The following is a 72,089-nucleotide window of genomic DNA, read 5'->3' as shown; positions in this document are numbered from 1 at the left end:
GGTTTTTGGGAAATCTAGGAAAGGAGGCCAAACAATCGATATGGAGCAATATTTATCTTCAAAAAAAGCTTATCAGGAATTAGTGGCTAATAAAAAGAAAGCGTATTATCAAAAAAGATGGGACCAGCTCTTTTTATCTCTGAAATCAAGTGACGTTATAAATATTAAAGTTACCTATCTGCTTAGCTAATTCCCCAATTAAAGAGAATTTCGGGTAACATGTGGATAAGCATTTCAAAGATGAAAGAGACTTGCAAGAAAAGTGACAATAGTAAGAAAACGGCGGCCAAATTCCAATTCCAGCCACAGAACTCCCTCATCGATGGATGCCAGTAATGAAACATAGTACACTGCTTCAGGAAGATGTCTTAAAACATGGACATATCCCCTTGAGAAGTCTTCATAGTAGGTCTGCCTGCCTGCCCAACTATAAAAACATGTAAAATGGGGCTGAAGGAAAAAATATGATGAATAGAGAGACGAGGAAGCTCTAGGGCGGTGCCATCAGAAGAGAAAGTTCTATGGGACATACTGAAAATGGGCTGCATGAGGTGCCAAAAGACTAGGGCTGTTGATTCGGTTCCATCTGAACTGAAAAACAGCCGAATTTGCCAGGATTCGGCTGTTTACAGTTCGGATAGAACCGAAGTAAAAAAAGGAGGGAGTTCGGGGGGATGCTGAATAAATTTGTGCAAATTCGGTGTCCCCAATCTGCCTTTTCCCGCCTTTTGGAAAGAGCCCCGAGAAGGCGGGCAGGTGGCTCTTTAAACAGATCCGCGCTGCCAAGGCTGGCAGCGTGGATCAGTTTAAAGAGCCACCCACCCGCCTTCTCGGGGCTCCCAGGAAAGCGGGCGGGTGGGTCTCTAAACTGATCCCGCTGCTAAGGCTGGCAGTGGGGATCAATTTAAAGAGCCACCCGCCCACCTTCTCGTGGCTTCCAGGAAAGCGGGCGGGTGGGTCTTTAATAAGGCAGGTGGGTCTTTAATAAGGCCGAATTAGGCTGGCAGTGCGGATCTGTTTAAAGAGCCAGCCGCCCGCCTTCTCAGGGCTCCCGAGAAGGCGGGCGGGTGGGTCTTTAAACTGATCGCTGCCAGCCTTATTTGGCTGAATTTATTCAGGAATGCCAAATTTCAAGCCGAATTCCACCAATCCGAATAGGGGGGATTTGGACTTTGGCATTTCCCAAATAAAAACTGGCCGAATTTTGCCAAATCCAAATTTTACTGAATTTTTTTTCAACAGCCCTACCAAAGACACCCCCTGCTGAGGAAATCAGGGACAGCTCAGCTGACAGATGGAGATAGAGACCTAACACACTGTTTGATGTATACACATTCTTAGAAGCCTGGCATGAAATGGGACATGGGAGCCATGTTCTAGTGTACAAGGAATAAATAATTTTACAAGAAGCCTTATAATACTAGAAGGGCTTTTATGTATTTTCTACCATGCATTATGATATTATATTGTTAGGCTGCGTACTAGACTACAATTCTGTGTCTGACCACTAAGGAAGGCCTTTTTGAGACTGAAACGCATTTGGTCCTTATTTGGTCCTACTTTGGTCTTTGTACAATTTTGTACAATTTTACATCAAATGTATATGAGTTTCATATATTTATTTACTGTGAATGACTTGCCTATGATATAGGGTTATGTTTTTAACTTTACTGTGCACCATATTAAAATTTATATATTTGTAATTTTAATATTTTGTAGCTCAACTTTTTCGGTTTGGAGGTAGAGAAAAGCCATGGGGGTGGGGAAACTGACAGTGAGTAGAAAGAGAAAAAATGGGATGCAGAGAGATGTATCATAAAGAGAACATGCACTATAGGGTGCAGAGATGGGAAAAAGAGGAGAGACCTGCAGTGTTGCATCCCTGTGGCCTTCCTCCCGGTCAGCATTCGAGGGACAACTCTAGTTTGTGAAAATCCTGGAGTTTTGGGGGTGGATCCTGAGGAGGGACCTCAGACGGGTATAATGCTTTGGTCCATCCACCAAAGGAGGATTTTTCTGCATAGGAGCTGGTCTCTGCAGTTTGGAGATCACTTGTAATTTGGGGAGCTCTCCCAGCCCCACTTGGAGATGGGCAACCCTAGCTGTACATAAAGTATTTCATACTTCCCAAACCTGACTGAGAACTAGGGATCCCTGCCAAAGGTATAAATAAAACCCTTTGCTTTTGGGGGGGGGAATAGGCTGTGAGCTTGATATAATTGTTGCAAGTAACTATGGAAGTTCACAACCTTTATCTGAACATTGAACATGCCTTTCTGTGAGTCTTGCCACCTCCTGCCCCCAACTTAAGTATGAAATGAGGCCTCTGTTTAAATACTGCACTTTTCCCCAACCAAACCTTCCAAATACATGAAAGGGGCTTACTGTGTCTATTCTTCCATCAAAAGAGTTTTTAAGAATATGTTGACAGAGATTTTGATTGTCAGTGCCAGGCACAGAAGCTGCTGAAATATTGCAAAGCCCACAAAGAAGTTTGATAGCAGGAGAAATTTGCTTACCCTTTACAGCCAAGTGCTGCTTTGAGAATCTGGTGATGACTGTTTGGTTTGGATTCCTTCCTTCTCTGCTCCTCGAAACTCCTGGGTGTCCTGAGGAAAGCCTGAACTCTCACTGGCAATGGAAGAGAGAGCAAACTTGTTTTTATAGAGTTTCACTACTCAACATCCTACTGTGGGGTGAGGGGATTTGGAGTAAGTAAATCACATGATTTCTTGAGTTTAGGACTGCCAGATGGTTTCAACAGTAGGCACGCTTGGAAAAAAAATGTCAATCAACACACACACAATAAAATGGCCAACTCTTTAATAGAGGCTTAGGTGTGGAAATGAGTCATTGAAGCTTTTAATGGCATGGAGGTGAATAAGATCCTATGAAAGGGACAAGTCTTTTTCTCCAGGCAGCTGGCAACCTGTCAGTCTCAGGCGTCTGCCCCTAGTATCCCTCAAGCACACTCATCCAGACAGGTAGATCTGAAGCAGTAATACTTTATTAGGAACTAAAAAGCAAAATAAAAGAACTGACTGCACGCAGGCTGGTGAGGTTAGCAATGGAGACCCAGTACAGGTTACTTGCTTAAAAACATTGGGATGGGAGAATAAGATAAACATTGCTAGGCAACAGCAAGATAAGCAGTTCCCGTGGATGAAGACAAAACACGCCACAGCTGTGAGCACTGGCACAAACAGGAGATACACAGGAGCTTCCAACTCTGGGAACCAAGGACTTGACTTGTGGCCAGAACTTGGCCTGAACTTAAACTTGGGTTCAGTGAAGAACCTGACACAACCCTACCCAGGATCTACCCAATGCTACTCTGACTCGCTAAGCACTACTGTACCACATTACCTCTGCCAGTTTAATATATACAAATGCACACAAAGATTTCTGGGTTTTAAATGGTTGTGCAGCAGGTAGAAATTCAACAGACAAAGCCAATAAATGTTTAAGGTTTTTTTATATTGCTATTTTAAAGCTTCTGAAAATCAAAACCACTGAGTTCCTGATCATATTATGGTCTCCAGGGGACAAGTGATAAAAGTAAATGTATATGCATATACATGGTTCAAAACTGGACACCTGGCAACCATACCTTAGCCCCTGGATTTATCTTGCTGGAGTTCCCCGTGGCTGCAGGGGGTGCATTTTTGGGGATACAGACCCCAAACTTTCAGCAGAGATACAGACAAGCCTTCTTAAGAGACCACCCAAGTTTTGTAAACATTGGGTCAGGGGGTCCTGAGATATGGGCTCCCCCCTTTTTTCTTTCCATGGCTGCAGGAGGCGCATTTTTGGGGGTACAGACCCCAAACTTTCAGTGGAGCCTCAGATGACCCTTCTTAAGAGACCCCCCAAGTTTTGTAAACATTGGGCCAGGGGGTCTCGAGATATGGGCTCCACCCCTTTTCCCTCCCCCCTTTTCCATTTCAGTGGCTGCAGGGGGCGCTTTTTTGGGATGCAGCCCCTAAACTTTCAGCATAGCTTCAGATGATCCTTCTTAAGAGACCATCCAAGTTTTGTAAAGATGGGTTCAGTGGGGGCAGAGATATCGGTTCCCCTCTTTTCTCTTTCCGTGGCTGCAGGGAGCGCATTTTTGGGGGTGCAGACCCCAAACTTTGAGCAGACCTTCAGACAAGCCTTCTTAAGAGACCACCCAAGTTTTGTAAACATTGGGTCATGGCGTCCCGAGATATGGGCTTTCCCCTTTCCCCTATTGGGATGAATGGATCACCTGATCCTGTATGCATCTCCAGAGCAAAACTTCCCTTGCTTAAATGGAATCGTCTTGGATTACCCAGTCCTCTCCAGCCCCTCCTGATGGAACAGAAGACAGCCACAGTAAGACCCCTTTGGGGGCTTTAATCTATAATTTTTCTCCTGTGTGTGTGTGGGGGGGGGGAAGCAGAGTCTGTGTGTGTGTGGGGAGGGAGCAGTTTCTGTGGGTGGGTGGGGGGAGCCAAAGGGGGCTTTCGCTGGTTCTGCCTGGGTGTGTGTTCCCCCTCGAGTCTCTCTCTCCCTGATTTGAGGGGGGGTTTCAGTTGTGTGTCTTCAGGTTTTCCCTCATTCATAAGATCGGTTATGTCTATTTGGATGCTTGCTCAAAACTGGTTTTCAAATGGTGACTTAAAGAATGCATTTGCCTGGTCCCGAGTCCCATGCAAAAGGGGAAATTCCACCCTCCTGCTCATTATGCATAGCTAGCTGCCTCTGTCTTTTTCCATGGTTTGCAAACTCCTAGGTGTCAGGTGTTGCTTTGCACGGTTGCAAAGGTGTTGCTTTACAAGGTTGTGTTGCTTTGCAGTTATGTTGCTTTGCAAACTTCTCAGCTGTTTGTCGGGGCTGGGAGCTTTGTGCGTGGGCGGCAAGCTCTGCTCAGAGATGCACATTAAGGGTGGGGAAGACCCATTTCGGGGCCCATATCTCAGCCCCCCCCCGACCCAATCTTTACAAAACTCGGGGGGTGTTTCAAGAAACGTCCTTTGAAGCTCCGCTGAAAGTTTGGGACCTCTACCCCCAAATATGCCCTCCCAGAGCCGCAGAAATGCGCGGTTGTGTTTTTAATGGCTTTATTCGGCCAAATTTTTCCCCGGAACGTTGACCTCCCACCGAATTGCACGGACCCGAAGCGGGGGAGTTCGGACTTCGGCATATCCCGAATCTAAACGAGCCGAATTCAGCCGAATCCTAACTATACCGAATTTTTTAAAATTCAACAGCCCTACCCCAGCACGCCTTCATGGAAGCCCCGTGAAGGCGCACGGGGCCAAATTTCCCCCCGAACTCTGGATCTCGTGCCGAATTTCACGGATCCAAAGCGGGGGAGTTTGGACTTCGGCATGTTCCAAATTAAAAAGGGCCGAATTTTGCCGAAGCCGAACTTTACCGAATTTGTTTTTTCAACAGCCCTACCCCTCATAGCATCCTCCACCATTGGAAAAAGGCAGTTGTCGGCTATTCAGTTCAGGAAGTTTTGTGGATGCTTAGCAGAGCATGTCTCCCAGAGCACATCAGGGAAGTTGCCCAAATAAGAATATCTGGGTCTGGCACCTAAAAAATATGCCGACTTGATGCCAGCTGAAGGGAAATTGAATCTCATAAATTAGGAGGCACCATGGGAGGAAAGGCCTTGTCCCACATGGCCACTTGCCTGTGCTCAAAGGGCCGGGAGGAGGAAGTAGTCATAGAGTCAGAAAGGACTGTAGAGACCAACTAGTCCAACCTCCCCATCCCAGGTAGGATATTCAAAACTAGAGCAATGGCTCCTTCATGAAGATGCCTAATTTCCATGGATTTGGAATTAAATCAATTAAAATTTGAATTTAAAAATCCATCACCCAATTCATTTTAATTGATTGTTCTCACTAAATGTCTCTTGAGAACTCTAAAGTACCTGAGCTTGTCATGGCATTATCTATCTGTAAAATCCATAATAATAAAACATAGCATCTCTTCACCTATATGTGTGTGTGCGTAAAGTGCCTTCAAGCCACAGCTGACTTATGGTGACCCCTTTTTTGGAGTTTTCATGGCAAGAGACTAACAGAGATGGTTTGCCAGTGCCTTCCTCTGCACAGCAACCCTGGTATTCCTTGGTGGTCTCCCATCCAAATACTAACCAGGGCTGACCCTGCTAAGCTTCTGAGATCTGATGAGATCAGGCTAAGCCTGGGCCATCCATGTCACCTATATAAGGGGTAGAAAATCAAACTGATATAAGCAAAAGAGAATTTAAACTCTGTAGTGGAGGAGGAACATATTGTCAGTATGCAGAATCTTCCAGAAAATGAGGTCCATGTTTTCTCACACAGTTCCATGTACATCAATATGAATTATATCTATTTAACCCTTTTAGTCTTTAAAGGGCCTGGTTAGTAGTCATAGAATTATGGCTGCCTGGTTAAGAGCAGCATGGTGTAGTGGTTAAGAGAGGTGGTTTGGAGCTGTGGACTCTGATCTGGAGAACCGGGTTTGATTACCCACTCCTCCACATGAGCAGTGGATGCTAATCTGGTGAACTGGCTTGGTTTCCCCACTCCTACACACAAAGCCAGCTGGCTGACCTTGGGATAGTCACAGCTCTCTCAGCCCCACCTACCTCACAGGGTGTCTGTTGTGGGGAGGGGAAAGGAAGATGGCTGTAAGCTGGTTTGACTCTTCCTTAAGTGGTGGAAAAAATAGGCATATAAAAATCAACTCTTCTTCTCCTCATTCAAAATCTGAATAGCATTTGAACAAATAACTTTTATTGAAAGGTGGGGTAACAATGGGTTCAGGCTGGGAGTTCTAAATAAAAGAATGTGAATAAAAAATATAGTGAACAATCCCAAAGTCAGTGTGAAAAGAGAAGAAAATGTATTGTAGTCATGACAAACTTTAGATAATCTGTATTGTACATAGGGTTGCCAACCTCCAGGTACTAAACCAAAACCATAATCATCCTGTGCTGTACTGAGAGTAACCCAACCAAAATAACAGCACACGACTTGCTTTTCTATCAAACACAATGTGTATTAATATACAAATGATAAGGACATAAGGAACTAACCTATCTAAGAATACACGTTACACGAAACACAAAAATCGGTCAGTGCATGATTAGAGGACCATGATATGTGGAAACATGAAAAAATAACTGCATACACTAGGTGATGGAAAATTCCTGGTTAAAATCCTTGGAAAATCTTTTGGTTAAACATCCTTCTGTTCCTATTTTTTATACCTTACCTAAAATTCACAAAAATATTTCTCCACCACCCGGCCATCCTATAATTGCTGCTATCAATTCTCAACTTGAACCCCTTTCCAAATGTATTGACTATTATCTACAGCCATTTTTTCGCCAAACAGACTCCTTCCTGCTTGACTCTAAGGATTTTATTGCCAAGCTGGAAAATTTCTTTGTACCACCAGGTGGTGATATAGCCACGCTTGATGTAGCCTCCCTATACACAAACATTCCGTTGGATCGAGCTAGGAACATAATAGAAGAATATTTATATCTCCAGGTCCCTTTAGAACCACCGACCCATTTCTTGCTCAGTATCCTTGATATTATATTTGAACACAACTATTTTCGATGCAAGGACCAGATGTATTTGCAGATCAGGGGAGTAGCAATGGGTGCAGCATGCGCCCCATCAGTGGCTAACCTGTATGTTCCCTTTGTCTTCAAGTAAAAAATCTTAGCACAGTAAATTCTAATTTTAAATTTGAACTGTGCCAGTTTTCAAATTGTGCATCTTCTTTTGTTGTTTACTGTATACTCTGCCCCTGCAAACTTTTTTATATTGGCAGTACAATTCGTATGGTTAGAATAAGGATTTTGGAAAACAGATCACGAATTAGGGCAGGCATAGTAGATGCTCCTCTGGTCCACCATTACATGGAAAAAGGTCACAGGAACTCTGATATAATGTTTTTTTCTACTATGGCAGTCTCATTCCCATCAGTTTGACCATAAAGATGCACAGAAAATACTTCACCAATATGAATCCAGATTTATCTTTTTTTTCCCCCAGACTCTAGCACCTCGAGGTCTCAACACGGAAATGGATCTTTCCTGTTTCCTATAAGACTTATAATTACATTGCATGTTTGGCTTAACATTAAAAAAAATAGATTGAAATAGAATATTAAGTTAAAAAGATTAAATAGCCACAAGATCATATTACATTAAATAAATATTACACAAGGCAATTTATTAATAATAACAAGGTTATATCTGAATAACTCATTATAGCTAAACAGATAGCATTACCAAATGTAGGCAATGCCCCTTTAAGAAAACTGAGACGCTAGCTCAAACAGCTGTGTTACATGTAGGACAGTTTGGGAGAATTACATTTACAGTGTACATTCCAACTAATGACCATATGCTTCAAAATTCTTTAGATCTCAACTCAAGGCGAACTAAAATTACCTTAGAGGTATGTATGGTTATTTAATAAGTGATATTTTATATGGTTTAGACTTATGACTTCTTTTATAAGAGGTTAACCATTGATTTCTTAATTCTGTAATACCTATATGTGAATACATTTCTGTACATGCAATTTGTACTTTTAGGCTGAAGAAGCCTGAGGGTGAAATGCAAAGAATACCTAGGATCTGCGTTCTGTTATGCAGTTCTGAACAAAAGACATATTGTGGTCCCCACCAGATGTTTCAAATTACCCTTTTAAAGGAATTGAGCTTGCTACAACCACAACATAACAAGTGAAATGAAGGAAGTTTACTCCGTACAGGTGCAAGCTAAGTCTACGGACGGATTGATAAGCCCCATGCTGAAGAGGCTTTCTTATAGACATATAGATTTTGTTGGACTTGCACTGGTGTTTTATGGGACCAATTGTTGAATATTTGTTTATATTGTATTTATTTCATGTTTTTGGTCTTGTTTTGTTCAGCACCGATTTTTGTGTTTCATGTAACGTGTGCATCACATGTTCTTAGCTAGATAGGTTAGTTCCTTATGTCCTTGTCATTTGTATATTAATACACATTGTGTTTGATAGAAAAGCAAGTCGTGTGCTGTTATTTGGGTCGAACCTCCAGGTACTAGCTGAAGATCTCCTGGTATTACATCAGATCTCCAGCCGATAGAGATCAGTTCACCTGGAGAAAATGGCTGCTTTTGCAATTGGACTCTATGGCATTGAAGTCCCCTCCCCAAACCCCACCCTCCTCAGGCTCCCCTCCCCCCCAAAAAAAACCTCCCATTGGTAGCGAAGAGGGACTCGGCAACCCTAATTGTACACTTGGCGAAGTCTCTCTAATCTGGTGAACCAGGTTTGTTTCCCCACTCCTACACATGAACCCTGCTGGGTAACAATGGGCTAGTCACAGTTCTCTCCAAACTCTCTCAGCCCCCGCTACCTCACTAGGTGTCTGTTGTGGGAAGGGGAAGGGAAGGAGATTGTAAGACGGTTTGATTCTCCTTAAAAGATGGAGAAAATCAGCATATAAAAACCAACTATTCTTCTTCGTCATCATCATAATCACCACCACCAGCAGCTCTGGGAAGTCCCTTTCCTCACAACTCCAGCAGGAGAAGTTGTACAAACACTCAGGATCGAATGCCCTCACCAGAAGATGGCCACTCCTGACAAATGCCTATCTCCATCTCCACAGGCTTTTCTCCTCTGGAACTTTTTCAGAAATCCTCCACACCCTCAGGAAAAATACATCTCAGCTTCTTCTCTCTCTGCTTCTCCTTCCTGAAGTTCATTGCCAACTTTGGGTTCACAAATTCCTGCAGATCTGGGAGTGGAGTCCAGAGAGAATGGTTTTGGGAACGGGAGGAACCTTCGTGGGATATGATGCCATAGAGGCCACCCTCCAAAGCAGCTGGGTTTCCCCCCCCCCCCAGGGAAACTCCTGGAGATCCCCAGATCCCACCTGGAGGTTAGCAACTGTAGTTCACCCCCTCCTTCCCTTCCTGTTGCCAGGCAGCCACTCACTCAGCCTCCTTGTAGGAAGCACTTCCCTCTAGAAGCATTCACAAACTTCTAAATAACAAATAAATATTTTTACAAGACTTATATTTTCAATGTAAATATATATATATATATATAATAAAGTTATGAAGAGTAATAGGAGAGTAACACACGGCGCTGCAACAGACTGTCTAGGAAACTTAAGGAAAAATACTGAAAATAAATAATACCAAACCGGACATCTAGAAATTGCCGCAGCCTGCTCAAAGTTCTTCTCCCTTTACCAAGCTGTTTTACACCCTTAGGGTTCTTGACTCAGGTCTGCCTCACCAAAATAAAAGAGGAATAACAACATAATTAATAATGTGTTCTTACCTTTTTCCAGGCAGAAAATAAATCTTAATTTGGATGGTCTCAGTGATCCCAAAAGCATTCAACAACAACCACTTCCCCTTATCCTTCACAGGTGCTGTAATTTGCTGTCTGATTCTCTGTTGTGGAACATCACAAAGGAACAGTTACAGGTTTCAAAGTGGCCAAAAAGGTTGGATCAGCCAAAATCGGCTGAGATTTAAATCATATTAGAAATCTGATGCATCTGTTAAGCAAGCAGGGACATCCTGCATCTGTGAAGCTCACCTGGAAAGCTGAAGACAGGAGCGATTCAGCCAGAGATGCCAGGGAAGGGAAGCCTGGCTGTTGGGCTAAGGAGGGGTGTAATATATACCCCTGAGGGATAGTCAGGGAAACTTTGAGCTATTTTTGTGTGCACTGTTTAGAAAGTGAAAGTACCCATGGCCTTTCCTAAAAAAAAGCACATATCAGGTGCATCTAGGGTTGCCAGGTCCCTCTTTGCCAGCGGCAGGAGGTTTTTGGGGCAGAGCCTGAAGAGGGCGGGGTCTGGGGAGGGGACGGATTTCAATGCCATAGAGTCCAATAGCGAAAGCAGCCATTTTCTCCAGGTGAACTGATCTCAATCAGCTGGATATCAATTGTAATAGCAGGAGATCTCCAGCTACTACCTTGTGATTGGCAACCCTAGATGCATCTCTCCCCTCATTTCCTTCCCACTACTCATCATCATGCAAGGAAACACAAACTGAAAAACTGAGTCCAAATAAGTAGGGACCTTGTGGTACTTTTAAGACTAACACATTTTAAAATACTAGCATAACTGTTTGTGGACTAAAGCCCACTTCCTCAGCTGCATGCTTTGGTTCCGGTTAGGATGCAAGTGTGCTTCAAGTTTATATGTGTAGGATCTTGAAGACTATGCTTAAAAAAGTGTGCTTGAATGGGATCAGTTTTATTTTTTATGGAAGAAAAAAATGGCTTAACTTGGCAGCATAAAACTGGGCATGGCAATATTCATTGTTAGGAAAATACCCTTTGGAGCCAGTCAAATGGACAGGTCTCTGGTGAGAAGGGACATGACAACAGCCCTCTCTGACCAGAAAATCTTCAGCAGCCCTACTAGGGCATGGGCATGTGTTGTGATGATGTGGAGATATGGACGACTGAGGGGAAAAAGCTGGAAAGAGCAGGAGGGAAGTGTTAGATGGGTATGGTTGCCAGCAGCGAGTTTGGGCCTGGAGATATCCCAGAATTACATGTGATCTCCTGACAGCAGAGATCTGTTCCCCTGGAGAAAGTGGCTGTTTTGGAGGGTGAATTAGATGGTATTATACCTGGCTGAGGCCCCGCTATTTTCACTTTCCCTTCCCTGCCCTGAAAACCCCTCTCAGCCTCCCCTCTTTTTTTGCTTCCTTATCTTTTTCCTCCACACCAGCCAACCTACCTTTGCCTGCCCCCGTCTTTAGCTTTCCCTCATTCCCATTCACGGCAGTCTGTCCCTGGGGAAAACTCTGCATGATTCCAACCATCGGGCTGGGCCAGGCTCAGTTGCCAGTGGAGAACCTGCAAGGGGCACCTTACTTTCCCCTGTATACTCCTCCCTCCATTCTCTATTTCTTTTTTTCCTCCACCTGGCAGCATAGCCTCACCTTTCCCTGCTTCCTTTTCTCCCTTCCACCCATCAAACAACTTTTTTTAGCTGTCTCCCATATTCAGCTATGATTATTAGGTATTTTTCATTTATATCCCACCTTTTTCCAAAGAAGCTTATATCATTCTCTTTGCTGCTTTATCCTCACAATAACCCTGTGAGGTAGGTTAGGCTGAGAGTTTGTGACTGGCCCAGCATCACCCATTGAGCACCATGGCAGAGTGGGGATTTGAACCTGGGTCTCTAGATGTTGGCTTGAAACTCTAAGCACTATGCCACACTGGCTGCTGTTGAATAGTATTGAGCAGCTGGGCTTGCCAGTGATTGCTGGTGGACCTGGACCTGTGTCCCCCCCCTCCCCCAAGGCCAAAACAACACTGGAAAGGGCTCTGCCTCCTCCTGTCACCTTTTATTGACAGAAACCAAGGTTTGAAGTCTGGCAATATTACAGTGCCTGCTTAGCAACAGCCACTGAAGGCACTTGTTTCTTAAAGCTACAGATGCTGCTTTTATTATTGTGAGATGTGTTTGTGGGTTTGTAAAATTAGACTTCATTTTCCCCCACAAACCTGGGGCGTTTTTCAGTTTTGTAGAAAGATCTGCCTTGTCTGTTCACAGCTCCAGTCTCTGGATTTAAGTATCAACAGACCTGATCATTTTGAGAACTGCAAATATTAATAATAATCGTGATAAGTCTGTTTAGGATTGCACTGTTAGTTACTTACAATGTTGTGAGATTAAGAACTTTTTAAATTAAGAGTTTATTATAAAATATAGTATTCAAAACAAACATGTTGTATGTGTTCAAAATTCAAATGCATAAGCATAATAGATTAAAATTCAAGACCACCCAGTCAAGACCTCCTGATCAGGCAAATATCAGTTTCTTATTACCATAATCTGTTACTAAATGCATCTGGGTGAAGCAACTGTTTTAGGCAGGGACTTGTCCTTTTGCCCTCTGAGTCGAAACTAACATGACTTCCCAGAACCCCCGCCCCCCCCCAAAAAAAACCTGGCCAACTGTGTTACTTTCTGGCACCACTGCTGGGAACACACTTCCAAAATAGTGCTGGATATAATATAGCAGCAGGTCAGCAGCTTTTGAATATGAGAGTTATTTTACATGACCGAAAATGAGTTATAATTGTGGTTAGGCATGATGCTTGGTATAGTGCTATTGTCCCATTAAATCCCCACATCTTGCTATCTGAACACAAAAGTGATTTTTTAAATATTGTTGTGTGCATGGATTCTGATTACTGTGGCTGGCTCGGTTTATCTTACATGATGAAAGCAATGTTAATGTTTCTTAGCCAGTGTGGATATCTCCTCAACAGCTTTGGCCAAGTGCCCATCAGGGCTTAGGGGACATGACCCTCCTTCTCAGCTGAAGGGAGGAGGAAGATGTGTGTATGTGAAAAGACAAGGTACTTGAGATACTGGAACAGACAGGAAAGGAAGCAGATGGCACTGCTGGGAGTTGACTGTAGCACTTTGGGGATTCAAGATACCTCCTTTCTGACTAAAAACAAGAACATATTATTGTATGAATTTTTATTGATGATAGGTTGAGGAACTGATGAAGAACGAAACAGCCATCTTCCTCACCTGTCTGACTTCTGATGAATATATTGTTGCTAAAGAAGAAGAAATATTGTTATAATTATTACCGGTATATACATGGTGATGTGTTTTCTTACCTATATTTATAACCAGGACTATGCACTTACCTGTTTGTATGCACCTACTTGTGAACACTACATGTGACTTTGTAATTTATGACCTGTGCTTGGATATGACTTTTGCATTATGATGGTAATATTGCAATTATATTAAAATTGCTTGGAATCTGTGTGAATTTTGGTTTAACTGTTATATACACAGAAGTGTCTATTTTTGTACCAGTACCTGGAGGTTGGCAACCTGAGGGAGACCTGCAAAGCTGAAGCTAACTGATCAAGGCCATCTGGAGACAGCCCAGCCCAGGCTTGGCAGAAGAGTGAGTGATGGATGGGAAAGCCTATGGGGAAGCTGGTTGGAGCCCTACCAAAAGGAAAGAGGGGAGGCAAGAGGGAATATAAAAGATCCCAATTAGGCCAATGAGGAGTTCCCAGTCTGAGGCCTTCAGGTTGGCACCACGGCATGGCATTTGGCACTGCAGTGTACCAGGGGGTGATGGCAGGGCTTCACACCATATTGTTACATTTGGAAACATGGGGTATGGATAACACATTAGCTCCATTGCAGTTTGTGTCACACCAGTTTTGGCTGCACCCTCATCAAAATCTGATAGACCTGCAGGACGTCAACAAGGGATGATTTACCAGAACCGTTCACTCCTGTGACAAGAAAGTCAAGTGTGATTTTTTTCAAAAATGTTCAGTCCTTGTTGAGTTGAGCTTTTACCACCCATGGATCTTTCTGATGATTCAGTTGATCTGAAAAATAAACACACATATTGTGATTGATAACTCTGGCTGCTACATAATATTCATATCATTCTCCTCTGACTATCTAGATTTAGCTGTGTGGGGAACATCAATTTACTTCTGGCGTTCCCCATAAGTAGTGTGGGGGGGAGGACCCTTATCAGATGCACTTGCTTGTTATGATCTTCAAAACCCTATATGTTTTGGGACCAACATACCTAAAGGACCACCTACTCCCTTGTAACTCCACCAGACCATTATGGTCATCTTCAGAGTGCCCCCTTCAAATGGACAATCAGGCCTCCCTTTTTGGTTCTGTATAGGCATTATTTAATTATATTTTGGAAGAAAAGGAAGAGTCATCCATCGGGGAAGGCCGTGGGTCAGTTGACAGAATATCTGCTTGGCATGAAGCAAGTCCTGAGTTCAACCTTAGTCATTTTCAGGTTGAAGGGTTTGGGAAAGATTGTTCCGTGCCTGAGAACCTGGAGAGTCACTCCCCGTAAGAAGATGCATTATGAAACTAGATCAGTTACACTCCTTTAGTGGTTGGGAACCACAAGTGACTTTTTGACACGCCCCCAGTGGCTTTTCTAAGCACAGTTCCCCAGTGTGGCACTTGCCCCACATTTCAGGAAAGTGGGCAAGGCCCTGGCCCGGTGGAGCTTGCAGTTAGTAGGTGGTTCCCACTTTGAATCAGCTGCCACGAGAGGAATGGGTAAGCTGTGACCTTCCTTGAGATACTGGGGCCCTCATACCAGAGCTTTAAGTAAATGTGACTCTTTTGGCCATTGCAAATGCGGCTTCTCCACAAGCAATGGTGTAACTACCACTGAGCTAGATGAGAAAACATTCAGGCTCTGTAGTGATAGGGTTAGTCAAGTGTAATGCTCAAGGCACATGTGCACAGAGGAATATGTGTTAGGCTGCTGCTTAACAAAATCATGTTCACAGAGAGCCTTTGATAGCTTATATCACAGAGGCAGGTAAATGTCTGCTTGGTTTTGCTGGGTTTTGGCTTGTAGGGTGGATCTAAGGTCAGAGTTGGCACCTTCTCGGCTCCTCCTTTCCTAGGTAGGGGGAAACGCACAGCAACCTTATTGGAGAAAATTCCTTTGGCAGGGAGAGCAGTAGGGTTGCCAACCTCCAGGTACTAGTAAATCCCTAAGGAAATAATCTCAGTACACAGCCACTGATCGTTTTAACTTATGCAAATTTACTTATATTATTTCACAACATGCACATGTGTATGCGTAGCACTCTTCTCACTAAAGTTCTGAGCTGCAGATAGCCTAAACGTGTTGAAAATAATAGGCTTAAAACTCTATACAAATGAACAATTTTCTTCAAATATTACATTCATTTCAGAACATACAAACCCCCGGGGGAGTCATTCTTACAACCAGCAGTCGGGTCTCAAAGTCTTATTGGATATATTTCAATTCGCCACAACTCAGGCAGTATGAATCAATATCGTTTCCAATCGGGGTCAGCTGATCCCGCGTAAACCAATCCGGTGGCTCCAACCCCATTACTGCTGGTAAGCCGGTTCCAAACGCTAGCTTCTGTGGCTTCGCGTTGTTGTTGTTATGATAATTATGGCACAAAATTACAAGTTCCCGGTTGTCTTATCCTTGTTTCGCAGAGTACACTTCGCTTCCTCAGACTGTGCCCTTATTCATTTCTAAAACATTAACAACATATGAGTATATACTATTGCCTTACACCCCCACCCTTGTGTGAATACAATTATAAATAATAGTGAGCTTATCCTACCTGACTGCAAACTTGCAGTTCACAAGCATGACCCATAGTCTCTATTCTTAGTAACATGCACTGTAGCCTTTCTTTAAATAACATCTACCAGGTGTTTACTCAAGTCTGCTGAGATAAGTATCCTGTACAAACTTCTATGACCAATGTATTTAATTGTATAAATATTTAAATTTTAACTTGTTTGATTTCTAAGTTATAAATATTTTAAACATACTCTTAAGAAAAATTGCAGAACATGATTCCTATAAATACATAAAAAGACGTCAAAAACATGTTTCCAATGGATAAATATGATAGATTTAAAATGCAATAAATATGATTAATAATTTAATTGATTTTATAAATAACTAGACAGATCCAAAGCTGAATTTAACCCATAGGGATGGATAGAGTGAAACAAATGAATGAACCTTGCCTCTTGCTGGCATAGGATTCTTTCAGCATTTACATAAGGGCCTTTCTGTATTTGCCAAATGGCAAAAAATTGTAAATCAATATCTCTGTTTCCTTTTTCTATGAAGTGGGGGACCATGGGAGCCTCTAATACTTTATTGTGAATTCTAGACCGATGTTCCCCTATCCTATACTTTAATGATCTAAGGGTTTTACCGATGTAAATTAAATTACAAACACATTTGATGATATAAATTATTCCCTTTGAATCACAATTGGTAAAAGATTTGAGTACAAAACGAAATCCTGTTTGTTGGCAAACAAATTCTTTCACTGGTAGTGATAGATGACATTAAACATCTTCCACATGAAAAATGGCCTCTAATAATAGACTGGACATGTTTTTTTGCACTAAAATCAGATCGTATAAGGTGGTCCCTGATCGTTTGAGTTTTTTTTAAACCTATTTTAGGTAAAGAATTGCACCCAGGGATATCCCCAATTATGTGCCAATTATTGTATATTATTGGTTTTATTGCTGGAGCTGTGTGTATAAGTTAAAGAAAAGGACAATGATTTACTCTCATTAATTTTCTTATCTTTTAATAGCTGTTCTCGATTCATATTTTTGGCCCTATGAAATGCTCTTTCCACTATGCGTTCAGGATAACGCCTAGTTACTAAAGATCCCCTTAGTTCACTAGCTGCTGTCAAAAAGTCTTGCTCTCTTGTGGAATTTCTTTTCAGGCGGACAAATTGGCTGTAGGGGAGGCTATTTTTTAAATGGGATGGATGGAAGGAGCCATAATTAAGAAGCGAATTTTTATCAATATTTTTCTTATACGCACGTACAGCTATTTTACCTTCTGCATTGATGAAAACTTCTGTGTCCAAGAATGGAATCATAATGGGTGAAATATTACCTGTGAATTTAATATTGTTATGGCTGTTATTTATGCTTTGTATGAACTGTGTGTATGCTTCTTGATTGTGTACTATAATAAAAATGTCATCGATAAATCTAATAAATGTGTGAATATGCTGTGTGTATATAGGATTACTGTAAATGAACTGCTTTTCAAAATAAATCATAAATATATTGGCTATGGAAGGGGCACATGCTGAGCCCATAGACACTCCCCTGGTTCGTAAATAATATTGCTGGTCAAATCTAAAATAGTTCCTTTCAAAAATTAAATCTAATAATTCCAACAGAAAATGGGTAGGTGGTACGTCAGCCTCTCTTGTGAATAACAATTCTGCAATTATTGAATGCACCTCTTCTAAAGGGATGCTAGTGTACAGGGCATTGACATCTATAGAAGCTACCATAAACCCCTTGGGGACTAAAATACCTTCTACTTTTTGAATGAAATGTTTGGTATCTTGTATATATGATTGGGTTTTAATTGAAAAAGGATGTATTATGCTTTCTAAATACTGAGCTATTGTGTCTAATAATGAAGCTGTGCCAGAGACTATGGGGCGTCCTGGAGGGGGTAAGTATTTTTATGTATTTTTGGTAAGCAGTAAAATACTGGGATGCGAGGGTGCATATTAATTAAATAATTCACTAACCGTATAGTGATATAATCCTGGGCTAATGCCCCATGCACCACCGTGCGGATAACCCGCAAAGTTTCAGTGGTGGGATCTCCTGCCAATCTCCTATATGATTCTGTATCGCTGAGTAAGCGTTGGACCTCCTCTAGGTACGTGCTCCTATTCAAAATAACCGTTGCTCCTCCTTTGTCCGCTTTCTTGATAACCACATTAGTATCATTACTTAAGTTGCGAACAGCTTCCCAATCCCGTGGGGAAAAGTTGGGCTGTGACCAGTCCCTATGCCTTTTTTCAATTTTCTCAATTTCCCTTAGCACTACTGTTTGAAATGTTGAAATACAATGACTCTGGTTTGGAGGAATAAAGTTGGACTTAATACGAAAGGTGGGTGGATCTTGCTGCTGTGGCATAGTGCCAAAGTACTCTTTTAATTTTATGAGTCTTACCATTTTAAATATTTCCACCCTAGTTTGGAACGATGAATATTTTGGCTTTGGCACAAAGCCAAGCCCTAAATTAAGTACTCGCATTTCATCTCTAGTAAGACATTTATCAGAGAGATTCACTACTAGTTGAACTGGTTCCGCCGTGTGCAGCGTTGAGGAAAATACTGCACATTTGGTCTTCCTCCTTGATTTCGTGATCTAAGCTCGTACTCGCGATAAGAGGTTCTGCTAGACAGACTAGATGAGTCGCTTTCCGAGCGGGAGGATTGTTCCGTTCTATATTGGGGTCTACGTCTGGCTGGAAACTGTGATGCATTTTCCTTGTTATTATTTAGCCATGGGTAGACCTGGTTATTTTTGTAGTCAGTGGAATCCCTTGTTAATTTGTTAATTTTATTGCTTCTAATATTCTCCTTATAGTTTTTAAGCTCCTCTTCAAACTGTTTGAATTTATTATCAAAAATGGAAATATCATGGTCATTCTTAACTTTTTCCACCTGTTTTTTTATATCCTTTAATAAAGATATTTCTTCATTCGCCTGTTCTATTATGAGGATCATAAGATCCAGTGAGCATTTACCCATTTCTTTTTGAAATCATTATTTTCCCTAAAAAGGGTGGGTGCTTTATTGATCCTTAAACCACGAGGAATCATGTTTTCTTTAATGTATTCTTTAAGGGTGGATGCATGCAATTCATTACGAATTTCTCACTTAGCTAAATTATATAGCTTATCAAAACCTTCACCTGTAGGCATATCAACTCCCCTAAGGGGGGGCACTTTATCCAAAATTTATCCAAAATTCTATTTTTGTCACTATCATTATATGCGAAAGTATCTATCCAAGTGGCCATTGTAAATACTATAATCTGGAGGTGTACTGATACAAAGCTAGTAAATCCCTAAGGAAATAATCTCAGTACACAGTTATGATAATTATGGCACAAAATTACAAGTTCCTGGGTAACTATCCTTAATAAATGCTCACTGGATCTTATGATCCTCATAATAGAACAGGCGAATGGCAAACCCCCTCTGAATGTCTCTTGCCTAAAAAACCCTATGGGATTGCAATGAAATGCCTGTTTGTCTTATAGTGTCCAATGATAGGCAACCAGGAGGAGGTTAAGCAACAGATCTTTATTTAGCTAAACACAGACCTGGGGTGAAATAACCACAGACAAAGCACAGGGTTACTCACCTGAGAACAACGCATAGGATTGAGTCTTTATACCATAGGATCGGGGGATGGCATTTGCCTTACATGGTAGTATGTCGTATAATAAAGAACCAATAAACATTAGTAGCATTAACATACCCTATTAAAATGGCCTGAGGGTGTAGCATAGGATAATGTCTTGTTTTTCTCATTAGGAAACGAAACTTTACTTTCTTGCAGGTGCATTAACTCAGACCTGTCATTTTCAAGGTCGTACCGACCTCTAAGCAGTGCACTCTGCTGGCAATTCATAATAGGGATTGCCAACTTATTCAAACTCTCTATGTGAGTGTACATGTGTGTGTATAGATTATAATTACTACATGCCTTTATATAATCAGGCATTACAGCAATAAGTCAGTTGTGTCTTAACAACAACAAATACAAAAATGTGATGCTACTTTGGACCTGAAACATAAATCAAAGAGGTGTCAGAAAGGGCTCGGCATTAAAAAACATAAGAAACATAAGAAAAGTCATGCTGGATCAGACCAAGGCCCATCAAGTCCAGCAGTCTGCTCACACAGTGGCCAAGCAGGTGCCTGCAGGAAGCCCCCAAACAAGACAACTTCAGCAGCACCATCCTGCCTGTGTTCCACTGCACCCAATATAATAGGCATGCTCCTCTGATCCTGGAAAGAATAGGTATGCATCATGACTAGTATCCATTTTTACTAGTAGCAATGAATACCCCTCTCTTCCATGAACATGTCCACTCCCGTCTTAAAGCCCTCCAAGTTGGAAGCCATTACCACATCCTGGGCCAGGGAGTTCCACAATGTAACTATGCATTGTGGGAAGAAGTACTTCCATTTAGCAGTTTTGAATCTCTCACCCTCCAGCTTCAGCAGATGACCCCGCATTCTAATATTATGAGAGAGGGAGAGAGTTTCTCCCTGTCCACTCTCTCCAAACCATGCATAATTTTATAGACCTCTATCATGTCTCCCCTCAGCCGCCTACTTTCCAAGCTAAACAGCCCTAAGAATTTTAACTGCTCCCCATAGGACAGCTGCTCTAGTCCTGTAATCATTTTGGTTGCTCTTTTCTGCACCTTCTCAAGCTCTGCAATATCCTTTTTTAGGGGTGGTGACCAGAACTGTACACAGTATTCTAAGTGTGGTCTCACCACAGATTTGTACAAGGGCAGCATGATATCAGCCAATGTATTCTCGATTCCTCATGTAATTATGGCCAGCATGGAATTTGCTTTGGGTTGACATCTTCATCAAGTAAACCACTACCACCCCAAGATCCCTTTCTTTGTCTGTCACTTCTAGCACAGATCTCATGTGTATATGTGAAGTTTGTCCACAGGCTCATTCCTGTCCACATGCTTATTGACACTTTCAAAAAACTCTGAAAGGTTAGTGAAACAGGACCTACCTTTATAGAAGTCATGTGGGTTTTGCTCTGTAGGGCTTACACTTCTGTTTGCTTGCTTGACAATTCTATCTTTAATAATTTACCTGGAACAGAAGTTAAGCTAACTTGCCTGTAATTTCCTGGGTCCTCCCGGAACCGAAATCTCTAGCTAGTAGCTGGAGGTTGGCAACTCTAGTGATGTGTAGCGTTGCCAGGTCCCTCTTCGCCACTGTTAGGAGGTTTTAGGGGTGGAGCCTGAGGATGGTGTGGTTTGGGGAGGGGAGGGACTTCAATGCCATAGAGTCCAATTGCCAAAGCGGCCATTTTCTCCAGGGGAACGGATCTCTGATGCCTGGAGGTCAGTTGTAATAGCAGGATATCTCCAGCTAGTACCTGGTGGTTGGAAACCCTATGGAAATGGGGTGAAGTACCCCCAAAGCATGAAAGCTCTTGGAGATGATGGGCCCGCCGCAGACTCTCTGTGGCAGATGAACCAGGTTATTTTCGAATGAGGCGGCTGAGCTTATCCCTGAAGTGATGTTTGCTCTTTCACACCAGAAGTGTGCTCTGTTTACCCTCCTCCCGGCTCTGGCTGCCCAAACAGCTGACTTACAAGAAAGAGAATCTGAAGCCCAGCAGTTTAGCTTTCGTTTTACGATCACTCTGTTTGCTTGACAAGCAGACGCTGTAAAAGGTCTCTCTGTGTTGTGTGTGTATCTGTGTGTGTAAGCATCTTTAATCCTCACCCCCCCAAACACACACACAAACAGGGTCATGATCCCAAACCATCCACCCCACCCCATGGGTGGGAGTCTTCCCTAGTTGTCCCATTATCTCCTATGGGCCCAGCATGTCCTAATTTATAATGCTATTCCTGTGGCACTGGGGCTTCACCCCCTAAGTACATCTCATACACCCCTGCCAGTAGGGTTGCCAGCTCCAGGTTGAGAAATACCTGGAGATTTGGGGGAAGGAGCCTGAGGAGGGCGGAGTTTGGGGAGGGGAGGGACTTCAGTGCCATAGAGTCCAATGACCAAAGTGGCCATTTTCTCCAGGTGAACTGATTATCGGCTGGTGATCAGTTGTTATAGCAGGAGATCTACAGCCACCACCAAGAGGTTGGCAACCCTACCTGCCAGTAGGGGTCTTGTCACTTTTTACAATCCCCCCCCCCACTATCATGTCTTGCCCAAAGGTTCTCTTTGGCACTCCCAGTAGTGTGGATGTATCATCTGGGGTAGCCTGGAGCTTATTCTGGCATGCAGAAGGGTGCAAACTTCAGTTCCGTATTCAGGCCATTCACACAGTCCCCGTGAGCACATGTAGTGTCCTTTCAGTGAATCAGTACCATCGGTCAATCAAGGTCAGTATTGTCTCCTCAGACTAAGGTTGCCAGCCTCCAGGTGGAGCCTGGAGATGTCCTGTCATTCTACTTGTCTTCCAGACTACAGAGATCAGTTCCCCTGGAGAAAATGGCTGCTTCGGAGGGTGGACTCTATGGCATTATACCCCACTGATATTCCCTCCATCCTGTCATCTCCAGGCTCCACCCCACATCTCCAAGAATTTCCAGAGCTGGTGTTGGCAACCCTAACTCAAGCTGGCAGGGGCTCTCTGACCAGAGAGCTTCTCTAGGCGGTTTTCCCTAGTGGAAATGTGCCATGGGGGTCTTGCTTGCCCCTTCCTTGGGCTCCATGTGTCCTGAGATCATGTGATTGAGAACATGTGGAAGCCACAGAAGGGGTAAACCCCCCCCAGCTTTTTCTTCTAGGGAAAACATCAGAGGAGGGGAGGGAGAATCCTGTTCTCCCCCACAGCAAGTCACCCCCACCCTGATCATACATCCCTTCCCTGTTACTGAGAGACTGCTCCATACACAATGTCCCAAAATTCACATAGAGACCCAGCGTGGTATAGTGCTTAGACTGCTAGACTAGAATTTGGGAGACCCGCATTCCAATCCTCTCTCTACTATGGAAGATTGCTGGTTGACCTTGGGCCAGTCACACACTCTCAACCTAGCCTACCTCACAGGCTTGTTGTGATGGGGAAAATGAGAACGTTGTAAGCCTCTTCGTGTATGGAGAAAAGGGAGGCATATATAAATGCAATAAAAAACCTGAAAACAAAGTGACAGTCCCCATCCATGTTAATTTATTTCTTCAGCTAAGCAATTCTAAGGCACCTTCCTCCCCACTGGGGATCGAATGCAGCTTACACCTCCTGAACTCTTCTCTCTTCTCTCTTAGGCTGCAATGGGAAATAGCCCAGTTTTTTTAAAAAATGGAGATGTTTTCATAGAAAGGACTCTTCTTTTGACTGTGTTTTTAAGGTGAATCCCCAAGAGTATGAGACTGTGAGGAGGGTTGGGTTGGGGTAGGGCTGTTGAAAAAAAAATTCGGTATAGTTCGGATTTGGCTGAATTCGGCCCATTTTAATTCAGACCGTGCCGAAGTCCGAACTCCCCCGCTTCGGATCCCCGGATATTCGGGGGGATCCGGAGTTCGGAGGGAAATTCAAAACTGTTTGAAGACCCGCCGCGTGCCTCCAGGGAGCTTCCCTGGAGGCGCGCGGCGGGCCCTTTAAATAGATCTGTGCCTCCCGGCCGGGAGGCACAGATATATTTAAAGCCCCCCCCAGCCCTGCCGGGACTCCCGGCAGGGCTGGCGGGGGGCTGGCAAGACCAGACCCCCCCACACACACCCCCTTCCAGCCCTGCCGGGAGTCCCGGCAGGGCTGGGGGGGGCTTCAAACAGATCTGCGCCTCCCGGCCGGGAGGTACAGATCTGTTTGAAGACCCGCCGCGCGCCTCCAGGGAGCTTCCCTGGAGGCGCGCGGCGGGCCATTTAAATAGATCTGCGCCTTCCAGCCGGGAGGCACAGATCTATTTAAAGCCCCCCCCAGCCCTGCCGGGACTCCCGGCAGTGCTGGCAGGGGGCTGGCAAGACCAGACCCCCCCACACACCCCCTTCCAGCCCTGCCGGGACTCCCAGCAGGGCTGGGGGGGGTCTTCAAACAGATCTGCGCCTCCCGGCCGGGAGGTGCAGATCTGTTTGAAGACCCGCTGCGCGCCTCCAGGGAGCTTCCCTGGAGGCACGCGGCGGGCCATTTAAACAGATCTGCTGCTCCCAACCGGGAGCAGCAGATCTGTTTAAAGGGCACCCCGCGCCTCTCCAGGGAAGCTCCCTGAAGGCGCGTGGGGTGGGGGAAAGGGGCCGAATCGGCCGAATTTATTCAGGAACACCCGAACCCGGCCAATTCGGCTCCCCGGTTCCCCCCCACTTTTTGAGTTCGGTTCGTCCGAACTGAAAAACCACCGAATTCAGAGAAATTCGGCTGTTTTTTGATTCGGGCCGAACCGAATCAACAGCCCTAGGTTGGGGGACTCCTGGCCTGGCTCCATCAGGTGAACCCTCAGTCTGTTGTGGTGCCATAAGCTGTTCTTTGCCTACATTGATTGTGTTCTCTCTCTCTTTCTCTCTCTCCCTCCCTTCTTTTTTTTGCCTTAGACTTTAAAAAAAATTGCTTGAATTGCTTTCCAACTCCTAGTCCACTGCAGTGCACCGGTATTTTTAAAATTAGAAATCTGTGCTGTTCGATTGCATCTGTTTGTAATATTTTGTAATCTGCCTTGAGTCTCAGTGAAAGAGGCAGGCTGTAAATGATGTTGTTGATGATGACAGTTGTTGCTGTAGTTGTTATTAAGAAGCAAGCTAAGAATGATCCAGGAACAACCAGGAAATCGCGGGCCAGATGAACTAATGTCCGGTCCAGGTAAATTAGTGGAAACATTTGTCATGTCTCTGGAGTACTTTAGAGAATCCTTTAGAGAATCCTTACCCCTCTCCTTTCCCTAACACCCCAGGGGATAGTTTGTGAAATGGGATTCGATGGATATCTAAACATTTCAGCTTTACCTAGGGCTGCCAGCCTCCAGATACTAGCTGGAGATCTCCTGCTATTACAACTGATCTTCAGCCGATAGAAATCAGTTCACCTGGAGAAAATGGCCGCTTTGGCAATTGATCTCTATGGCATTGAAGTCTCTCTCCTCCCCAAACCCTGCCCTCCTCAGGCTCTGCCCCACAAACCTCCCGCCGGTGGTGAAGAGAAACCTGGCAACCCTATCAGGCTGTCCTCAACCAAAGACAGGGCTTTTTCGGCCCTGGCACTAGCCTGGTGGAACTCTCTGTCGAGTGACTTGGTTCAGTTCCGCAGGGCCTGTAAGGAGATGACGTTTGTACATCAATTGGCCTTCCTGCTGGACCCTTCCAGGGAATGATCCCCTGCTGCTTGTCTTTGCTCTATGTCCTGCTGGGTTTTTATATTTGATCACTGTGGCTTCTTGTTCATCCTCTGTTAAGGAAGAACTGAGGACACCATCTTTTAAGTACCGTATTTGAAATATGTTGTTAATTTCAGGATTTATACTTTTATATTGGTTGGTATGCCCTGTTTTATCTAATGACATAGAATATTGTTAGCCGCTCTGAGCTTGATATTTTTTGGGGAGATGAATACAAGTTGAATAAATGAATGAATGAATGAAATAAAACCAGTGTCCAGTAGAAGCAGACAAAGAGCCCCAACTTTCTTAGTTGAAAATTAAAGTCTCTTTGGAACATGTTTCTGACAACCTAAACAGACAAATGTCCCTTTCAGCATTCCTGCAGTGGAGAATTCCACAATCTTGGGGCAGCTGTCAAAACAGCCTACAAACTCCCGTGGTTCCTAGCCTACCTAATCCCAGAGGATGTCCATTCTGGATGAGGTAGTGACATTGCATTGGCTGAGAGATTTATGTCTGCAGGAAAAGAACCACAGAAAGCAGGACCGACAACTCCAGCTTGGGAAATTCCTGCAGATTTGGAGGTGGTGCCTGAGGGAATGGCAGTTTGGGGGAGAAACAGCCCTCGTAGAGCATCCACCATTTGTAACAACTCTAGGTCTTCTGTTTCTCCTAGACTTTATGGTATACCATAGCGACTACCCTCAGAAGCTGCAAGGCATCGATCTCTGGAATCTGCAGATCAATTGTCATTCTGGGAAAGCCCCCCCGTATTGCCTAGATGCTGGCACACCTGGAATTACACTGCAAAGTACAGGTGAGAAACTTTGGCAACTGGACTCTATGGCATTGAAGTCCCTCCCCTCCCCAAACCCTGGCCTCCTCAGGCTCCACCCCAAAACCCTCCAGCCGGTGGCGAAGAGGGACCTAGCTTTACCTTTGGACCTGAATCCACCCCCAAACCAAAACCTGCTTCCAGCTAGGGAGTTGCAGAACAATCAGACTGGCATAGATTATTGGGGAGAGATCCAACTGAGAAGCCACTTTGCCAGAATTTAGTCTTTTACCCCCTCCCAAACTTTCCTAAAGGGCCTGAAAACCCTTCATGGCTGAGAGAACCAATGTGTTAAAGTGGGACAGGAGAGGGTCTTAAGTAGAACCCCCTCCCTCCAAATCAAAAGCACACACACTTTATGTGAATAAGAAGTTAGATTTATTAATTAAATGCCCAGAATGGTACTGCAATCAAAGAAATAAAAGATCAACATTTCTTATATTTTTTCCTGGCTAGTATGCCAGCTACAGATGATCTATGGTGAAAGGCTTGTCACACACTAAGGGCTGGTGTTCAAAGCAAGTGAAGTAAGATCACAAAGTAGTTAGCATGCATTTTTTGAGCAAAATTCTGATTTGAATTGTGCAGCCCTGCTTGGCTATTTAGACTAGCAGGGATGGGGAAAGGATGCTTCAAAGCTGGAACTATCTAGACAGAATTTTGTTGTTGTTATTTCATAGTGGAAAGTTCAATTATCTTGGGTGTCAGTTCAAAGAAAAATATGTTTCTGATCCTAAATTCAAATCCACTTTTCTTTTCAGCTCGTGCTTGAGTTCTGGCCCTGTGCATAATTCACATTTTTTGCACTTGGGACTCTTTCCCAGTCAGTGACTTGGTTCTTTGTGCCAGGATAACGTCATGGTCAAGGCTCAGCGGCTTTTGCCCGAACGTTCTCTGCATCTTCCACAATGTCATTCAGGAAACTCCTCAGCATGTAGAATGTGGTTGCAAAAGAACTAATTCCTCCAACCAGAGACCCCAACACTGGTACAAAATAGAAGATAATTTCAATTATTGCCACAGCTGCACATAACAATGATCGGGCCAAGAGACTGATTACATATTTTGGAGTGATCATGCTGGACATTGGAGACTTTTTGATAGCAGATTTCAAGATTTCGTAATCTTTGCCAACCACTTTTGCAACTCTGCAGAGGGAATCTTCATCTAAGCAAAAGACTTTGTAGAAAAGTATCAGTCCTGCCACCAAGATACCAATATCACAACAAACAGAGATGCCAGGGACAGGAATCACCCCAATAGCACAGGACACAAGGGCTAGTTTCCACACATAGCCTTCCATAGCAGCCCTTTTCTTTTCCAGGATTTTTCTTGAGAATACTGGCATAGCGAGAATTAAAGCTTCTCTCTTGAGGTCTTCCAGATCGTTTTCCAAGGCCTCTTGCAGATGTGGGAAATCATACATATCCAAATCTCGAGCAGTGATTAGAAAAACCCTTGGCTTAGATTCTCCTACCTTTGTCAGATTATCACAGCAGTATTTTCGTATTTTCTGAAGGGATTTGTCCATATTGAAGTTTGGTTTCCTCATTTCAGCAGCTATACTGATATCCATTTTGGAGCGTACAAAGTAAAATTTCTTCTTCATCTTCTTAATTTCATGGGCCAGGAGGATGTCATTCTCAGTGAAACGTTCCGAGGCGACAATAATGAAGAAATCATACTGGCTAAAATTGACCTTCTTTAGATAATCCTCTGGTCTAAATTCAGGTGTCCCAATCCCTGGTAGATCCCATATGGTTACCTTTGGAAATAAGGGATGTGCATAGGCTTGACACTCCATAGTGGTTGGTGTTATCCCAACTTTTGCTGCACCTTCTTCATAATCGGTCATGCCCCGCAGAGCGTTGACAAGGGATGATTTACCAACACCTGTCACTCCTGTGATGGCAATGTCAAGCTTGGCATTTTGTAACGCTTCCAGTTCTTGATGCATTTCCTCTGTCACCTCTTCGAGATTTCTTTGCATCAGAGTATCCCTCAGCTTTGCAAGGTTATTTTTTAAGATTTTTTGGAGGAGGAAGAAACTGATTCCACTTCCTTTAAATGATTTGGTTGATCTAAGAAACAAAAAAATGTAATTTATTTAGCAAGTTTTAGGAAGTTTCTACTCACACCTATTTATTAAAAGAGTAGTCGAGGTCGCTTACAGATAAAAGTTTTTAAAACTTGGAAGACAACTGGTGCTATTTACACAGTCCAAATAATGCACTCTCAATCCACTTTCAATGCACTTTGAAGGTGGATTTTACTGTGTAAACTGGCAAAATCCACTTGCAAACGATCATTAAGGTGCAGTGAAAGTGGATTGAGAATGCATTATTGAAAGTGCATTATTTGGACTGTATAAATAGCACCTATGATAATGTCATCCTTAAAAACCTAAGAACAGGTAATGGCAAGAAATAGGAGCAGCATAGCAGGACAGAAGTCAATCGTTAAGAGCAGCAATAAATCTAGTAATGACAGCAGCCATCAGATGTTATCAGAAAAGTCACCAGAAAAAAGATCATATGGGGAGAACAATCCAATGCAGCACCAGGTGCCCTTCAAAATAAAATAGCTTTGATAGATCTATGGCAGGTCTATGGAGATTATGCATTCTGCATAATACTGTAATTATGCATTCTGCATAATACTGTAATTCCTCTACCTTTTTAAAATACACTTTTTATTCATAAACAACAAACACCAAATCAAGAATTGGTCAAACCCAACATACTTGTCATCTTTCTTATCTTCTGCCTCTGGTGGCACAGCTGGTCTTAAGACACCTCTCCTCAGAGCCTCAATTTCATTCACCAAGGTCCTTTGCAGGAGGGGGAAATCGTACTTATCCCGGTACCAACTGGAGATGAGGAAAATCTCTGGAGAAAAAATACCAGCAGCCTCCACCAAATTATCAAGACAGTCTTTCCTGACTCGTTGAAGGGTTGCTTTTTCATTGAATTCTGGATTCCGTTTTTCACTCTTAATACTGTTGTCCATTTTGGAGCGCACATAGTAGAACTGCTTCTTCATTTTCTGAATTGCACAGGACAGCTGGATGTCATAGACAGTGAAGCGATTAGAAGCAACAATTATGAAGAAATCATATTGGCTGTAATTTACCCTTTCTAGGTATTCCTCTGCTTTAAAATTAGATGTCCCAATTCCTGGAAGGTCCCATATTGTTACATCTGGAAAGGCAGGGAGAGGATAACCCATTGGTTCTATTGTTCCTTCTATCACATCAGTTTTGGCTGCCTCCTCATCAAAATCTGACAGGCCTCGCAGGGCGTTGACAAGGGATGATTTACCAGCACCTGTCATTCCTGTGATGGCAATGTCAAGGGTGGCTTTTCCTGACACAGTCAAATCTGGGAGACCTCCTTCTTCCCTGGCAGTCTTCTCCTCTTCAAGTCCACTGCTCACCACTGGTGTTGAATTGTTCCCACCCATGGCTCTCCTTGATGATTCAGTTGACCTGAACAATAAATACAAATAATGTGATAGTTAATTCCTACTATATAACACTCATGTCACATTTTACTCTGACAACCTGGATTCAATTGTGCGGGGTAGAATCAAATTTATTTAAATCATTCCTCCCTGGTTAGAAAAACAAGCCCTTATCAGATAAGTCATTACCATTTTTCAAATATTTATACCCTGTTTTTCAAAAGAAACTTGCATCTAAAGCAGCTTACCAGAAGACAATCTTACCAGAAGACAGGTATGGAAGGACAAATCAATAAGGGATTTATTGGTTTATTGTAGTGGGTTAAAAACAAATTAGAGCAAAACAAACTGCTAAGTTCACCCCAAAAAGAGGAAAATAACTTCTTTCCCCCAGTGTGTATGAACATTAGCAAATGCACTCTGCCACTACAGAAAAGGCCCTGTCTTTAGTCACCACTTGCCTCACTTCTAAGGGCAAGGGTACCCAGGCAAAGAACTTATTTTAATGATACTGCTCATTTAGCCTACAATCCTTGAGCAATGTCACACTAAATACAACAAAAAACAAGTGATTTAAATAACCAACCAGTTACCGCATTTGAGGTCCCTAGAATTTAATCGCATTAGCAAAAAATTTGGCTACAGCCAATGTGACTCCTAAATCCATGCCTGCCTAGTGTTTCTTAATCTGATGTTGACAGACCCTTGTTATCACAGAGGAGTAATCCACAAATCCCTAATACTTAGTGTTGCCAGCTCCAGGCTGGGAAATACCTGGAGAATTTAGGGGTGGAGTCTGAAGAGGGCAGGGATTGGAGAGAGGAAGGACTTCAGTGCTATAGAGCCCAATTGCCAAAGTGGCCATTTTCTCCAGGGGAACTGATCTCTGTCGCCTGGAGAAAAGTTGTAATAGCAGGAGATCTCCAGCCTCCAGCTGGAGGCTGGCAACACTACTAATACTGCAAAAGGTACCGCACGCCAGTAAGCAATGCTCTTTTTAAAAATTGCCTGGCATAAAGAATGTAATATTTCAATAATAATTTATTTATAGATCTATCTTTCAAACGCAGTAGACATACAAAACACCAGTTTCTGTTAGTAATAGCCCGGGCTTCTTTTGACTGTGCAGTCAGCACTAGCTCTGGTACTCTTGGACATAAAACCAAACTCCAAATGAGAAGAGAGGCTACCAGTGAGCACTGATTTGACTCATGGTTGGTTTCTGCTTTTTCCAAAGGGAATTTCTCCACTTGCTTCTCTGTATTTTCGTTACTTTGTTTCTTCTTCTTCAGATGTGGTATATAAACTGGGAGAACAATCTAATTCCCTGAAAATTTACATGTAACACAGTCCCTGTAATGTTCTACTGGATCAAGATGGCTCGTTGTTTTGGGCCCTCTGTAAATGCACACAAAGGAGACCGTTACAGATAAGACATCCATCTTACTGGCCGTTTGGCATGTGACAGCTTCCTCAGTCTGGTGGATGGAGTGATACTTTCTGAGTTTCGAGCAGGGTTGCCAATAGGGTTTCCAGGTGCCCGCTGGTGGCGGGCAAACCCCGGGCAATTTCCCCCTCTGCCCGTCGACCACCTGAGGGTCGGCTGGCAGATGTGCACACACGCATTCGTACCGTGCACGTCACTTCTGGTTTACAATTGGAACTTCCGCCTCGCAAGGGGCCTTTTACCTCTTAGTTTGAGTGGTAAAGGGCAGCTTTACCATTCAAACTAAGAGGTAAAGGCCCTCTGCGATGCAGCACTTCCGGTTCTAAACCAGAAGTGATGCACACGCACACACACTTTACAAGAAGAGCCTCCCGCCGGAGAAGGGAAGGGACCTGGCAACTGTAGTTGCCAACCTCCAGAGATCTCCCGCTATTACAATTGATCTCCTGACAGCAGAGATCAAGTCCCCCTGATGCAAATGGCTGCTTTGGAGGGTGGTTTCTGTGGCATTATATCCTGCTGAAGTCCTTCCCCTTCCCAAACACCACCCTCCCCAGGCTCTATCCCCAAAATCTCTACGTATTCCCCAACCCAGAACTGGCAACCCTAGCTTCAAGTCTGTTTGGAATGTTTTTATTATGGCTAATTGCTCTATGCGTCAGTGCTGAGAATCAGGGTTATCTGGACTCTCTGATTAAGAGTGGAAAGAGGAGAACCTCAGATTGGGGATCAGAGGAGTATACCTATTATATTAGATGCTTTGGAACACAGGCAGGATAATGCTGCTGCAGTTGTCTTGTTTGTGGGCTTCCTAGAGGCTCTCTCTTTCACTTTTGAAGTTTGAGTGCAAAGCAGATTTCACCAAGGGCAGTATATCAGCATTTTTATTCATTATTCCTTGTCTAATTATGGCCAGCATGGTATTTGCCTTTTTCACAGCAGCTGCACACTGGGTTGACGTCTTCATCAAGCTATCCACCCCCCCCCCCCAAGATCCCTTCCTTGCTCTGTCGCTGCCAACACAGATCCCATCAGTGTATATGTGAAGATGAGATTTTTTTGGCCCCATTATGCATCACTTTACACTTGCTCACATTGAATCTCATCTGCCATTTTAATGCCCATTCCTCCAGTTTTAAGAGATCCTTTTGGAGCTCTTCATAGTCCGATTTTGCTTTAACCACCCTAAATAATTTGGTGTCATCTGCAAACTTGGCCACCTTGCTGTTCACCCCTTGTTCCAGGTCATTGATGAACAGGTTGAAAAGCACCAGTCCCAATACAGATCCCTGAGGGATCCCACTGTTCACATCCATCCATTGTGAGAACTGTCCATTGATGTATTACTCTCTGCTTCCTATTTTTCAGCCAGCTCACAATCCATAAGAGGACTGGTCCTCTTATCCCATGACTATGAAGTTTGCTTAACAGTGTTTGGTGGGGGACTTTGTCAAAAGCCTTTTGGAAATCCAAATACACAATGTCCATAGTCTCATTCCTGTCCACATGCTTATTGACACTAAAAAGTTTACTCTAAAAGGTTAGTGAGGCAGGACCTACCTGTACAAAAGCCATGTTGGGTTTTGCTCAGCAGGGCTTACTACATGCTTGAAAATTCAGTCTTTAATCATGCTTTCTATCAATTTACCTGGAACAGATGTAAAGCTAACTGGCCTGTAATTTCTTGGGTCCCCCCTGGAACCTTTTTTATAGATTAGTGTTACATTGGCCATTCTCTAGTCCTCTGGTACAGAGGCTGATCTAAGGGACATGATACATATGCTTGTTAGGAGTTCAGCAATTTCCCATTTGAGTTCTTGAAGAACTGTGGGATGAATACCATCAGGTCCCTATGACTTGTTAGTTTGCAGTTTGTCTAGTCTTTGTAGAACTTCCTGCCTTATTACCACTATTTGCCCCTGTTCTTCATTCTCCCCTCCCCAAAACCTCTGCTCAGGAGAAGGTATCTGCCCTATATCTTCAACAGTGAAGACAGATGAGAAGAATTCATTTAGTTTCTCAGCAATTGCTTTATCCTCCCTTATTATTCCTTTACTCCCATTGCCATCCAGTGGTCCTAGCGCTTACCTAGCTGGTTTCCTACTCCTAATGTACTTAAAGAATGTACTTAAAGATGAATACCAAAGATATCGGCTTACCGTTCCTGATCAGAGGCTGAAGAACCGTCAGAGCCTGTAAACTCACAGGGTGGATGGAGGCTGGGTTGTGGGGGGACTCTTCTCCTCTTTAAAAACTCCTCTGGTCTTCGTTGTGTTTTCTGCTAACAACCAAATATGCCACGCAGCAAAAGTGAAAATAAATTTGTCCAGATTTCAGTTTCCACTCCCTTGTATGGTCCACCCTTCCAGGAAGAAGGCAGAGAGGATTTACTGTAACAATCCTGTGGGTAGGAGTCTTTTTATCAGGTAGTGTTGATCTTCTGGGAAAGACCAGAAAACACCAGGTTTGCAGCTCCCAAAGTGAAAACTGCATCTTGAACTGCCCTGTTAATTATGTAGTTTTGTCATTAACCACTTTCCCACTAATACTGGCAATTCCAGGACATGACATTTTTAAAATTTTGGGTGGTGGAGCCTAGGGAAGGTGGGGTTTGGGGAGAGAAGGGACCTCAGCAAGGTATAATGCCACAGAGTCCACCCTCTGATACAGCCATTTTCTACAGGGGGATTGATCTCTGGAGATCATTTGTAATTTTGGGAAATCTCCAGGCTCCACCTGGAGGTTGGCAACCCTACTTTCCATGGTGCTTAAAACCATTTACAAGGTCATCCCCCAAAAAATCTATAACACATCATATAAAATTCCAGGGCTGCCCTTGAGACTGCTCTGGAAACTGCAACTGGTCCAGACCGCAGTGGGGACCCCCGTGGAGAGCGCATAGTCAATCTGTGTTCCACCAGCTGCACTGGCTCCAGATTGAGTACTGAATCAGGTTCAAGAATTTGGTAGTGACCCTTAAAGTCCTAAATGGTCTAGGACCATCACACCTAAGGAACCACCACTCCTAACACATCCCCCAAAAAGCGCTGAACTCATCTGGAACTAATCTGCTGGTGATCTCTGGCCCAAGACATATCTGGCTGTCCTCAGCCAGAGATGGGGCTTTTTTGACCCTGGCACCAGCCTGGTAGAACTCACTGTCAAGTGACTTGGTCCGATTCCGCAGGGCCTGTAAGACGGAGATGTTCCACTGGGCCTATGGCTGAGGGCAGCGATGGTTGTACATCAATTGGCCTCCCTGCTTCCAGGGAAAGATCCCCTTCTGTTTGTCTTTGGTCTGTGCCTTGCTGTGTTGTTATATTTGATCACTGCGGCTGCTTGTTCGCCCTTTGTTTAAAAAGCCAACAAATTCCCATTGTTCCCAGCCTACCTAAACCCAAAGGATGTCTGGTTCTGGATGAGGTAGTGGCATTGCACTGGCTGAGAGATTTATGTTTGCAGGAAAAGAACCACAGAAAGCAGGGTTGCCAACTCCAGCTTGGGAAATTCCTGCAGATATGAGGGTGGTGCCTGAGGGAATGACAGTTTGGGGGAGAAACAGCCCTCCGACCTAGAGAACCCACCATTTGTAACCACTCTAGGTCTTCTGTTTCTCCTATACTTTATGGTATACCATAGAGACTATCCTCAGAAGCTGCAGGATATTGATCCCTGGAATCTGCAGATCAGTTGTCGTTCTGGGAAAGCCCCACATACTGCCTAAAAGGTGCCACACCTGGAATTACACTGCAAAACACAGGTGAGAAATAAGATCCAGTCAAAAGATGTAATCTATGAGTCTCCCCCCCAAACTGGATGGCCCAGGCTAGCCTGATCTTGTCAGATGTCAGAAGTTAAGCAGGGTCAGCCCTGGTTAGGACTTGGATGGGAGACCACCAACGAATGGCAAGGCAGTTGTACAGAGGCAGACTAGCCTTTGATAGCTTATATCACAGGTGAATGTCTGCATGATTTTGCTGAGTTCTGGCTTGTAGGGTGGATATGAAGACAGAGTTGGTACCTTCTCGGCTCCTCCTTTCCTTTCCTTTGGTTGAGGGTTGGAGGCGGGTTAGAAATCGTAAAACGAAAGCTAAACTGCTGGGCTTCAGGTTCTCTTTCTTGTAAATCAGCTGCTTGAGAGCCAGAGCAGGGAGGAGGGTAAACAGAGCTGCATTCCTGGTGGGAAAGGGCAAAGAGCACATCAGCCGCCTCTTTCGAAAATAACCTGGTTTGGCAGCCAGCGAGAGTCTGCGGCAGGCCCATCATCTCCAAGGGCTTTCTTGCTTTGGGGGCGCTTCACCCCATATCACAAAGCAGCTCTGAACATCTCACTCTGAGTGCCGAGCCCTTCCGGACACCTCTTTGATTTCTGTTTCAGGTCCAAATTATCATCACATTTTGTTGTTGTTGTTGCTGTTGTCAAGACACAAGTGACTTATTGCAACCCTGTAGGGTTTTCTAGACAAGAGACATTCAGAGGGGGGGGGGGGTTTGCCATTGCCTGCATCAGCGTCCTGACCCTAGTATGCCTTAGTGGACTCCCATTCAAATACTAGCCAGGGCCGACCCTTACAATGCACATTTCTTTTAAAAAACAAGTTTGCTTATTTTAAATGTGGTTCTTAGTATATTGGGGTAGAGGTCGCAGGTATACATGACAACAAGGAAACAAGCAATGTCAAGAAAGAAATCTCTGCCACTCAGAGCCAAATCCTCCTCTACATGACTCGAGTTTAACATCTCCCTCCCCTAAAAGCGTCTTTCTCTCTTCACTGACCACCTGCGCCCTCTCCTTTCATCCTGTCTCCCTGTCATCCAAAGATCATTGCAGTCAGCCCATAGTACACCTTCACTACACTCCCTGCCAAAGGAACGCCCCCCCCCCCCCAATTTGCAACGCCTCCTCCAGAACGGTGTCCCAGTCAGACGACTTCGGCAGCATTTTCCTGGCCGGGTTCCACACGTCGATTTTTGGCTCCCAGCCATCGCTAAAAAACGCAGTTTATTCAGGTAAGCTGAGCCTGCTGGCCTATGAGGTAATAAAATGAATGGGTCCGCCACTTCCAACACGAACCACATTCATGGCTGCGAGCCACAAAACCCATCCGCCATTGGCCAACTGGGGGCATGTGACCTGACCGCTTTATGCGATTGGCTCAAATCCGCCAGCAATCAAGCGGGACTGGGCTTGAGAGCCTAAACCAGTGGTTCCCAACCTTTTTTTGACCAGGGACCACTAGGACTTTTTTGTTCGGTGCAGGGACCCCAAGGTTCAAAATAAAAATTCTGAGAATTTGAAAATAAACTTTAATCATAACTGTTAGTTAAACATTAAACTTAGAATAATATTTGAATATATATTTTTATAATAGAGAACTTTTAATTGAAAATATTAATTTATTATGGCTTTATAACTTTGTTTCGCGGACCTTAATTTAGTTCTCGCGGACCCCTGGTTGGGAACCAGTGGCCTAAACAAATATCACCTCCAACAGGAGGAGCAATTGTACGATTGCTGCCTCCAAAAGGAGGAGCGGTGTGCCTAGAGAGGTATGCCCTGAGAAGGGAAATATACCTGAGGAAGGAGAATAAAAGGCAGCCCTTTGCCTGGCGCAAGCATCCCGTCTGCCCCGTCAGAATATTCGGGCGACACAAACGCTGCTGCAAAAGTCGCAGTGGGGGCTTGGCGAAAGCCCAAGCTGGCCCACCGACCAGCCGGCGATCCGCGTTTGGTTCCCCCCCCCACTTTCTTACAGTGTAATTAATTATTCAGGCAAGCTGGAACTGGCAAGCTGGGACTGTACAAATGCCCCCACTTACGCTGTTATACAAAGCAGATGCTGTTTATATAGCCCTGGAGGCTTGTGAAGTGACAAACGGGGGGGGGGGGGGGCTGCTGCGATGCAGCTTCTATTGCCCCTGTTGTGACTGAAAAAAAAGGCGAGGCTGGACACAGTAATGAAAACAATCCCAGGCTCTGTAGTTCTGAAGCCTGAGGAGTGCTGTGCCTGATCGCCTCCAATAGGAGGAGCGACAAACCAATGCCGCCTCCAACAGGAGGAGCGGCGCGCTAGACGTAACTAGGAAAAGGGGGAAGGGAGTAAAATGGCTGCCCCGCGCTTATAGTGAGTCCCGGTAAGCACTCCTTGAATATTGGAGGCGCCCGCAAAACCCAGCCAAAAGAGCGGTAAATGCCGCCGCTAAAATGAGAGGGGGCCGTGTGTGCCTGTCTGGCTCGTGTTGCTGCTCTCCGGCCACGGCCTGACTCGCCCCGCCGCCCGCCCCGCTACCCCCCCCGCAGCCCCCTTTCTCTTCGTCTCTCTGTGCTTGTCCGCTCCTACTATGATTTCTCTGTGTGGCTTGTCCGCTCTCAGCTTTTGTCTCTCTCTCGCTTGTCCACTCATCGCTTCTCTCTTTCTCGCTTGTCCGCTTGCAAATTTTTTCTCTCTGGGGTATTCTTCACGGAGATTTGCTGCTGTTTCGACGCTGATTTGCGTCGGAGGCAAATTTTGGTTATTCACTGCAGATCCGTGTTTTCCCCCACTGAGCAAAATAAGCCGGGTTAAAAGAGAGGCAATCCAAACCACTTCTGAGCCGTACTTTCCAGTAGAAGAGCGTTTTGTTGCTCGGATGCCCATGAAAAAATGCTTCGCTCCCCGGGACGTCTCCTTTCTCCTCCCCCAAGAACGGTGATTGGCTGGGGGAGTTGCCACTCTAACAGCATTGCACCGGCAGGAGGGAGACCCAAAGCAGACTGGCTGCCCCTCTTCAGAAGGGTGACGGGGGTTTTGGCTTGGATTTGCCGCTCTCAGGATGCCCCCCCAACACACACACACATAGGATCACACCGGCAGGAAGGGGACCCAGAGCAGACTGGCTGCCCCTCTTCAGAAGGGCGACAGGAGTTTTGGCTTGGATTTGCCACTCTCAGGATCCCCCCCCAACACACACACACACATAGGATCACACCGGCAGGAGGGGGACCCAGAGCAGACTGGCTGCCCCTCTTCAGAAGGGCGACAGGAGTTTTGGCTTGGATTTGCCACTCTCAGGATCCCCCCCCCCAACACACACACACACATAGGATCACACCGGCAGGAGGGGGACCCAGAGCAGACTGGCTGCCCCTCTTCAGAAGGGTGACGGGAGTTTTAGCTTGGATTTGCCGCTTTCAGGATGCCCCCCCCAACACACACACACAGGATCATGGGAAGAGTGGGCGGGATTAGGCGGATTTGGAGCGGTGAGTCATGAGCGGCAGCAGACGTAAGCAGACACATCAGTTGCTACTGTAATTACTATTTGGTCCCAAATTAGAAATATTAGCAGGGTTCCCACTTAGTGAAAAATTTAGGCTTCTCATTATTACCAGATCTTCATAGATTCTAATTATTTATATTAGCATATACAGAATAAAATAATTACTGCTTCATAATCATAAACAGAGTGCTTACTTTCGTTTTCCAAACGAAGTTCTAGCAACATTTTAGCCTCATTATAGACTGACGGAGGCATATCACTATCCTTTGTAGCCGTAGAAGACTGAGTTAAGTCATCTGGAGTATTGGTAATGCCCAGTGTTCTGGGAATCTGAATAAAAAATGCACAGTTTATTAGAATTACACACCATTGTGTATTATAACAGGTCAGACTTCATTTTTTCTCTACTTTAACCTAAAATTCTGATGCCAAGAATGTGGCATTACCTCAATTCAGTCACCATGAAACTCATAGTTCATGTTGGCCATATTTTAGAACCATCACCTTAGGTTTCAAAAGTACATGCAATTATGATTTAGACTGCCTTCACGGCATAGCTCACTTCTTCCCAGAGTCCCTGAATAATATTCCAAAGCATCCTGTCTTGACCACTTGCTCACAAATCAACACCAAAAATGTTGCTCAATTGTCATGGGCTGGATACAACTAAGGGGCAGACTAGCTGGGCATCTGACATACCAGAAGCTACTGTAGTGGAATCTGACAGCACAAACAGGGCAAATTTCTGTCACAACACTGTCCTGAATTTCAAGGCTAACCATAATTTACACACACCATGAACTACAAACCAACTTCAGATTGCCTACTGAATCTGCGGTGACATCTCAATTGAGCCACACCATCTTCTTGCTATATAGTTTCATAAAAATAATATTGCGACTTACAGTTTTATGCAAATATTGGAACAATAAGGTGATACTTTGGTATTTTACCTTATTCTTCCCCTGGCTGATGTTCTAGAAAACAAGAACAAAAATTTTCAGTGTTATGGTATTTATTTGGTTTGCTTATAGACCCCCTTGCAACCCAATGGTCCTCAAGGCAAGTTAGGCAAGATTTCTGTTTGTAACAGAATCAGCCATGTGGGATGTATAAGATTTTAATTAATTTAATTCTAGCATATTGGAAATATAACATTTATATTTGTACGCTGTAGTTATTTATATAAGCCAGTAGAGAGCAGCATTGTTTAACAAAAAAGTTTAGGGCATTTTAATTAGTTTTAATGAGCAGGTGAGTTTTAGTTGTTTTTTTTTAATCTCCAACCTGTTCCTAACACAGGATGTCACCTAAAAACAAGTGAGATCATATGCATGTGACCACGAAGATGAGATCAGAGTTAGGGTGGATTTGGGAGGAGGGGATATTCAAATCCTCTTGAAACAAAGGGTTTTGGACGGAGTATAAAATATGGGAAATAGGCGGGGTTTTGTTAGGAGACTTTCACTTTTAAACCCGAAAAGGGATGAAATTCTCTCCTCTTTGCCTGGCAAAATAAAAAAAGCTTTTTTCTTCCCTTGCTTCTAAAACCTGGCGTCGTCTCTACTTTGTGGTAATAAAATCTGTCCACAGAAGAGAGTGTAAATACAGCCACACCGATTCTTTCATAGGAGGACTTTTTGTTCTACATTTGTTTATTACTTCTAACATTAATAATGCTTTCTACCAAGTGGGAGAAAAATTAGGTTAGAAATATTAAAGGCTGCTAGATTCACTAGATTCTTAACAAAAAAAAGTGCTAAATACTACGGTAATTATCTTGCAGCCTACCAACAAATATTCTGTTATTAGTATAAGTGACACAATTTAGTCTTTAAAAATAAGTTTCACAACTGAATTATCTTGAGAACTCTCAAATAAATGTCATACAACCCTACTGCCTTTTCAGTTAGTTATGAAACTTCCTTTGACATGGCGAACCAATATGGTGTAATGGCAAGGAGTGCCAGGTTCAAATCCCAACTCTGGGTGACCTTGAGCCAATGGTTCTTTCAGCCTAACCAATGTCATGGTGTCACTGTCAGCGTAAAATTGGGACGGGACAAACAACTGTGCACACTGCCCTGAGTTCATGGGAGGAAGAGCAAGATAAAAACATGGCAAGCAGTTGCCCAGTTACATTCAAAAGTAATTCAAGTACGGGTTTGCCTCCAACATCTTTTGGAGTCAACACTGATAAAGAACATTTGGTTTATCTGAATTTCATCATTGACAAATAAAAACAAAAAAATAGGTAAGGCCATCGAATGCAACTGTTACTTGGTCTAGACCAACCCACATGTATATTTCTTCACAGACTTCACTGTCAATTCTTCTTATTAATGGGGACCTGATCTCAACACTGATGTTCATGGGGAAGACTGTTCATTTCTAACTTTAGTGTACACACTGGAATACATACAGATTTTTTTTTTGGGGGGGGGGGAACCCTGAAAATCTGTGCTACAGATACTTTAGTCATTTATATTTAAATCAATAAATTAGCTGTGTATTACTGTATAACCACAAGCTTCTTGCAGTGATGTGCATTCTGGCAAGGAGATAGCCTTGACTGACGTGGGGGGTAATTTCCTACACTAGGTGCACTTTTCTTGCAAAAACTCAAATGTAAGTGGCTACGCTTACACTTCAACTGGTCTAGAATGCAGCGGTGAGGGTCCTTACGGGGACCACTTGGAAAGCACATATCCAACCATGCTCTGGCAGCTGCAATGGTTCCAAACTGAGCACCAGATCAGGTTTAAGGTTTTGGTATTGACCTTTAAAGCCTTAAACGGTCTGGGACCATCGTACCTGTGGGACTACCTCTCCTGGTATACCCCCAAAGAGTGCTTTGCTTGGCTAGAGAACATATACTAGTAATCCCTGGCCCCCAAACCATCTGGCTGTCCTCAACTAAGGCCAGGGCCTTTTCGGCTCTGGCCCTGGCCTAGAGGAACACTAGGCCCAGTGAGATTTGGGTTGGAAGGGGTCTATAAGCAAACCAGCAGGGGTGAGGAGCAAAGCCAGACCCAGCAGAATAGGTAGCAGGCAGTGAGGGAATCAAATTTCCATCCTTCACAGTCCGGATGTCCGGAAGTGGTTTGCCATTGGCTGCCTCTTTGTGGGCTGAAAGAGTTCTGAGAGAACAGTCACTGGCCCAGGGTCCCCAGCAGGCTTCATGTGGAGAAGTGGGGAATCAAACGCGGTTCTCCAGATTAGAGTCTGCCGCTCTTCACCACTACACCATGCTGGTTCCTGACAAGAAACAATAGCTGCTCCTGTTTCCCCCATCACTGTGGGGCTGCCTTCGTCTTCTTTCACTCATGCTTACAGCCACCTTGGAGTATCTTTGGGCACTGCCACCCAGACACACACTGCCTATTCCTCTCCTCGATTACACAGATTCTGAGTTTATTTTTTATTATGATAGGGGGCCTTTCAAGGACTCTAACAATGCTATCCTAAGCAGGTCTACTCAGATTACTATTAAGGTCTATTCAATAGGGTTTACTCCCAGGAAAGTATTCTTAGGATTGTACTGTGAAGGATGGAAATTTGATTCCCTCACTGCCTGCTACCTATTCTGAATTCTTTAAACTGGTCTGGGATCACTCTTTTTCTTAGAGTTACTTCCCATAAAACACTTTGGGACCATCCTCTCTACAAGAGTTATTTCCCTTTATACCTGGTTATGGATCCTGCTTGATTCTGAAACCAATGTGAGTTTTTCTCACTCCCAAGAATCCTTTAGACATTTTACAGCTCACTCAGCTGTCTCCAAACCCTGTCTGGCAAGTGTCTCCTTTGGTAGTCAACCCTCAGCTGTCATCCTTGGAATGCCAATCGAACTCCCTATGACCAGGGACAACTTCTTATAATGCAGCTGTCTATCCCAGGCACCGTAAACATTAACATTTATTTTCCCGTAAACTTTAAGGATTCATAGCCTACTCCTTCAGATATATATGGTGTCACTCACACAGAGCCAGTAAGATTGCCCAGTATAATTTCTCCTTCAGGTATCTGTCTGAAGAAGTGTGCTGTAACTCACGAAAGCTCCTACTGAAATAAATGCTATACGTTTTCAAGAGGCAGCTAAACTTAGAAAGTACTTGATCTCTGAAGGAAGCGTAGAGCTGTTTGCTGTTACGGTCAACCCTGACCTTGTAGACAGCGGCAGCGCCAACATGGATCCATATGGCAAAGGAACCGGAGAAAAGCAGGAAGGAAGGAAGGAAGGAAGGAAGGAAGGAAGGAAGGAAGGAAGGAAGGAAGGAAGGATGGATGGATCTTGGAGTTTAAAAAACTGGGTCTTCCAGATGGCGGCGTGACACTCTAACCACTACACCATGCTGGATTTCAGGCCAAACTCACTGCTTGTACATGGAATTGTTGTCAACAATGAAATGGGCCTACATACTAGATATACATGCCAAAGGCACAAATGGAAGGAAGGAAGGAAGGAAGGAAGGAAGGAAGGAAGGAAGGAAGGAAGGAAGGATGGATCTTGGCGTTTAAAAAACTGGGTCTTCCAGATGGCGGCGTGACACTCTAACCACTACACCATGCTGGATTTCAGGCCAAACTCACTGCTTGTACATGGAATTGTTGTCAACAATGAAATGGGCCTACATACTAGATATACATGCCAAAGGCACAAATGGAAGGAAGGAAGGAAGGAAGGAAGGAAGGAAGGAAGGAAGGAAGGAAGGAAGGAAGGAAGGAAGGAAGGATGAATCTTGGAGTTTCTGAGCACCACTGGCCATTTAAGCACGGGAGGTTTTGCCTTGGGCTTGCCGCTCTTTAGATGCACATTTCCCCCACCCAAATTCTCAAAACTCAACAATAAGCCCCCATGCAGAGCTTTGACAATTCGGATGGGGAAAACGTGCCTCTAGAGAGCGGCAAATCCAAGGCAAAACCTCCCGGGCACCAATGGCCACGGTTTCCTACGCCCAGTTTCTCCCGGGCTCAGCCTGGAACAGAAAACCGAGGCGGGAGGGCTAGGAAGGCAGGGAGCGCGCGCGCGTGCGCCCTAAAGCCACGGCTCCTTCCCCCGGCCCCGTGGTTGGCAGGCAGCGCACGCGCGTGCGTAGTGCTTCTACAGTTCGACCGTTACCCGAGCGTTCCAATCCGGCCGTTGCCGCGGCGGCTCAAGAAGCGGTTGGCGTTTGAATGCCAACTCCTCTCCTCTCAGGGGACTCGTCTCAGCAGAGGAAGCGCTTTTCTCCCTCCCGGCGAGCACCTCTTCCCTTCCTTCTCCGGACGCCGGGCGCTGGAGGGACTCCGGGACGGCCGGCGCGGTGAGCCGCCCCCCGCGTCCTCCCCCTTGCGAAGAAGATGAAGAAATTACTTGGGTCCCTGAGGAAGAAGGAGCAGCCCTCGGGGTCTCGCTCGGAGGCCTCCTCGCTCGATGGCGGCGCGGGCTGCGGGTACGGGCTGCGGCGCAAGGGCCTCAGCAAGCTGCACCGGGCGGCGGCCTGCGGGGACATGAGGACGCTGAGCGCGCAAGTGAAGAAGCTCGACCTGAACCAGCTGGACAAGGCCCACAGGTGTGTGAGAGAGAGAGAGGGAGGGGCGGGACTTCCGGCGAGTCGCCCCCCACCCTCTTCTTCATGGTGTCAGGGCAAGGGGATTGAAGCTTGTCGAACCAGAGGCGGATCTACTGTGTGTCAAGAGTCCTGCTTATACTTATGGCTTGGAACTCTTAATCAAGAAGTGGAGAACATCCAAGCCATATTTCTTAGACAAATATTGGGGATACCTAAATGTGTCTCATATTTCACAATTTGTCATGAAACTGGGCAAAACTTGATTGCCACCAAAGCCTGGATTCAAACAATAAGACATTGGCTCAAATTATATTTTCAAACTGAGCCAGGTTCCCTTTTATATTTCTTGAAAAGTGAACTTCATTATTTCTCATGGGACATATTGATTAGATCTAGACTCTGTCAAATTGGAATTGATTTAGATAATCTTGCTCTGGCCAATGAATCTTACATCTTTAAAAGAATCAAGCAACGTCTCCTTGATGTAGAATTGCAGAATTTTAACCCAGCTCTTCCCCCCATCTGCTCTCCGGCGGCCCTAGGCCTTAATAATGGATCGGGTAAAATGGCTAGGTATCTAGATAACCTAGAGATACCTTCTCAACGCCGCGCTTTTCTATTAGCTAGGGTTAATGCATTCCCATCTAGGATGCTCTTAGGCCGATACCTCCAGATCCCTAGACATGAACGCCTATGCACATGCGGTTTAAACTTGTTAGATACAATTGACCACATCCTTTTAGATTGCCCCTTCTGTGTGACTCTGCGGGATAAACTGCTATCTACTTTGCTTCAGTACAAGACATACAGGAGTAATGAAGTGAAATGCAAATTTCTTTTGAGTGACCATGATCCTAAAATTACGGCTACAGTGGCTGAATTTCTTACAGGAGTTCTTAAAGAACAAGAAAAGTTTTATTAACCCAACTGTAACTTATATGTATTGCCCTTTGGAGGTATATTGTTGTTGTTTTTTCTATCTCTGTCTTTTGGTATGCCAATAAAGGTTAATGAAATGAAATGAAATGAGTCCTGCTTATTTCTGTTTATCAGTTCTTATTTCTGTTCAGGTGTACTTATTGGTATTGCTGTTCAAGGGTGTCGAGTGGTTATGTTTCTCAGAGATGTTCAAGAGGTCAGGAGTCGTGCCGCTCAAGCAGGCTCTTGACATGATTGGTTCTTGTGTGGAAAAAAAATACTTCCTTTTATCTGTTTTGAATCTCCCACGCTCCAGCTTCAGCAGATGACCTTGCAGTCTAGTATAATGGGAGAGGGAGGAAAAACTTCTCCCTGTCCACTCTCTCCAAACCATGCATAATTTTATAGACCTTTATCATGTCTCCCCTCAGCCGCCTTCTTTCCAAGCTAAACAGCCCTAAGGGTCTTAACCGCTCCCCATAGGACAGTTGCTCTAGTCCCCTAATCATTTTGGTTGCTCTTTTCTGCACCTTCTCAAGCTCTGTAATATCCTTTTTTAGGTGTGGTGACCAGAACTGTACACAGTATTCCAAGTATGGTTTCACCATAAATTTGTACAAGGGCAGTATGATATCAGCAGTTTTATTCTCTGGTTCTTGTAGGTTATCTGGGCTGTGTGACCGTGGTCTTGGTATTTTCTTTCCTGATGTTTCACCCGCAGCTGTGGCAGGCATCTTCAGAGGAGTAACACTGAAGGACAGTGTCTCAGTGTTACTCCTTCTCCTTAGTTCTCAGTGTTACTCCCCTGAAGATGCCTGCCACAGCTGCTGGCGAAACGTCAGGAAAGAAAATACCAAGACCACGGTTACACAGCCCGGATAACCTACGAGAACCAATGAACTCTGACCGTGAAAGCCTTTGACAATATCTTGACATGAGTTAGGCCCATTTCATTAGCACATTATCTTGATACTTACAGGACAATGGTTAGCACACATTACCTTGGTTACTTTTTGCAGGACAATGATTCAGCTCAAACCCAGCCCCTTTCTGACTATATATTACTCTTCCTACACACTTGACACTGAGAGACACTGTCCTTCAGTGTTACTCCTCTGAAGATGCCTGCCAAATACCCTTTAGCAAAACCTGGTATTTTCAGAATTATTTGACTGAATGCAGTTATGTATCTTTCAGAACACCTTTGCATCTCGCCTGCGCCTATGGATCTACAAATGCTGTTACTTTCTTGGTAGACAAGAAATGTCAATTAAATCTCTGTGATAATGATGGCAGATCTCCGCTGATAAAGGTATGTGTGATATCTGAAAGCACAGTTGTATAAAAAGCACAAGGTATTCTAAGTTAAAATTCTAATTGGTTGGAGATTCTGGCATTAATAGCAATTGTTGTCATTTATGTATTTACATAAATTGTTTTACATAATTATACCTTGCCTCTTCATTGGTTGAGATGACTTAAATATATTTAGAATACATTAAAGTACACAAAAACCAGCAGGTTATAAATAAACTGGTGGTTTGTTATGACAGCATGATGTGGCACTGATGAAGAGAGATATGGAAAAATGGAACTTTATATTTTACTATGAGGGGAGGGGTAGAAAACCAAAAAAAGGAGACGGAATGAGAAGTAAGCATACGTGATGGAGAGTTCAGGTTCAAATCTTCACTCTGCTTGTTGATTTGCCACTTGTTTCTTTTCGCGTACAAGGTAATAGGGAAGGAGGAAACTTTCCTGTAGACTGTTGGGGTTTGTTTGTTTTTTGTGGGGAGACAAGCAAGATGCATACCTACTGTCCACCCCTCCAGCAACAGCTTTTCAGGGGAATGGTCAGTCATGCAATGGTGCTTGGTAGTGAAGTGGGTAGATATAGCTTGTTTTTAACCTCTTTCCCTCTCTCCCCCGCCCCCTCCAACAGTGCTATAGGAGACTTCTTTTTGAATATCAGGACCTGGCTGGGAATGTGTCTTCCACAATGCTCAGTTTAGCAGTCAAGAAGTATTCTGTATAGCTATTGCAGGGAGGGAGGCAGAGTAAGTGAAGAGCGTGATTAAAAAGGCTTTGGTGTTGACTGGATAAGACAGAGCTGTTTAGTCAGGACTGAGTGTGAGTGGATGGAAAGTAAGTAGCAGCGACTAAGACAGTTGGAAGGGGAGAAAAGGAAAGGGTAAACCTCCCAAAATTGTATGAAGTAAAATCTAAAGAACTCTGTTAAATGTTAATGCCTCAGGTTCTCCTTAAGAAGACTGTTGGAGTTTTGCAGTAGATCAGTTTATCAGATTTGGGGTTTAAAGGGGCAGGTTGCTGTTTCCTGGTTTGAGAAACAGCAGTCTGCTTATTTAGTCCCTGAAATTTTGGATTGCCCTACAGGCTGGAGTTGGGGAGTAGGTAGGGAGAAAACTGAAAATGGTCCACAGTGTTTTGCTATTGGTCTGCACTTGGTTTAATAAATTGTTATTACTGGTTATAACTCAGCCACTTCAAGAGAAAGTTATTGACTCTCACTGCACTGAATTGTGTCAGTTTTAGATATTCTGGTATGTTAACATAACTTGTGAACCTAACATCCTCCTTTTTTATTGTTACAGGCTGTACAATGTCAGGAGATGTTTTGTGTCGGTTATTTGCTGCAGCATGATGCAGACCCCAATGTAGTGGATTTAGACAGTAACACTGCCCTTCATTTTGCTGCCTCTAATTTTAGCATCTCTATAGCAGAAAAGCTACTTGAATATAACGCAAACATTGATGCACTGAACAAGGTAAACTTTGGTTAGGTCATTAAGTCATAAATCAGCTTTTGTTTTTATATATTCTTAATATTAGAATAATTTATTGAAGAGAAAATATAGATAACAGTGTGTACAGTTGCAAGCAATTATTCTTTGAAGAGAAAGAGTGGGATGATTAACCAACCTGTGCCTCTATCTCCCTGCTCTCTCCCCCAGTTTGAGCAATCTTCGTCAGCTTCTCAGCATCCGTGTGAAAGCGGCTGGTTCTGTGTTGAGCCTAATGTTCTTTAAAAGGATTTTGCCTTCAGTAGGAGCAGGATAGAGAAAAGCATTTCAGAACAGAGTTCTGTGGCCTGTCTGTGTGATGCCTAGTTGAACTGATGCACACCAGACTGTGAAGAATGAAAAGCAGGAACAAATATGTGGCAGCTGCTACTATCAGTAGCCAAACTCTGGTGGATGCAGCTTTTAGCCCATCTAGAGTCATGGGACCAGCCAGGATTCCCAGAGATCCTGAGACTTTTGAGGTTCGCAGGTTTCTTGTTCTGCCTACCTTGCTTGTGTTCTAGTCCCTCCCTAATGTAAAAAGTGGTAGTTGTGACAGCAGGGATACAGAGAAATCTGAGTATGACACCCTCTGGATCAGTGTTTCCCAACCTGTGGGTCGGGATCCAAAAGTGAGTAATGAAGCTTTGGAAAGTGTGTTGCAGGTCATCCTTTCCTAATGGTCTCTCCTGTCTTTTTAATTCCTCCCCTTTCCTTATCCTTTCTGCCAATTGCTCACATTCTCATCTTCCACTCCCTTTGCAACAGCAGTAGGGGGGGCAATCTGTCCAGCAATTAATGACTTTACAGTAGTAACTGAAAGAGTAAAGAGCCCCGTGGCGCAGAGTGGTAAGCTGCAGTACTGCAGTCCAAGCTCTGCTCATGACCTGAGTTCGAACCCAACGGAAGTTGGTTTCAGGTAGCCGGCTCAAGGTGACTCAGCCTTCCACCCTTCCGAAGTCGGTAAACTGAGTACCCAGCTTGCTGGGGGTAAAGGGAAGATGACTGGAGCAGGCACTGGCAAACCACCTCGTAAACAAAGTCTGCCTAGAAAACGTCGGAATGTGACATCACCCCATGGGTCAGGAATGACCTGGTGCTTGCACAGGGGACCTTTACCTTAGTGACTGAAAGAAGTGGGGAAATGCTGGAGAGTGAACAGTAACAGTTCAGCATACTGGGACATACAGAGGGGAAAAAAGAGGCAAATGAATGCATGAGATTGGTCTTGGTGCTACTCCTTCAGCAGCCTAACATCTTGGTCAAAGGCTGGAATGTAACCTCCATATGCAAAGGCTGTGTACTTTAGAATGCCACCTGTCTGGGCCAGCCACATCCTTTGTACATTGTTTGTTGGTTTTTCAAAAACATTTAGCTCAGGAGGGTCAAACATGCAGCCCGTGGGCCGGATCTGGCCCCCGGAGGGCTTTTATCCGTCCTGCGGAGCCAAGGCACCAAGTCCCCCCCTTCCCCCTCCGTGGCCTTTTCTGGGCTTCCCGAGGCCCGTACGTGGCCGAGGAGGGAGTGGGGGAGACTTTGCCCGGTCACGCCAGGTTGCTCATCCGGCCAGGGATGGGTGGGACGCCCTTTCCTGGTTGCGCCAGGCCGCGAGGCTGCTGGCGCGGCCGGGGGTGGAGAGGCCCTTTTCCGGTCTACTGATTGCTGTTTTTTAACACTTGTGTATTGTCTGAAAATTAAATGCATTTTCTTCTTGCTGTGAACAAATAATTTGCAACAAGTTATCTTGGTGTCAGTTATAGCACTTATGAATGGGTATTACAAGGACATCTAATTCATACAGATAAACTACTTGGAATGCAACTGACATGGTAGTCTTAACTTGTATAAAGCTACACTAGAATATTTTAAAATACATTATGGGAATCTATTAAATAAATTCATAACAGCATTTTGTCACATTTTATTATATCAGTTATTCTGTTTTTTTTCTAGGCATTTTTCTGTGAACAGAGTGGCTGAAAAACAAAGTTTGAAATGTTACTAACATTTATGTTACTTATTCTAATCAAAATGGGAAAAGTGCATGTATGTGAGAAAATTTCATGACTTCTAATTTTTATGCTTGTAGGATGGGAATACACCTCTTATGCTTGCTGTAGCAGGAAGTAAACAAGAAATGGCAGAATTTCTCCTTAAAAAAGGAGCATCAGTACACATTAAGGACAACTCAGGAAGGTACTGTCTGTCTCTCAAGTCTTTAGAACTATTTCCAAAGATTGAGAATTGCTGTTTCCTAGATATATACATGCTCAGATATATGGTGTATGTATTGCTATAAGAAATGATGGGCTCATTAGTCCCACCCTAGTTGCTGCAAGGTAATGTCCAGAGCATGTGACATTGAAACTGGCTTTTCTGATGAAGCACACATACAGGATGACACGTCTTAGGTCAGCTGGAGTTAATTCCCTGGCTTTTTGCCCCCTTCCTTCTTTTCTTTCTAGTTCTCTTCTTCCTCCATGCTATCTTCTATCACCCCCTCCTCTTGGCTTCTATGACTCTCATAATCCTTCCCTTTCACTTTTCTCTAAGTCTGTCCTCTCCTTCTCTGTCTGCCTGTCTTCTTTCTTTCTGCCCTCCTTGCCTTGCTCTGTGGTTGGGTGCTGATGCACAACAATATCTGGAAGCTGGGGAGACAGGCCCCACCCCCAGCCAGAGGCAGAGACAGATTCTAGCCCCTGATGACCAGGTGGTTGCAGCTGCTGCTCTGACCAGGGAACTGCTGGACATCTTTTCCCCCACAGGGCTGTTCTAGGGCAGCCACCCCCTCTTACCGGCTTCCCAGTTGGTGCTGGTGAGCCAAGTAATGACCTCCTCCCCTGCTCCTTAGCAATGCTGTTGTGGTTATTAGATCACTATCCATTTTTCCGGGGCTGTGTCATCAGGATTTAGCACCAATTTTGAATCCTTGCTCTGAAGAAATGATGTGGAGACTGACGTAACTGGTAAGGCAATCAGGTGGAGTGCTTCTATTCATAGCCACGGTGATCCTTGAATGTACATTCAGATTGTAACATTGGAATTGACCTCTTGTTTATTATTCTGAAACTGCCAGTATATTTTTTTTACTTATTTTTATAAAATTTATAACCTGCTATCATGGATCGAGGGAGAGATTCATTTCCCAAAAATAATAAGACTGTCAGAAATGTGAAAATAAATTGATGGTACACGAGAAGCTTTGTGAAGTAAAAATTTAAAACAGCAGATTTTATTTTCAACAGCAACAGGAAAAAGCCTGCAGTTTGTGAAATATTGTTTCCATCCAATCATATAGCTATGCACATATTGGTGTTATGGTGGCCAGTGGTTTGGAATGAAATACATATGACTGCATCCTATTCAGAGTTAAGGAAACTTGTTTTCTGTCTTGCCTAATCAGTTACAGTCATCTTAGGATCACTTAATGCAATAGGCTCTTCTTGGTGACCAGGGTGTTGGACTGGCACCTGAGAGAAACACGTTCAAGTCCCCACATGACATGAAGCTCACCGGGGGGGGGGGGCGTCAATCACTTTCTTTCAGCCTAACCTACCTGACTGGGTTGTGAGGATTAAATAAAGTATACTGCCTGAGCTCTTTGAAGGAAGGGCAGGGTAAAAATGTACTAAGCAAGGTGAGGAAACAGGGCCTATCCATTCTTTTTGTCGATCCTGTTCTAATAAGCAAAAAAAACCCTGCCTATTTTTAGCCAGATGATGGCTTTTCTGTAGTCTGTGGCAGTGGCTAGTGATAGTAGAACTTGGGGGGACGCTGCTGCGTTAGTTCATTGATCTCGAGCCTCATCTTGCATCTTGCTTTGCAGTCATAAGACTGTGTTTTAGAACACAGGTAGATGTTAGCTGACAAACAGTTTGCTTTTCAGAGTTGGGCAAGGGTAGTTCTATCTAATTAAAGCACAAACCGTTGTTTTGATTCAGTGTGAAAAGTGTGTATGACTAATTTTCATGATTGACATGGTAGTTAGCTTTAGCTGTTTATGAAAAACAACTGTGTAAGATTTCTCCCTTTTTGTTGTTTCCATCCATAATTTGAGCTTCATCTACAAAACACTGGTAAAGGTTCCTACTGTAAACTTTGGCAAGAGTAATTAAGCTGTTACCGCATTAGGTATTCCCAGCAATGTATTAAGAGTTTGAAAATGTTATAAGAACATCGCTTTAAAAGGGTTTTTGGATGCCACGGCTAAAAAATGGTTGGAAGACGTCTTCACAGCTAAAGGCGCCAAACAAAGCGCGAACAGTATTTTTTGTAACAGTTTCAATTTCTTAATACATTGGTGGGAATGCAGTGAAAGTGTGAACATAATTTTTTATAACATTTCCAAACTCTTGATACATTGCTGGGAATACCTAGTGCGGTAACAGCCAAAGATTCCTCAAATAAAACCACTGGAGAGATTTATCCCGTGGATTCTTTAAAGCCTTGTAAAGTGGGATTGATCTGTTTCAGTTCAAAATGTTGTCTTCAGCTTTGCATATAAAACAAAAACATACTTTCCCCTGAATCCAAAATGATTTGCATTAGTGTTCTGTTCGGTTTTTTAATTGCTGCTCTCATTGCATTTAAATATGAAGTAATCTCAGACATATTGTGTTGAATACAAAGTCTTTTAGCCAGTTCTTGAAGGCTTTCTCACACTACTGCAATTTTTATACATCTGTAAAATTTGCTAGTATGTTATAAAAGGTTGCTTTGTTCCATTTTACATAGGTGGAAAGTATAGCTATTGAACATAGCAGTAGCGAAAGATCTAAGTGGCTGTATTCAGATGCCTCGACATGCTGCAGTTAAACCACTATGTAGCTTGTTGTTGCATTTGTGCCCTTTCCTTTCTCTTCATGTTTTGGTGCTTGATTCAAAACTCCCAGGTATGATGGAGCTCCAGTTTGATTAGGCTCCTGTTCATTAGGATGTGGACGTTACAGCAAATTGGAATGTTTTCTAACGAGCTCAGTCCACAAAGGGAGTTAGGTGCCAGTCCTTCCTTAAATCCCCCTTTTTCATTGTAACTAACAGCTCATCCGTGTATCTAACCTTAGGGTGCCCAGTTAGCACAGGTGAGAGCAATTGTCTGACAGCTCTGATCACTCAACAGTTTAGCAGTTCATACTATGAACAGGTCTCATCACACATGACCAGGTGGAAGGCAATGAGCCCCAACCTTTCACTGAAAAATAAACCAGGGGTGGAATTTTAACTCAGGTTTCCATTTTCTGTATAAAGAAATCCAAAGCTGTTGATTCTTTGGTACTTTCCTGACCACTGAGATGGAGACTGGAGGGCAGAAAACCTATCATTTCACTGGAAATAAAGTATGGTGGGGAGTGGGTCTTTTCAGAAATGAGTCATGTTATTCAGTCAGATTTACTTGTAGGAAAGTGCCCTTAAGATTTCGGCCTTAGAAGTACCACCATTTGGTGGGTAGAGCAGGTCAAAGTTCTAGAAGAAGTTATTGAGGTGGGGTGGGGGCAATACAGACACCTGATTCAATACCTTTTTTTCTGTTCCTCCTGGTGGCAACTGATGAGCCTTCTTTTCACATTTGGGGTCTTTCTCCCCAGTTGCTTTTACTCTTCACCTGCTTCTCTAATCACTTGATGTGAGAGGAGAGTGTATGAGCATGGCTACAACATCTGCATGTGCCTAATTGCTATTTAAATGGAGTGTCATGGCATCTGAATCCAGCTAGTGAAACAAATGGGCTAAGTAGAATAAATATTTCATTTCTGTTTTAGAACACCACTAATGACTGCTGCTGCTAATGAAGATGATGCTTTATTAAGTCTGCTCATTCAGTATGGTGCTGATGTTTCTGATAAAAATATACATGGATGGAAAGCAGAGGATTATGCTCAAAAGGGTGGATATCCTGAGTAAGCTTTTATTTACTACAAAGTGTATTTCTAAGCTTATCCATCAACAAAAAAGGAGAACTTCGAATTGTTATTTATGTAAACAGGAATCTCACAAACTTTGACATTAGTGAGTGATTCCAGGTGAAGAAACAGTTGTCTGAGTTTCTGTAATGGAGCAGAGATGAGTTAGACCCCTTGAAATCAGTGGACTGCAGCTGTGCTTTGGAATTGCATCTTAGTAATTCTACAGTGCATCAGCTGGCAGAGATTCTTCTAGTCTCAAGCTTGGCATCTGGCTTACTGAGGGCCTCATTCTGTGGCAAAAAGCAACCTAGAAATAGTATATGTTTTAAGATTTCCCATATGAGAATGGCCCCTTTTAAAAAAGATCCCTACAGAAATAGAATGGAGCTAAAACTGCTCCTTAAAAGGCCACTAATTTTCTTTATTAAAATTACATTATATTGTTTCATAACTTTTTCTTCTTAGATTAACTAAAAAACTCATTAGAATTGGCAGTGAGAAAGATGCAAAGAAATCTTCTGAGAGTAGAAGCCAGTCTATATTTAGCAGTCCAGATGGAGATGCTGGTTTGACATTGGGCGCACCTGCAACAAATAAAGAAGGTACACTTTTATGTGGTAAGATTGGTTAGTAAAGAGACCTGAACACATAGGAAGAAACAATATCTATATGTAGACTTTTCAGCCAAAAACGGCTAGTTAATATGTATATAATACAAGACTTCTCTTCTTAGTTTGGGTGTGAAGCAGGTGACACATGTCATATGTCTCAGCTGAAGGTGTATTAGGCTTGCAGTATGGAGGAATTCTTCCGGATGTCAGATGCTGAATTTCAGAAGCTAAAAGTTCAAGAGTGAATTAATTTCCAGTGTCATTCCAATTTAAGAATAAATTCCCAGCATACTTTTTAACATCTCTGTATTTAATAGCCAAGTGTGCCTCCCATCCAGTGGGGCTATCTGGGAAACCCTCCAGCTATTCAGAAAAAAATGTTGCTTCTATAAAGTGAAATAGTAAAAGAAACCTTCAGGTGGCATCTTTTCTTGTCATGGCAACCCCTAGTAGTGCTGCCCGTTGCAGTGGCAACCTTGGATGCTACCTGAAGGGGATGAATGGACGACCGAAGTAGGGGGAGACTGGGGGTGGGGGTTGAACTGACAAAGGGGAGAGCAGAAGCTGCAGCTTGAAACAGCAGAAGGGAAAGGAGAGGAAGAGGATCTGGAGTCTGCAGCAGGGAAGGGAAAATGTAAACTGAGCCTGAGGTGGTGGGAAAACTAGAGCTAGCAGGGGGAAGTGATAACAGGGGGGTGGGCATGGAAAAGGTATGAGCCGGTAAGTGGGGGAGAGACCAGAGCCAGCTCAGGGAGAGAGGCTAACTGATGAGAACAATGTTATTTTCCCTCTCTCTTGTCAGTCTCTCCTTTCTTTTTTAAAGTTCAACCACCTGAGCTTAAAAGAAGAGAAATAGTCTTCTCCGCTTGTAGCCAGGGAGCAATTCCACATAGCAAAAGTTCTTTATCTTGTAGTGTGGTTTCACCTTCTCCCACTCAGGGAAATAACCACCAACCTGTTTGGTTCTTGCTCAGAAAGGTGATGGAAGACTTGTTGAGATGATCTTTTTGTTCTTCAGAGTCCTTAGATTTTAGAGCACTTAGCTAACATGTCAAAGTAGGTACAGTCCTCAGCCATCTAGTCACAATTGATCCCACAGGGATTTCTCTCCCACCAGACTGCAGTGCTGTCATGAGCAGGCCTATGTCTCTCATGCTAGAGAGGATGATTGCTCTTGCTCAAATAGAAAGAGATGTAACCAGGTAAAACCGGTTAATTCTTTCTCCTGTTGCTCTTCCCAGATGGCCCTTTCTAGTAGGTCCTCTGTGAGGGCAACAATGGAGCCCTTGGCTTGGCTTCAGATACTGCCATGGTCCTGTTGTCTCTGCTAAGAGGCAAAAGTCTCTATCTCCTTCCCCAAGTAGTAAAAAGCTAAGAGTTGCCACCTTTAGCATGCAGCCAAGTGAAACAGCATCTACCCATGGGAGTGGGAGAGGCAACACCTCCATACACTGAAGTTCTTCCTTCAAGGAGATCAAAATCCTCCTTACCTTCAGTCACTGAGGAACAAGGGGAGCGGTTGATCTGATGACCACAAAAAACATCTCCACCCTGACTCTTTTCAAAAGTTCTTGGGTAAGGTTCGGTTGCTACCCTCAACGGAAAGGTCTAGAAAACTTTAGAAATTTAGCACATACATGTGACAGCTTTTACTTTCAACTCTCCATTGATTCAGATTAAATGTGAGATCACTAGGGGTGTGCATTTGGGTGAAACTGAGCTGAAAATATATCCCAAAGCCACCTTATTGGTATTTTTCCAGTTTATTTGGTTCTCCCAAATACTTCTGGGATTTTTTTAGGTAACAAAAAAAAAATAGTCCTGAAAAATCCCACAAATATTCAGCAATTTTGGGAAGATTTAGAACAATTGTTTACAGGCTCCTGGTGACATTTTTTTTGGGGGGGGGGTTCTTGCTTTTATTTTTGTGCCGTGGAGGAATTCAGAGGACTGCTTCTGTCAGTTTTAGGTTTCTTTGTGAATTTCAGGAGTTCCCCCCCTTTGGAAGTGTTGCTTTGTGACCTCTTTGCTGTATTTACACTGTTGCTCACTCAGTGCTTGGATTTGTTCTTCTCTGGCATTAGTCCTGCTGGGTTTGTACTGCCAGACTGGCACTGGGGTTCTCTTGGCATTTTGTACATTGCAACCCCCCCTCCCCGCCACACACACACACACACACACACATACACACTTCAGTTTCCTCTCCGGAGATTCTCTGGTTTGACATCAATTCTGTTGGGCTTGCACTGCCACAGTGGCAGTGCTGGGCATCTGTAGATTGTCATTGGTTCTTCTGGGTTTGCAGAAGTACCCCCCCCCCACACACACACACCCCTTGAGTTTCCACTGTGTAGATTCTCTGATTTGAGCTTGGTTCTGTTTGGCTTGGCACATTGGCTTGTGGTTATACAGGGATTTCTGGGTTCTCCAGTGGTTCTGTTGTGCTAGTTGTGTGGGTTCTTCCATGAGAGGCATGGTTTGACCAGTGATACTGCTTACAGGCATTGCTTTTGCCTGGAAGCATCGTTGGAGGATTTTTTCCCTTTTTCCCCCTCCATAGGTAATAATGGAGGACAGCTGGGGGCACTGTGTTCAGGGGCCCATAGAATTGGACCCCTCGTTCCAATCTAACTGAAATTTGGGAGTTATTTAAAGAGCAGGCACCAGCAGTTCTACATCAATTTTGGTTCCTGTATCTTCAAAAACACCTCCCCCCAGCCACCTAGAAACCTGCCCTGTAGGGAGTAATGGACCTGAAAAAAATCGGATTCCCCAAAAAAACGTGAATCTGAATACCGTAATGGAATTTGGGAATGCCTGCAATACCATTTTTTTGGTCCAATATACCCTAATCAGGAAATAATTTTTATTTGCACATCCCTACAGATGACCAAAGAATACCATCATGCTGAGACTGAGCAACAAATATTTTAGTTTTGAGCATAGTACTGGGTTCCTACTTGCTGTGTAAAAAAGATATCTATAAATTGCATACATGCTACTATATATGGAATAACCGGAAAAAAGGAGGCTCTGTTCTGTATGTAATGTTACAAAAGAACAAGAACAGCACAAATATCAAATGCAATCAAATATATTAAGTGCAGAAAAAACTAAAAGACAAACAATACAATATTTACAATAAGTGCAGACTAACAACGAAAATCTAGTGATAGACAATGTATATAATCTAATCCTATTTCTTTTCTTCTTTAAGAATTCAAAGTTTCCAGGTAAGTATAATGTCTACTACAAAGTTCCACAAGAACGCAGCTGGAGAAGATAGATGGACGTGTTATCTAGATCGGTGTCCACGTTTCGCCAAAGCTTCATCAGCTGGACAATATCTATATTTAATAATTTAATATTTTTAATACATTCTCAATAAATATTTAATAAATTATTTATAAAATTATCTCTGATGTTTTATTACTATACTATACCTTATATACATACCAAGTATTAACTCATCCTGGAAATGAATAAATAAATAGATAAGAATGCCACCCATAGAATAAATATTTTGCCTATAGTAACTCACCTCAATAAAAACACTTTTAAAATTATAACCATGATAGGTCTAGCTTCTCAGTCGTCTGCAGGGCTTGATGACAATTGAATCTGATATGTGAGTTAGTATGGTTGGTGTGAATATTAAATGCTAAAGGGCCAGGTGAAGGTAATAGCAAAGTTGCAGCAAACGGGAAAAAAGCTTTCTAAGGGATCGGGTACAATTCTTTATTACAGAAAACACGAAAAATCCAACTCTGTATTTAGTCTGGTGGGGGAAAGGGTCCGAAACAAAAATATGAGATTGGTCTCCATTTGGAACAAAATCTTTTGTATATTTTGTTGGTCATAAGGTCTCCCCTGATATTGCCATAAAATACAATATGACATATCATTTTCTGAATGACCTTTCTCAAGAAAGTGAGAAGTTAATGGCGCTTCTAAAACTTTGGCGTGTATCCTGGACCTATGTTCCCAAATACGTGTATGCACTGTTCTCATGGTGCTACCACTGTACATCAATTGACATTTGCAAATAATGCAATACACCGCCTGTTTTGTTGCACAGTTAGAAAACTGGCGCAAAGTAAATTTGAAACCTGTAGATGTCGATGTTAATTCCTTAACAGGCAAACATAGGTTGCACATGGAGCATGACCCACAACGATGGTGGCCAACAGCTGGAGGAAGTTGTGGTGAGGAAAAAGATAATATTTGCTCTGAATTAGGCACGTGAATCCGTGTGAACAGCAAGGTCCCTAATGGTGCGAGGTCAGCGCAATCCACAAACAGGAGGAGATTGACAGCCAGGGATGTTGTCCAAAATATACCAATATTTTTAATGGTATTAGTAATAAGATGAGCACGAGGAGAAAACTGCAGTGAATAAGTAATGCACTCCAAGTTAGTAGTCTGAGAATTAGGAGAAAGTAAGGTCTTCCATTCCTTTAAAGTAGCCCTATGTTGTGCCTCAAGAAGAACATGGGGGGGGGGAACCTTTTGAAATTAGTGCATCATCCAATTTCTTTACTGAATCTACATAGTCATTGTGATCTGTAGCATTGTGTTTTAACCGCAAGTAATGGCTATATGAAAGGTTGTTGATCAGATGTGGTGGATGGTAAGATTTATAATGGAGTCCTGCCCATTTTGATAACATTTTTCGATAAGGCTTGACAGCCAGAGTAGACTCATTCGTGATGTAGACTTGTAAATCAAGGAAAGCCAAGGACCTGTCATGGTAAGGACCCGAAAAAGACAAATTAGGGTCGAGATTATTAATCCACTCCTTGAACTTCAAGAATGATTCAGTGGACTTAAACAAAAAGAACAAGTCGTCCATAAAACGTTTATAAATCATCTCACTAGAAAAAGGATTATAAAAAAAAAAATTCTCTCGAAATCAATCATGAAAATATTAGCTATTGAGGGGGCACATGCTGCCCCCATTGAAACACCGCTTGTCTGTAAATAAAACTGATCCCTATACCGAAAAAAATCATGTTCAAACAATACGTCAAGTAATTGCACCAAAAATTCAGTCGAAGGGGTCAGATCTGTCCTGGAATCTCACAAATTAACAATAATAGTCCGGGCTTCAGTCAAAGGAATGTGAGTGTACAAAGAAGTCACATCCAGGCTAGCAAGAATGGAATCAGCAGGGATGGAAAGACCTTCAATTTTCTGAATAAAGCCTCTAGAGTCTAGTATATAGGACGGTGTATCTGAACCATAGGGTTTAAGATGGTATTCTAAATATTGGGCTATGGGTTCAAGCTGAGATGCCGAACTGGAAATTGTTGGACGTCCTATGGGTGGATGTTCCGGCTTATGAACTTTGGGAAGAGTGTAAAATATTGGAGTCCTGGGATATTTATGAGAAAGCTAGCTTCATGTTGAGTTATTATTCTGGCATTAAAAGCCTCATAGATCGTAGTTCTAATAACAAAGTCAACAGATTGAACAGGATTGGATGGTAATGGTTTATAAAATTGAGTCTGCTTTAATTGGCAAAGATTCTCATTATTATAGTCATGCCAGTTCATCACTACAATCTCCCCTCCTTTATCTGCATTTTTAATAATAATAGATTTATCCTTAATTAAGTTTTCAAGAGTAGAACTTTGGAGATTGGTAAAGTTGTTACGTGAAGGAACATATCATTTCTCCATAAGAGAAACATCTTTTAAGACAAGATTTTGAAAAGTCTGTATATAATGGTTTTGACTTGATGGATTGAAAGTCGATGGGGGTTTAAATAGGGAACGGTTAAATGAACTGCCCTGCAAGTAATCTTTTAATCTGTCTAAAAAGTTTGAATAGGTCTACTCTTGTATTAAATGCAGAATATTTAGGGGTGGGTGCATAGCCCAATAATTTCCGGTTCGGCATCTCAGCTTGAACCCATAGCCCAATATTTAGAATACCATCTTAAACCCTATGGTTCAGATACACCGTCCTATATACTAGACTCTGGAGACTTTATTCAGAAAATTGAAGGTCTTTCCATCCCTGCTGATTCCATTCTTGCTAGCCTGAATGTGACTTCTTTGTACACTCACATTCCTTTTACTGAAGCCCGGGCTATTATTGTTAATTTGTGGGATTCCAGGACAGATCTGATCCCTCCGACTGAATTTTTGGTGCAATTACTTGACGTATTGTTTGAACATAATTTTTTTCGGTATAGGGATCAGTTTTATTTACAGACAAACGGTGTTTCAATGGGGGCAGCATGTGCCCCCTTAATAGCTAATATTTTCATGATTGATTTCGAGAGAAATTTTTTTTGTTTGATAATCCTTTTTCTAGTGAGATGATGATTTATAAACGTTTTATGGATGACTTGTTCTTTTTGTTTAAGTCCACTGAATCATTCTTGAAGTTCAAGGAGTGGATTAATAATCTCGACCCTAATTTGTCTTTTTCGGGTCCTTACCGTGACAGGTCCTTGGCTTTCCTTGATTTACAAGTCTACATCACGAATGAGTCTACTCTGGCTGTCAAGCCTTATCGAAAAATGTTATCAAAATGGGCAGGACTCCATTATAAATCTTACCATCCACCACATCTTTTTTTTTTATTTTCTCATTTTAATATATCAACATATAAGCATAGTATCCAATATTAACAAAAACTAATAATGCTAAAAATTCTATATCACTAAATTAATCGCAAGTTGACTTCCCCCCACCCTCTTCTATCTTAAAATGAATTGTATAAACTTTCGCTAACAGAGCTAACCCCAATACTATTTTAATTAACATATTCTTATCCTAGCTAACAAATCAATTTCTAATATAAAATTAGAAAGTGTAAATATGGGATTAGGTCAAGTAATATCCATGGTCCAATTAAAAATTAAGTTTTTCCAAAATATTAAAAACATAATTTAACAGTTGACATCAACTATAAAATAAAAGGAACCATTGTCAAAATATTTGTATAGTCAAAAATGAAAAAAAATTCAACTTCCCCTACATCTCCCTCCATTCCTTAAAAATTAATTATTTTATAAATCTCCATTTCTCCCACTCAATTAAAACATATTAATTCTAAATTAATTATCATATATAATTGCGTATCCATAAAGCGAATCGTTTTAACCAGTTCCATTTAATCTTTTTCTTTTTGATCTTTGTCACACACAAAAAAAATTTAAAATCTTTTAATTTAATCCCTTTATCTGGAATTTCCAACATTTTCTTGTTTTCATCATGAACAGTAAGTATCAAGGAACATCCTTGGGAATTGTTAGTAAGGTCTCTTCTGCAGGTGAATAGTCTTCATAGTAAATCCTTGTTGCAACATCTTCTCAAATTCTCCTTTTTTCCTGGTCATCAAATCTTCCAAACAAATGTTGAACAGTTCATCAGGTAAATTGAAAAGACTTGATTCAAAGTCACTCTCAAACAAATCCATTGTTGCCAATGTATTGTGGTCATCCATTTTGTTTACAAGATTCTTGTGTTCTTTGTCTTTCTTATCAACTAGAGGACCCTCTAGTATTGCCTCTGACCTCACTGTAGCCATCTGGGATGCTTCTTCTGTAAGATCTTCTGTTTCTTCATTCCTGACTTGAGTCGTTGATCGGATAAAGATAGTCAGTATAGTAATCATGTGCTCCATCTGTTTTGACAGCTGCTTCTGTTGATTTGACAGCTGTTCATATTGTTTTGCAGTTGTCTCTTTTTGTCTGGCAAACATATCCTGCATACCATCCACCACATCTGATTAACAACCTTCTATATAGCCATTACTTGCGGTTAAAACACAATGCTACAGATCACAATGACTATGTAGATTCAGTAAAGAAATTGGATGATGCACTAATTTCAAAAGGTTCCCCCCCCATGTTCTTCTTGAGGCACAACATAGGGCTACTTTAAAGGAATGGAAGACCTTACTTTCTCCTAATTCTCAGACTACTAACTTGGAGTGCATTACTTATTCACTGCAGTTTTCTCCTCGTGCTCATCTTATTACTAATACCATTAAAAATATTGGTATATTTTGGACAACATCCCTGGCTGTCAATCTCCTCCTGTTTGTGGATTGCGCTGACCTCGCACCATTAGGGACCTTGCTGTTCACACGGATTCACGTGCCTAATTCAGAGCAAATATTATCTTTTTCCTCACCACAACTTCCTCCAGCTGCTGGCCACCATCGTTGTGGGTCATGCTCCATGTGCAACCTTTGTTTGCCTGTTAAGGAATTAACATCGACATCTACAGATTTCAAATTTACTTTGCGCCAGTTTTCTAACTGTGCAACAAAACAGGCGGTGTATTGCATTATTTGCAAATGTCAATTGATGTACAGTGGTAGCACCATGAGAATGGTGCATACACGTATTTGGGAACATAGGTCCAGGATACGCGCCAAAGTTTTAGTAGCGCCGTTGATTTCTCACTTTCTTGAGAAAGGTCATTCAGAAAATGATATGTCATATTGTATTTTATGGCAATATCGGGGGAGACCTTATGACCAACAAAATATACAATTTTTTTTGCTGCAAATGGAGACCAATCTCATATTTTTGTTTCGGACCCTTTCCCCCACCAGACTAAATACAGAGTTGGATTTTTCGTGTTTTCTGTAATAAAGAATTGTACCCGATCCCTTAGAAAGCTTTTTTCCCGTTTGCTGCAACTTTGCTATTACCTTCACCTGGCCCTTTAGCATTTAATATTCACACCAACCATACTAACTCACATATCAGATTCAATTGTCATCAAGCCCTGCAGACGACTGAGAAGCTAGACCTATCATGGTTATAATTTTAAAAGTGTTTTTATTGAGGTGAGTTACTATAGGCAAAATATTTATTCTATGGGTGGCATTCTTATCTATTTATTTATTCATTTCCAGGATGAGTTAATACTTGGTATGTATATAAGGTATAGTATAGTAATAAAACATCAGAGATAATTTTATAAATAATTTATTAAATATTTATTGAGAATGTATTAAAATTATTAAATTATTAAATATAGATATTGTCCAGCTGATGAAGCTTTGGCGAAACGTGGACACCAATCTAGACAACACGTCCATCTACCTTCTCCAGCTGCGTTCTTGTGGAACTTTGTAGTAGACATTATACTTACCTGGAAACTTTGAATTCTTAAAGAAGAAAAGAAATAGGATTAGATTATATACATTGTCTATCACTAGATTTTCGTTGTTAGTCTGCACTTATTGTAAATATTGTATTGTTTGTCTTTTAGTTTTTTCTGCACTTAATATATGTGATTGCATTTGATATTTGTGCTGTTCTTGTTCTTTTGTAACTATATATGGAATAGCTGACTAAAATGGGTGAATTGTTAAGCATTATAACTTTTTTAATACAGACTCGCATTTAATTCTAGATAGTGTCATTTGGATCCTAGCATTCACATTTTGCATTGGCTACTGTTCTAAGAGCATAATCTCTTGGTTGCTTTTTGAATCCCAGGACTGGTGTTGGCCACCATAATGAGACACTCTCTGTTTTTGTTAATTTTACTTTTTAAATAGATAATTGCTGCATATTTTTTCTTGTTTTATCTTTTTAAATAATATCTGTGAAAACTAGGTATCTTCTCAAGCCTGGATAGATGAGAAGGAATTTGTATATACTGTGCACATATACTGGGCTATGTGTTTCTCACCTTACTTATTCAAACACAAGTCAGAGAAATTTGTCATCAAGCCATCACTTTGCCTGAAGTTTGTGCTGCTGCTGATTGGTTCTTGATTCCAGAGATATGAAAAAACAGCTAAACTCAGATGTCTGGTAGCATCAGTATCTCACTGAGAGCTTGAGAGACAAGCAACAGCTTTGCTTTCTGTCTTGTGATTATAATTGGGAACCATAACTGTAAGCAGTCAGACCTGTCCTCCCGCTGTGGGGTGCCATGATAGCATGGGAGCCAAAGACTGGCATAAGAACAACACACTGCTGCCTACAAAATGGATGCCTCTCAGAGAAGTTTTTGGATCCATCTTGTGAGTCATGCCTGGGCAGGAAGGCTGTTGACCGCTGAACTTTCCCCCTGGCCCTAAGGTGTGCCTGCTTGGACAATGGGGCTACAGTAGCTAATTCTCGCTAAGGTAATTTAATCAGCTCTCTGAGCAGACCATTACTTACACCTATCCCAGCATTCAGTCAGTGTTCTGATTGGGTCCTAGGCATTCTGTTGGGTCCTGATGACTCATCAAGCCTCTCCTATTTTGTTGTGGTTGTTGTTGTTGGAACCGCAGAAAAGAATAAATTCTTTGTCTCTGCCTTTCCTGCCAGCTTACCTCATACTGCCTCAGGACCCATTTTGGGGTATAAATATTGGTCCTTTGGCCATTCATAGTGTGTGTGTATTCTAGATCAGTACATACACACACACACATGCTTGTGGGTTCTTTCCTTTGGTCCTGGAAACACTGGTCGTTTTCTGCGCTGCTTTCCCTGGACGTCCCTTCAAGACTGGTAACTATCACACATCCCTGAAACCTTCTCCAACTTCCTCCCTTTTCTCTTAGTCAGCTCTTTATGCTTTGTACTCGTATGTTCATTACTTAAAATAATTTCTTGTTTTACTATTTTTATTATTTAATAAACCCCCTTTTAATTGTACAACTGCCTGCTCATTTAAGAGTTCTCACCTGGGTGATCCTGGTATACAGAAGTTATCAATCCCAGGTACAGAAGAACCGTACCTCTCTGTAATCATTACACATCTAAGAACATAAGAAAGGCCCTGCTGGATCAGACCAAGGCCCATCAAGTCCAGCAGTCTGTTCACACAGTGGCCAACCAAGTGCCTCTAGGAAGCCACCAGGTGCCTCTAGGAAGCCATCTGAACCATACTGAATCTGTTATGCTGTTTTACTTCTAAATAAACTCTATGTTTAATTTTAAAAAGCTGTTTATTTTAGAGTAAAGGATCCCCTTTTACCTCAGAACCACGCCTCCACACTGATAGTTCTGTCATTCTACCAAATACAACTAAGCCATTCTGTTCTTTGGGTACAACTAAGAATTCTAAGGCAAGAGCCTTTGGAGGCAGCGAAAATAAGGAAGGCAAGGAGGCAGCATAACACAACACCTCAGAACACTACAGAGAGGTGCCTTTACAGCTGTTACATATAAAGTGCATCTCAAAAAGAACCAAAACCTTACAAAATGCCTTTCAGTAAAAAGGCCTCAAGCAGTGAAGAGTTTCCTGTGCACATGATGAAAATGAGCAGAATCCTTAGGTGAGAAGAATTTATATCTCTTCATAGTTGTGTATAAGTTAGTTTTCACTGCTCTGTATATATGACAGTAGGAAGATCAAGGGTTTCCCAAAAACAGAACCTTGAAATGCCATTTGTAGTCTAGGCCATAAAAAACATGCAGCTTTCTCCTTCCAGTGAATACTAAGCTACTTTGGGCAATAGGCAATGCACAGCTTAGAAGGGAAGCAGAGTGTGTTGTGACTAGGTCTGATCTGAATATTTGGCAACAAATATTTTCTATGTGGAATGGGGTTTTCAGGGAGGGGGAGGATGAACAACATCCCTTCCCAACACTAATCGTACTCCAAACCCCTCCCCTCATACACTTGATCAAACTAGTCCTGATCAGCTGCTGCTCTGGAACAGTTTTTTTCTTTTTAGCTGTTCTTTTCTGTTGCTGTAGTCTGTGAAGCTGTTGCCTAACCAGAAAGGTTGGCTATGAACTGATATCACTTGGAAGGGGCGGTGCAAAACTAATGCAAGTAAGGGAATCCCTTACTTTGTATTATCTTTGTCCTTGGTTCAGTTTGCTGTCTGGCAGTTTCATACATAGGAGCCTTAATCCCTAGTCTTTCTGGTCTTTTTATACGAAGGAAGGAATCATTGGCTAAGATCTGAGATTTTCATTCTCCCCAACCCATTTGCATCCCCTTCCAGTTCTGCTTCTTCATTCTCTACTTTTGTTTCAAGTTCCTTTTCTTCTGGATCCTCATTTTCTTGCCCCCTCATCTGAAAGTAACTCTTGACTTGTTTGTCTTTTCTCTCCTCCCTATTTGTACCCTTTCTTGCCACCCTCTCCCCCAAGATTATTTCTTATCTTCTCATTTTTCAAATGTTTTCAGTTGCCTTGAATAGACCTTAATCTCTCACAGGTTGTATATAGTTGTGTTATTCTGGCTTTGGCTGTAAATAAATTTATTCATTCATTCATAAGTTGCCTTGAAAGGTAATTAATCTGAATTTTGATTTCTTGTCTCCCCGCACCCTGAAGACAACTTTTGGTTCTCGTTTTTGCATCTTCACATTACCACTTGTCTCCCTGTCTTAACATTCCTGCTTTATCTTAGTCTTTGTGCCTCGTGGAGAGATCTTCCTCTAATATATGGAAACTTAGGCAGATAGAGCCAATCACATTTTCAACTTACCCTTCGTCCAAGGAGTAGCTTACATGGATTTCCCATTCCATTTTATACTCACAACAATCCTGTGAATGTAGGCCAGGCTGAGACTGAATGTCTGGCCAAGATTACCCAGAAACGTCATGTCTTAATTGAGATTTGAACTTGGGTCCCCAGCCTTAGTCTGACACCCTAAACATTAGACCACACTGGATCTTCACTTATTTCATGGGGTTGATGCTCCAGCATTCTGTACCCGTGATAATGCATTCCAAGATCTACTCTGTCCAAAAGCATGTTCCTGAAATGAAGGGAATTGCATGGGACTGCAAAGTGGCATTTTCATTGTCTGGATGGGTTATCACCAACACTTCCCACAGGATACTGCAGTTCGGGGAGATTTTGGGAAGGGGAACCTGATTGTAGGGAGTCTGATTGCCTGAATGACATGGAGTATATGCAGTGCATTTTCACTCCCTTTTAAGGCCTTCTGCAAATGATCCCTGAAAAAGGAAGGGGCATTTCAGCCTTTTTTTCATGAATTATACCTCCTTGCCCCCCACCCCCACCTCCCTGATTCTGTTCAGTGCTGGTTCTAACTGGTAAAGCTAGCACGGTAGATGGCTTAGGTATCCCATTGCCCTCCTGACTGTCCCATCAACAAAAGAAGCTTGTTTGGTGGGTACACGAGAGAGAGCCTTTTCAGTGACAGCCACACAATTATAGAACAACCTCTCCAGGGAGGTTCACGTGGCCCCTTTTACTTTGGACATTTGATTAATTTAGTTGCAGTCCTTAATTGTGACTGTAAATTTTATTTTGTTATGTATTTTGTGTATTCTGTTTTATACGCTTTATGTATATTGTAAGCGACTTTGAGCTCTGTAAGTTAAGAAGGTGGCTAATGAATGTTTTAAATAATTAGCTAGTGTAATCATTGGGCCGCAGGCAAGGAGGTGGGAAAGTAAACACTATTACCAACTAGATAAAATTCAGTCTTAGGAACAATGCAACACCTCTGTGGATATGTCAGACCATTGAAGTAAATGGGAAAGATTGCATGTGAGTGCTTGAATGCAAGTTCCAAAATAGGAATTCATGCTCACAGTCTAGATGGTTAACAGTTTTTGATTATGAATACTGTACACCAGGCCGTTTCTATATGAGGGTGTGAAAATGCATCACAGTGGTAGTGGCAGCAAGCAACGTGGGATCAGTGTCTGCACATCTTTGTTTGTGTGCCACTTGCTGCAGCTGCTCCCCTGTCCTGTTTTTCTGTTTTGTGCCTGTACCAGCCCTCCCTCGCCCTGAACCACCATGTTCCCTTTACTTCCCCAGTGAGCTGCACTGTGTTGTGGTTTTGCAGATAAAAAGAGAAAAGCCCTTTAAATGGCTATGGGGAAGGTACAATTCTCACACCATTTTGAAACTGGAGCTTAGCTTCATCTGTTCTCCTTAGTAGCAATAGAGGGAGTATCCAAATGGCCAAGTACTCCCCCACAGCCACTCCACGAATTCCCCTTTCAGCTGCATTATTTTCCTCTGATCAACAGAGAAAGCCCTGGGAATGCCGTGAGTCATAGTTGACCTTAGCATGATGTCATGTAGCTGTTCCTCTTTAATGCAAGGGCTTCCTTTCCATGCAGTGGAAAAATCCCCATGTGGTAGCAACCCCAGTGTTACCATTCCAGTCATTTCCAACATTCTGCGGTGTGTTAAGCCTTTCATATGGGAATAGAAAAGACTAGAAAAAATTGCTTGAAAAACATAAACTCTCAAGGGGAGTAAATCTGATGAATATTTTACTCTGGTGGCATCCCAGTGCTTGTTCAGGTGGATATTTCTTGTGTGTTTACTGAATTTTGTACAGAAGTAATTGAGAAGGTTATTAAGTTTTTCTGAAGTATCTGTAGAGAGAATAGAGCTGCATCCTAACATCTTACATCATTTTAAATATTTCATGCTTATACAAGTTTCCTTTTAAATATTGCTTTCTTTTTCATGATTTTTTAACAGTTGTAGAAGATGTAGCTGGAGAGTCATTAAGGTGAGCTTTCAAGTTTGTTTATTTTTTGATGCAGTAAATTCTATTACATTTTTGTAAAGGTAGTCCCCTGTGCAAGCACCGGGTGATATCACATCCCGACGTTTACCAGGCAGACTTTGTTTATGGGGTGGTTTGCCAGTGCTTTCCCCAGTCATGTTCCCTTTACCCCCAGCAAGCTGGGTACTCATTTTACCAACCTCGGAAGGATGGAAGGCTGAGTCAACCTTGAGCCGGCTACCTGAAATCGACTTCCGTCGGGATCGAACTCAGGTCGTGAGCAGAGGTTTTGACTGCAGTACTGCAGCTTACCACTCTGCACTACGGGGCTCCTTCTATTACATTTACAAGAGGTTTATTCTTATGTTTTTATGTTGTTTAATTCTAGCACATCAAGTGGCAACTCCTGGCGTTCTGACGATGAACCTTTTTCAAGCCCCAAGGTAAAGATTATAATAATGTTAATTATGAATTAAAAGTAACATGATGCTTGTCCTTTATTATTTGTGTGTACTTCATACCCTGCGTTTCTTCCCCGTGGGGACTAAAACAGCTTACATAATTCTCCTTTCTTCCATTTTATCCTCCCAGCAATTCTGGAAGGTAGGTTATGTTGAGAGTGTACTGTATGTCAGGCCCAAGGTCACCCAACAAGCTTCCACAAGATTTGAACCTGGGTCTCCCAGATCCTAGTCTGACACTCTAACCACTACACCGCACTGGCTCTCTCGGGTTAGTTTGTGTTTTACGACAAAAAACAAAGAGAACCAACCCATCATTTTATAGTTGTAGGATTTCTTGACAAAAAATAGCACATCAAACCACTCAGCATCTTGGAATTGTGCTCTTGGTTCCTTCTTGTCCCAAACACAGCCTCTAACCACAAGAACGTATCATTTTTCACCACTTTATTCCATACAAGCTCTGATACAGGCAAAACATCTATTTGTGATGGGATTCCTGGCTCCTTCCTTACATCCTTGTTTTGTGAAGTTGGGTATGTGGGGTAGGTGGTTTGAGAATAGATGTACTAAAGACTGGGACAAATCACGGTTTAAACTAGGCTGACCTCTAGGTGGCATGCAGGTCAGATCAGAAATGGGCCTGGATGGGGTGTGTGTACAGATGCCAAAAATCTCGTACTGGAACAAATTTCAACACATCACTGGATGATGGATGTTGTTAGATCCCACCAGGTGTTTTCAAAAATTGTACGACGATTTATGCAACAAATACCTTATATGTTACCTTTTTATTTTACTTTGAAGAAAGATTGCTGGATTTTGTTATTCTGTTAATATTTACAAATTAAATACACTTAGAATATTCTTTTGTTGTGTATGAATTGTGCTGCTGAGGCATTTTTAGTGACTGAACTGCCCTTTCTCATAAAATTGTTTACTGCTTGTAGTATGCAGTTGATTAAAGGTTTTGCTCTGAGTTTGCACTGATGTTTTACAGTTAACTTATCTTAATTTACTAAGCCTAGAAATACAATTTGATATATTTTTCATGTGGGCCATATTTTAGAACCATCACCTTAGGTTTCAAACGTACATGCAATTATGATTTAGACTGCCCTCATGGCATAGCTCACTTCTTCCCAGAGTCCCTGAATAATATTCCAGAGCATCCTGTCTTGACCACTTGCTCACAAATCAACACCAAAAATGTTGCTCAATTGTCATGGGCTGGATATTACTAAGGGGCAGACTAGCTGGGCATCTGACATACCAGAAGCTACTGTAGTGGCATCTGACAGCATAAACAGGGCAAATTTCTGTCACAACACTGTCCTGAATTTCAAGGCTAACCATAATTTACACACACCATGAACTGCAAACCAACTTCAGATTGCCTACTGAATCTGCGGTGACATCTCAATTGAGCCACGCCATCTTCTTGCTATATAGTTTCAATATTGCGACTTACAGTTTTATGCAAATATTGGAACATTAAGGTGAACATTAAGCCTTCGACAATATTAAGGTGATACTTTGGTATTTTACCTTATTCTTCCCCTTCACAGTTCTGGCTGATGTTGTAGAAAACAAGAACAAAAATTTTCAGTGTTATGGTATTTATTTGGTTTGCTTATAGACCCCCTTGCAACCCAATGGTCCTCAAGGCAAGTTAGGCAAGATTTCTGTTTGTAACAGAATCAGCCACACTGATTCTTTCATAGGACTTTTTGTTCTACATTTGTTTATTACTTCTAGCATTAATAATGCTTTCTACCAAGTGGGAGAAAAATTAGGTTAGAAATATTAAAGGCTGCTAGATTCACTAGATTCTTAACAAAAAAATGGTGGTAAATACTAGTTATCTTGCAGCCTACCAACAAATATTCTGTTATTAGAATAAGTGACACAATTTAGTCACTTATTTAGTTGCCCAGTTACATTCAAAAGTAATTCAAGTACGGGTTTGCTTCCAACATCTTTTGGAGTCAACACTGATAAAGAACATTTAGTTTATCTGAATTTCATCATTGACAAATAAAAACAAAAAATAGTTAGGGCAATCTAATGCACCTGTTACTTGGTCCAGACCTTCTATATGTGTGAAATTTCCACTACATGAGTACAACCCACATGTATATTTCTTCACAGACTTCACTGTCAATTCTTATTAATGGGGACCTGATCTCAACACTGATGTTCATGGGGAAGACTGTTCATTTCTAACTTTAGTGTACACACTGGAATACATACAGTTTTTTTTGGGGGGGGGAACCCTGAAAATCTGTGCTACAGATACTTTAGTCATTTATATTTCAGTCAATAAATTAGCTGGGTATTACTGTATAACCACAAGCTTCTTGCAGTGATGTGCATTCTGGCAAGGAGATAGCCTTGACTGACTTGGGGGGTAATTTCCTACCCTAGGTGCACTTTTCTTGCAAAAACTCAAATGTAAGTGGCTACGCTTACACTTCAACTGGTCCAGAATGCAGCAGTGAGGGTCCTTACGGGGACCCCTTGGAGAGCACATATCCAACCAGTGCTCTGGCAGCTGCAATGGTTCCAAACTGAGCACCGGATCAGGTTTAAGGTGTTGGTATTGACCTTTAAAGCTTTAAACTGTCTGGGACCATCGTACCTGTGGGACTACCTCTCCTGGTATACCCCCAAAGAGTGCTTTGCTTGGCTAGAGAACATATACTGGTGATCCCTGGCCCCAAAACCATCTGGCTGTCCTCAACCAAGGCTGTGCTGTTGGGTTAGTGTACTGTTATACTGTCTGTTTTAAGGGTGAAATTGTTTTCTGCTAGAGTATTAATGTTTGTGATATGTTAAGGTGTTGGGTTTTTATGGTTTATGATTATTTATTTAGTATATGAAAGATTTTACTTGTTTTAGAGTTATGTTAGTTGCTCTGAGCTTGGCCTCGGCCGGGAAAGGGCAGCCTCTAAAGGAAATC

General features: G+C 42.7%; 2 protein-coding genes across 2 annotated transcripts; one reads left to right on the top strand and one right to left on the bottom strand.

The window, feature by feature from the left end:
• Window positions 1-27,138: 27,138 nt before the first annotated feature.
• On the bottom strand, window positions 27,139-29,738 carry LOC130475619 (interferon-inducible GTPase 5-like). Its single transcript, XM_056847445.1, has 2 exons — window positions 29,020-29,738; window positions 27,139-28,357 (listed from the first exon to the last, which is right to left on the bottom strand). The coding sequence occupies exons 1-2, from the start codon at window positions 29,736-29,738 to the stop codon at window positions 27,139-27,141; spliced, it is 1,938 nt and encodes a 645-aa protein (XP_056703423.1).
• Window positions 29,739-43,788: 14,050 nt separating this feature from the next.
• On the top strand, window positions 43,789-54,478 carry LOC130474658 (ankyrin repeat domain-containing protein 7-like). The gene is made up of 5 exons (XM_056846348.1): window positions 43,789-44,000; window positions 46,116-46,230; window positions 47,531-47,704; window positions 49,809-49,915; window positions 54,418-54,478. Exons 1-5 carry the CDS (start codon window positions 43,789-43,791, stop codon window positions 54,476-54,478), a joined length of 669 nt encoding a protein of 222 aa, XP_056702326.1.
• The last annotated feature ends 17,611 nt before the right edge of the window (window positions 54,479-72,089 follow it).

This window comes from Euleptes europaea, chromosome 3 (genome assembly GCF_029931775.1).
Source record: "Euleptes europaea isolate rEulEur1 chromosome 3, rEulEur1.hap1, whole genome shotgun sequence".
In the NCBI taxonomy this organism is placed as follows: Eukaryota; Metazoa; Chordata; class Lepidosauria; order Squamata; family Sphaerodactylidae; genus Euleptes; species Euleptes europaea.
The sequence above is the reverse complement of the archived record's forward strand: the minus strand, read 5'-3'. Positions and strand labels throughout refer to the sequence as shown.

Excerpts from the sequence above, each read along its gene's own strand:
- LOC130475619 (XM_056847445.1), bottom strand. The coding sequence starts at position 29,738 with ATGGGTGGGAACAATTCAACACCAGTGGTGAGCAGTGGACTTGAAGAG. Across the intron at positions 28,358-29,019 it reads GAAGATAAGAAAGATGACAA|ATCAACCAAATCATTTAAAG; the intron begins GTATGTTGGGTT and ends TTTGTTTCTTAG.
- LOC130474658 (XM_056846348.1), top strand. The coding sequence starts at position 43,789 with ATGAAGAAATTACTTGGGTCCCTGAGGAAGAAGGAGCAGCCCTCGGGG. Across the intron at positions 46,231-47,530 it reads GCAGATCTCCGCTGATAAAG|GCTGTACAATGTCAGGAGAT; the intron begins GTATGTGTGATA and ends TTATTGTTACAG. Across the intron at positions 49,916-54,417 it reads ATTAAGGACAACTCAGGAAG|TATGGAGGAATTCTTCCGGA; the intron begins GTACTGTCTGTC and ends TTAGGCTTGCAG.